The sequence below is a fragment of the Apium graveolens genome, chromosome 10 (assembly GCF_009905375.1).
Source record: "Apium graveolens cultivar Ventura chromosome 10, ASM990537v1, whole genome shotgun sequence".
Classification (NCBI taxonomy): Eukaryota; Viridiplantae; Streptophyta; class Magnoliopsida; order Apiales; family Apiaceae; genus Apium; species Apium graveolens.
The window spans coordinates 139864428-139936516 of record NC_133656.1 but is presented as its reverse complement, the minus strand read 5'-3'; the positions used below and the strand labels follow the sequence as shown (position 1 = coordinate 139936516).

Below are 72089 nucleotides of genomic sequence, written 5' to 3'. Positions count from 1 at the left end.
ATGAAATAGAGGTTAAGATTGAAGAAGAAGAAATCAATAAGCCTAAAAGAGTGACAAAAAGAAAAGAACCAAGGAAAAAGTTAAGAGCCAAAAGGGAATTATCACCAGATGAACCCGCAGTCACTGCCACTTCTTCTTAACATCCCGCGGTACAACTTCTTGAATATGTAGTACTGACACATGGGTTCAACATACATGGTGAATCAATATTTCCAAAGGAGGAACTCAGTGAGCCAGAAAATGTCAAGTTTCCCATATTTCTTGTGAAAAAGGAAGCTCAAAAGAATAAAGAGTTGAAAAGGCCACAGCCAAAACCATCAGTTCTCAAACATGTGAAAATTCATGAAGACAAGGAATCTTACATCTAAATTTCAAATATTGAGGATAAACAAATGTTTGGTCTATATCTGGATGAGATTCATAAAGTCAAAGGCTTGGATGCTGCGCACAGGCTGCCTGAAAGACTTGTGTTTAATTACAAGGGGGTTTCAATAGACAATGGCCTCCTGAACACATTCTTAAGGAAGGATTCAAGACCTTAATGATAATTTTTTTTCTCACATAAAGAGAACTGGTGGATTTACTCCAACTTCCAGAAGAATATTTCTTAATAAGATCAATCAAATAAGGAATAACAGGAATAACAAGAATACATTAGATATGAAACTAGCTATTCCTTTCACTAGAAAAAGAATTAATATTCAACCAGATCATTCAAGATGGCTGCAGAATATTCCTCAGACTCAAGAATAATCTAAATTTAGCTAATAATAATTATTTAGAATACATCATGGGAATGCTGAACACTAAAAATAAAGATGAAGAAATCTTCTATGGCTTTCTCCAATGGCAACATGGTTATAACCAGTTAAGGCAAGAAGAAGCAAAATGATCAGCTCAGACTAGAGGAACAAAGTAATCTCTTATCATTTTACTTGTATTTTCTATTCCTTTTAAAAACTCAGTAGCTTAATGAAAATATATAGTGCCTTCTTCAAAGTAATTTCATTCATAATGTGTTTAATTATCATTAAGGAGATAATTTATGACTGTTATTCCGTCAGTCATAAATTGGGGGAGATTGTGAGGAATTGCATATGCCTTTCCTGATGAACAAAATATATAGTATAATATATCATTAAGTAGGAAGTAGCTATCAATGGCTAAATTATCTTTGTCTGATAACCATCGATAAAGTAGCTTATTTATGATAAGAATTTGTAGCATTTTTCATGTAGATTGCAACTTATAGTCACTTTTGTAATTATTCATTCCATAGTCATCGTTGACTCCATGGATAAATAGAATAGGATGGTTAATTGTAAATACTCGATGTTATGTAATTCTAGTCAAATGAAGTGAGCATTCAATGGTTAAGGAGAACAGACTTTCAATTGCTAACGGATTTGCCCATCAATGGCTAATAAGATCACACTGTCAATGGTTAAGGTAATAAATAGCAATTGATAGTGATTTGACAGAGCACATATACCAAATCTGATAGAGCATATGGGCTGATAAAAGATCTCGGTTTGAAAAATGGAAGCCAAGATAAAATGAGCACGTGATCTTGGATAAAGAAGATGGGAAACATTTTATTTTCATGCATGACAAAATGAAGGGATATTCAAAACAATATATCAAGATAAAATTTAGCCTCATTTGTCAAGTCTCACGGGAAAGAGAATGAAGGAGCAATCTTGCTGGACCTCGAAGACTGTGTTATGTATTGTCTAGAAAGCATTGTAACTTGGTAATATATAAACCAAGTAGTAGTAGTGTAATCTCTAAGAAATAAGAAACTAGGGTTTTCAATAGAGCTTAGTCGAGAGCACTATCTCTTAGAAAATACTGTAAAACATAGCTATGAAATTCTTGTAATTTACACAGATTATTTCTTCAATATATAACTCAGGTGGTAAGTAAAAAACAAACCACTTGAAACTTTAATTCTTTTATTCTTATTTCACTTTAGCAATTGTTCACGAAGAAAAAGTTGAAAATCATAATTTGTAATTACTCATATATTGGTTTTTGGTAAATAACAGAAAGTCCTACTAGAACCTCACTTAAATTATTATTATTATTATTATTATTATTATTATAAATTAATTTTATAGATATATAATAATTAGGATTTATCTCCGAGAACATTATTGTGAATCAACACAAATGAATTTTCACAAAACAAATCATTTTTCTAGGAAAATGACATAGTTTCAACAATTTTTTTCATAATAATTAAAATCAAAAGTTTAAATATTTTCATAAAAAATAATAGGTTGCCAAGAGTAAAAAGGGTAGAGTGAAAAATATTTGTCAATGGACTATTTTTTCAGAGTATTTGGACTATTTCAATTTATCAACATAATGTTAAATTGGTGAAGTTTTTTTATGCTAGCATTTATACCTTTTCGATATATTTAGATCATCACATATAAGGATGTAATATTTGAAGAAAAAATTTGTAACCCAAAACTGCAAAGTAATCTATTAATAGAAGCGATTTTTTTAAAACACCATTTTTTAATTATTTTGAAAGATACTTTTTTTAATTCAATCTCGAATTCAACCAGAAGTTACTTCCAATGCAACAAAACAATTTTAGTAATATTTAGACAAAGTTGTATATCTAATTAATTTTATTTGCAAAACCATATATCTACAAATACTCTCAAAAGATAGCTATTGTGAATGAATCATATTAAAAGGTTCTATTTCCCAATCATTCTAATTTGCTCCTGTAATATCCATAAAATGTTTTAGGATAATATTAATAAAAATGTATTAGAAAAAAATTTAAAATTTAATAATGATTAGGATATTAAAATTGAATTAGACAAATGACTCTAAAATTTTGATCAAACTTTTGACAAAAAAATTTAGATCATATTTTAATACGTATAATTAGTATACAATTCAGCTATCATGTAATCATATTAACGTAACCAATATTTTATAATGTTATATTCTCATTTCTCGTCTTTATTTATAATATTGGTTATTTATACACAAATCAGCTATCTTGTAAAAATCGTATTGAAGTCATCTTAAGTCGGGATTCGTCGATACTAGACTTTTCGAAAATATATTTTCGTTCTCCATATTTGAGTTTTCTAAAAAATACATCTTGAAGAGTGTCAAAAAGCAAATTGGAATATGGTCATAATTAAGTTTTCGATCACCTTACTATTATTTTCAAAATTGCATGTTATGTGTGTATATTTGATTATCAAAAAATAGGCTAAGTTATGATATATTTTGAAATGATATGTATTGTTGCATATATGTGGTTTTTAGCTGATTATTTTTATTCTTTGATTTATGCCATGATTTGTGAAAATAAGAATAAAGACTTAGGATTGATTCACCGGGTTGTAATGACAATTTTCTGAAACTTTAGAACCGTTATCACCGGGTTGTAGTGGTCGTAGTATGAATCATGAGTTTCGAATAAGAATATTAAAGTTTATTAATAATGTTTGTTTTGTATATCATATTATAGAATTTATCGTATTTTGTTAGGCATGTATATGTTATTTGGTTTTACTAGTTGGATCGATTGGTTTCTTGCTGCGCTTTGCAGCTCATTCTTCAAATTCAGGTTTCGTGTAAGTTTGAGTTGAATAACATTAAAGTTCAAGGACTTATGATTGAAGTTGATTTACTTTTGAGTCATTGTTAGCTGCACTTTTATAATAGTCATTTTTACAACATATTTTTTATTAATAGATTATCTTTTATCTTTAGTTTAGTTTTAAATTTAGTTTTACTAGTCCAAAAATTCGGGCTGTTACAATTCCTGAGGAACCAGGATCCGAAAGATTAAAAAAACAAGTTGTAAATGCTAACGAAGGATTCCTCAAAAAGTTAAGGATTATAAATCTTTTTTAGAAATGGAATTAATATGATCTTATGCATACGCGAGGGTAAGTAAATAAAAAAGAAAGAAATTGAGTTCTTGTTTATTTTTCGATCACTTGGGAACCGTATGATATGAAAGTCTCATGCACAATTTTGAATAAGAGAAAGAAGTGAGGAATTCTTTTTCGACTCTAACCCTCCCGCTCTAGTCGTTATATTTCTTTCTGTCACTTCGAAAGTAGCTGCTTCAATTTCGGTCACTTAAATTTTTGATATTTATTTTTATTTTCTTATCTCCTAACTATTCTTAGCATGATATAAGGAATCTAATTGTAATGACTAATACAAACATAAAGCCAATGCTTTAATATTCGTCGTCAAATAGTCTATATAATTATGGGAATAATTGTTGGATACTCACTCAAGTTATGAATATGCAAGCATGATAACTTTGTTGTTATACATCCCCGTAAATTTAGGAATTTTGCTTGCATTGTAAGTTTGATCTACGTAACGAACCTGATAATTATGTAGGATTAAATACGAAAATTCTTTTTTACCCCTTTAAAATAAATAGTATTTTTGATAATTTTTCTTAATAAAATTGACTTATTTATAAAGTTGAGCAATCTTTTACTTCTAAATAAAAATAAAAAAAAACATTAGAAAATTTAATAAATATTCACAAAAAATATATACCTCACATAATTTTGTAAATGAATGTAAAAAAATGAATTAGAAGCGGGAACCGCTACACTTCCCTCAATCACAATTTACATTAATCAACATTCTCTATTTAATCACATTCACCATGTAATTTAAAAAATTTTGAATTTAATAACGTTATTAATAAATATTTAATTTGATTTTAGTTGATTCATAATAATTAATTAATTTTTAATGATTCTTGCTAATTTTAATTACAAGCGAATTTTAGTGAAGTTGTTGAATTTTTTTGTAAAGTCCTGCCGATTTAAATAAAGATTTCTACTTCTTCTTCGCGTTGTTCTTCATTCTTTTATTTTTCATCTTCTTTCAATATTTCACATCTTTTTCGTCAAATAACCGAGTCATATGACCTTTCTTTTGCCTTATATGCCACCTATCCTATTTTATCTCTTAACCGGTGTATTTTTTTTTAAAACTTTTAACTTCAGCTTATATACTATGAATGATCTGGTGTGTAAAGGTTTTGTTTCTTGATTAATCGCAAAAGTATTATTCCATCAAAAAATTAAAAGCCTAATTAATTAAAATAAAATAAAACACAAGACTTCATTCAGTCCGATAATATAACATATGTAGCACCCAAGCAACTAAATACAATAAAAAGTACATATAACCATGACAAACTAGACAATTGGTGCACAATACCGCAGTAAAATGCATAAACGAATGAACCCAATGAAATCCTATTATGTGCTTTGCTTAATCGATGTAAAGGACCAATTAAAGTTTTAAAAATGTAAGATTCCGTTCAAATCTCACCGATGGAGTTTCAATCGACTACATAGGGTATTGCCCGAATTGAGAACAAACTATAATTTGATCGGTTGGGTTCAGGAGTGTACATATTGCATGTATTTTGGCTTTTCAGATTTTATTTTGTTATTATTTTATTTATATCCCTTTTGGCATATCCAATGTCTAATTTTACTTTTTCTTTTCATTTGTCCATGTCATATCCTCGTGTCCAAATGTTAGTGACGAAAAAAAATTCAAATTTAACATCTTTTGTTAAATAATTCAAAAAAATATTATGACATGATATGTATTGTTATTTTATTATTTTAAATGAATCACTTGGATAGTCACTTGATACTTTCTAACGAGATCGGTGCGTACTTTAATGGAGGAAAGATAGAGGAGTACGAAGGTATGTTCCGTTATATAGAAGCTGAAATTGATAAGGATATTAAAAAGGTGTTCAATGAAAGTTTAGTGGGTATATAATATAGTAACATTAAGGTGAAATATATGGTAGATTATTTTAAAGAGAAAGGACTAACTGATATTGTAGTGGTCAAAGGGAATGATCGTGTCTTTTACCTTAGAAAGGATGAGGGTTTTGGCTTAAGAAAGAAAAAGAGATCATGGATAATTATTTCTTAAAAATAAGAAAATTCTCTGTAAAAGACATGATTGTTCAATATAATAGTAGTAGAATGTCTAGGGTTGCCGATTTGTGCATGGACAGAAGGCAACTTGAAGGCATTTACGAAAGAGATGGGAGAATGGCTATGCTGGAATTATGATGATACTAAGGAAATGAGTATCCATAATCCTAGAGTAACTTTACTTACTCATGATCATAATTTGGTGGATAAAAAGTTTCACGTACTGGTGAAAAGTAAATCACATGAATTATGGTTCAAAGAGCATGTCCCAAATGTTGAGGAAAAATCTGAGCAGGAGAATTCAGTATTTGAGGAGGACTCTATTTCAATTAATGATAGAGCTGGAGGAGAGTGTAACAAAGAAAAAAGCTTGATTTGAAAACTTAGAAAATATAGATTTGGGTGCAACAAAGAAGTGGGCAGTAAAGAAACTTTGGGTAATAAGCAGATACCAAATAGTTGTGCACAAAGTCAAGAAATGAATGAAGGAACTGTCATAGAAAATTCATTGGATGTAGAGGGGGATAAAATTATTTTGCTTCAGAGTAATGCTAGTATAAATTCAGACACAGTAATCCAAGAATCATAGTCAGTGGCTGAAATACAAGCAAAAAAATTATTAGTCCCTGAAGAAAAAGCAGTACAACAGGATTCATCAGAAGTTGAGGGCCTAGAAGTTATTAAATGGGTTAACATAGAAGCTGATAATTAACAAATAACTTTGATATCAAAAAACTTGGATAGTGAATCGGTCCCTTTGCAGATAGAAGCAATTATAGAAAAAATCGAGGATCCTCCTCTGGAGGAATTAATTGACTGTCAGAATTCTATTTGTGATAATCTTCGGAGACTAAAGATGGGGTAAGGCATAGGTAGGCCTAGGAAGCTAATAAAAAAATGCAACAATCCTGTTGACTTAAGACTGAGCTTGAGAGGCAATATTAAGAAAGGCAAGTCCTTGTCAAGAAAGGTTAGTGAGGATCAAATGAAGGTAGAAGAATTCCTACTAGCTAAGAAAGGTAGAGAACAAAAAGAAAGTAGTCAAGCGGGAAATGATGGAAAAGATTACTGGAAAAAAGCAAGTAACATAATGGATACAGCCATCCAAATGGGTTTGGAAGTGCAGGGTGGAAAATAAGAAGGAATTAGAGCTCTTCGCTCAGGTTAGAGGCTGAGAAAGCCTAGTTCTCGTCTTTCTCCATTTGAATAGTTGTTAATTATTATTCATGAATTATATCTTCATACTATCATGGAATGTTAGAGGGGCTTGTAGTACGATCTCCAGGAAGTTAGTTAAAGAAATGATAGTATCAAGTAGCGCGAACATTTTTTGTTTGCAAGAAATAAAATGTAAGGATTGGACCAGGATAAAACTAAAATCAGTATGGCGTTATGATGATTTTAGTTGGGTAGAGGAGAAATCTAAGGGTCTGTCTGGGGGACTTTTAACCATATGGGATTCTACAATGTATTCTTTAGAGAATCACCATAATGCAGACTGGTGGTTGTGCTATGAGTTAAGAAGCATTGCAGATAATGACACATTTCATATAATTAATATTTATGCCCCACGGGAGTTGTAAAAGAAAAAGGAATTTTGGATGCAGCTTAACCATACCTAGAGAAATCTGCAGAATAGTAAAGTCTGTTATATTGGAGATTTCAACAGCATCAAAGATGACTATGAGATGGAGAATTGTGAGTGCAAAAGGCTAGATGTACAAGGTTTCAATGATTTCATTGACAATGCCGACCTGTTAGATTTAAAAATCTCAAATTCTCAGTATACATAGTATGGGCCTGCTAGTAGAAAGAGCAAACTAGGCATAGTTAATGATAACTGATGGAGTTTAGGGAAATGGGATTTGATAGCATTATATAGGAAAAAATCAGATTACGGGCCTACCTCTCTTTGTAATTCTTAGTCAGAACTGGGGGCCAGTTCCCTTCAAAATCTATAACAATTGGTTATCAGATGGAAATTTGTTAAAAAAATTAGAACAGGTCTGTAGTTGGGGTTTTTTGATGATAACATGAACATTCCGTGTTTACTTAAAAAGGCCAGAGAAATTATCAAAGTTTAGGCCAAAGGTCTAGCAAATAATATTGATAGCAAGATAAAAGGGTTAGAAAGAAAAATTGAAAGTTAAAGAACTCCTAGGGGAAGAAGGTTGTTGGATATGCAGATCTCAATCAGCAACTTGATGAAATGTATAAGCAGAAAACGTAATATTAAGGCAACAAACAAGATCTAATTGGTTACTTCTAGGTGATAGAAACTCAAGATTCTATATCAAGCTATTCAGAAAAGAAAAAGTAGAAATTTGATAAAAAAAAGTGTTATGGAATAATAGATGGATTTCTACATCAGATCAGTTAAAAATGCATTCTACACTCATTTCAAATACTTGTTTCAAAAAAAGATCTCATCTGTTGTGCTAGAAACTGGTTCTCTGCCGGTAAATAAGATTAATATGAGTAAAGCTAATTGGTTAGAAAGAGATTTTTTAGTAGAGGAAATGGAATGGGCATTGAAGTGCTTAGGGTAAGACAAGGCCCCAGGGCCAGACGGGGTCAACATTGGAGCAATTAAATTGATTTGGAACTCGATAAAGGACAAGTTGTTAAAATGTTTTTTGGATTTTCAAGGAAGTGATAAGCTACCTGTAGGAATGAATTCCTCATTTATCTCATTAATTCCAAAGGTAGCTCAACCTAAAATGGTAACTGAGTATAGACCAATCAGCTTAATAAATTCCACAGCAAAAATTCCGACAAAAATGCTAGCTGAAAGATTAAGCTTAGTCATTGAAAAACTTGTCTCACATAATCAGTTTGGGTTCATCAAAGGACGACAGCCGGCAAACAACATTATCTTACTTAATGAATTCTGTCATAGTATGAAAATTAGTAAGGCTTCAGGTCTGATTTTGAAATTAGACTTTGAGAAAATGTTTGATACAGTGAGCTGGGCTTTGTAGAGGATCTCTTGGAAAAAATGGGGTTTGGGCTCAAATGGAAGAGCTTGATTTTAAGCTACATGAATAGTGATCGAATATTAGTGTTGGTTAATGGTTCACCTACGCCTGAATTTAGTCCAGAAAGAGGTGTACGACAAGGTGACTTTCTATCACCCATGTTATTTAATCTTGTGGTTGATAGTCTAAGCCAGATGATAGACAAAGCTTCTGAATTAGGAATTTTTAAAGGAATAAAAATTGCGGATGCTGCTACACTTATATCACATTTGCAATTTGCAGATGACACAGTCATATTCATAGAAGACAGAAAGGAGAGCATAATTACCATTAAAAACATTTTACAATGTTTTCATCTCCTGACGGGTTTGAAAATTAGAGTTGGTCAAACTTGGTTCAAGAATATTAGGTTGTTCAATTGGAATGTGGCCCAAGTTTTATCTAGAAGTAACGATAGATTTATCCCTCTAGAAAAGCAATATATTGGGACCCCCTGGTAAAAAGGTTCTCTAATAAGTTAACAAACTGGAAAAATGATAGTCTTAACATGGCGGGAAGACGTGTTCTACTCAAGGAGACACTTGACAGCTTACCAACCTACTGGTTTAACACTTTTGTTATTCCAAAAGGAGTTTGTAACAGGCTAGAAAGTATAAGAAAAGGTTTTTTCATGAGGAAAGTTTGATGAAAATGGTCAGAGAAGCAGGAAATTGCATTTGATTAGTTGGAACAAAATCATAAAAGCAAAGGAACATGGGGGTCTAGGGATAATTTCTTTGGCTGATAAGAACATGTCTATGCTCGGTAAGTGGTGGTTTAGGTGGCTTAGTTATAGAGATTCGTCATGGAATAAATATGTGCGAGCTAAATACAGCTTCTACTTGAATCATGACTTAGGTGAAGCCTTTAAAGATAAACAGAAATCTGAGATTTTGAAAGGAATAGTGAAGATTAATGAATATAAGGGTTTTAATGCATTTCTTAACGGAGATAAATTTAAATGGATCTTAAGGAATTCTTAAAAAACTTTTTTTGGGAGGACACTTGGAATATTTAGAACAAGTTGAAAATAACATTTAGTAGGCTCTTTAGCATATCAAGACTTAAGGGTGTGTTAGTCAGATACTTTTGTAAAAGGTGGAATAATCCAGAAACAGAAGTCATAATGTTATGTTTGAGGGACTTGAGAGCCTGGGAACTTGATAAAGTTGTCAAGCTAAATGAGGTGATAGGATAAATATCTTTTAAGGCAGATGATGATCATCTAATTTGGGTAGTGTCGGGAAGACCTTATATAATAAGAGACGGGAGAATGCAACTATGTGCTTATTCAAGTATTGTTGAAGGGCACTGGAAAGAAATTTGGAGGCTTAAAATACCTCCTAAAATTCAATTATTCCTTTGAAAATTCGAGCAAAGAATTTTTCCTTCACAAGTGTTTTTGATTAAGAGAACATGGCGAGCTTTAACCAATCTAAAGTGTTCAGTATGCAACCTAGCAATAGAAACTCAAGATCACATTTTCTAGGAATGCATTTTTGCTAAGGATGTTTGGATAAAGGTTTGTGCCTGATGGGGTTTTACAAAAAAATTTAATCGCCAAATAAGAATAAATATTTGGAAATGGATAAATTGGTGTAATGAACCAACAGTACGGATTTGTTGGGGTATCACTTTGGCATCCACTCTATGGTCATTGTGGCTGATGAGAAATGAAGCAACCTTCGAATATAAGTTCATGCATAATGAAGAAGTGTTTTCCTTAGTTAAAATCATAACTTGGTCATGGTGTCTTGCAGGGAAGCTAATTTCAGATTACTTTAAAATAATGTGGAATGTTAATCTGGTGGGATCAGTGATGTGCTATAAAAAGCAGAGCAATTTATTTTTTTGGAGCAATCAGTGGATGGTTGGGGTTTTACATATGGAGCGTTCAAGTTCAACAAAAATAGAGTACTGGCAGATGGTATGAGAGGGTACATAAAAAGCAAAGATGATAAGTTGGTTTTTATATTTTCTGGATCGTCTGAAGCCTCTAGTCCTTATCACACAGAGTTATTAACAATTTTATTCCTCTTAACTGCGATCCAAAATAGCTAGTGGAATGGAAAAACTATGTTAATATGTTTGGATAGTGATGAGGTTTTAAGCTTTATTCAAAAGGCAAGGGTTGGATTGTTGATTGATCTCAGAGGGATAGAAGTTAATGCAGTGGAGACATTAAAAAGAAAGAGTTGTTTTAAGAAAATAAGTAGATTGGAAAATAATGGAGCAGATGATTTGGCAAAGCAGGGGTTATCAAGAAAAACATTATTGAAAGGGTGGTATTAAACCAATTTTGGTATTAGGATATGACTGCAGGTAGAATAGTGGCACATTAGTTGGGTTATTGGGCCTTTTTAAATTTTATTGAGCTCCAGAACAAGTTTGAATCACTATGAGGGATATTAATATCTCTAACAAGTCCATGTGAGATCAGTAAAATATATTAAATATTTATTAGAAAAGGCTTGTAGAATAGCAAGGGTCTCGGACTTGGAATGTTTTAGTTTTTATATGGGAAGACGGGAGTACATTGCTGGCAATTTTGAAAGGAGGTCTCATAGCCTTCTGTCTACAATCTAATGAAGCTTCCTGGAGTTAGATAGAGGCTTCCTACTGCTGGTGCAGTCAAAATCAATGTTCATGGTTGTTTTAGAGAAGATCCTTTCCGGAATGGTAACAAAAGTGGGATAGGAGCTGTTATTCAAAGCGATATAGGAGGAATCATCTCTATGCTGGCTGGTTCCCTTCGTATAGAGGAATAACGAACCAATGAATTTTATACAATGCTTGAAGGCTTGGTTAGAGTGTACTTTGAAAATAGAAATGTAGTAGAGCTCGAAACGGATAATGTTGGGGCCTATTGGGAATGGTCTAACTCGATGATAGAAGTGCCTCCGAAACATTATTACGTAGTGCAACAACTGAATCAACACAGAGCTGATCCAAATCTCATGTTTTCCAGAAGGCCCATAGATGAAGAGAATAATGAGCTTGCGAGATATTTAGCCAGGTTTGGTGCTAAGTATTGGACTGAATTGGTCATCATTGAAAACTCTTTTGGTCGTATCACAGAGATTTAGAGCAGGGATATGGGTTTAGGCCTGGTAGATGGCATTTTTAAACCAGTGATGGAGGAAGATGCTTTAGTTCAAGCTCAGAAAGTTATCAATGAAGTTGATGAGGATCAGGTTATTAATGTTAACGCAAATATCGGGGTTAATAATGGGGCAAATGCTGCAGTTCTCCAAGATGCTATTGAGCTTAATTAAGAAGGAGTAGAAGCTGCTGGTATGGTTTTATAGGCGGGAGTAATGGGTTTCTACGTCTCAGTCTTTGTATAAAAGCCTAATCTTCTCCTAATATGGTAGCTCAATGGTCTCAGAAATTCAAATTGTTAATTATAATAGTTGTGGGGGTTTGAAGTGATAGGATATTAAATGGTGAAGTTTTTTGTTTGGCAAAGGAATGAGCAAATAGCAATGAGACTGGACATGCTGTGTGCATGGTGTCCACTTGGATGCTGGAGCTTTGGGGAGTTAGTATGCTGATTGGGGTGGTAAACATGTGTAATGAATCGTTTCAGTCTTAGGCATTTAGCTAGCTAGGTCTCCAGCTAGAGTATTTAGCTATTGTTGGGTTAGTAGTTGTTTGTGTGACGACTGAGAATTTGCGATGTAATTAAGTGAATGAAGTGTGATTTATGTGCTGTAAATATGAATTATGTGATTAAGTGTTGATTAATTTCCCTTATTGTATATTAGTATCTAGGAGCGTAATTAGAAGCGTTCCAATTTAAAGAGTCAGCTTAGGAGTTAAGCTGTGTTGTCGGGCTGTCAGGAAGAACGGAACCCGTCCTAAAAGGGGATTAAAGTATTTAAAGTGTGAATTATGTGTTATTATGTGAAATGAAATGCTTGAGTAAAGTAATGCATTCTAGTGATGTGTCGGTCGATAATGATATTGTAAAGCGTAATTGAAACGCTGAGCGTCGGGCCGTCAGGCTGAACGTGACCCAGTACGCGTAGAAAGAAATAATATAAAAGAAGAACAATTTTTATGATCAGACATGAGTTGTGATGTGTCCATATATGTGTTCGCTTGTCTGTATGCATGATTACGTGATCTGTTAATATTTTTATGGATTTAAGGGAATTATTTGATTTAAATAAGGTTTATTTAACCTTCGCGCATTTTTTTATAAAATTATCTGAGTAAGATAAAGGCATGAGATTTGTCATGTTATCTTCAAAATAGTCCTAGAGACTTTCTGAAAATGATGGACGGATTATTGATGATCGTTGTATTTTAAATTGATTTTTATGTGATAAAATGCTATATTTAGCACAAACTTGTGAAAATCATATAAAATCAACCGTACACTCAAAAGTTTATTATGAGTAATGGTTGGAAAGCTAATTTCGAGATCTACGTCTTAAAATTGTCATTCGCAATAATTTTCGACTTTCCGAGAGGGATATATTCAATATTCTATTTATATCTTATTTGAGTAAAAAGAAAGGATAAATCAAACAAAAAGGGAATTAGTAAATTACTAAACTACCGTTGGCCCTAATACAAATATAAACTCAACCCCCCCTTCTTTATTCTTTCTTTCCGTGAGCACCCCTCTCTCCCTCTCTTTCTTTCTTCCTCTCTCTCTCGAACACTCTCTCTCGGCTCTCTCTCCATCTCTCTTCTCTCTCTTGTATGCAACACCAAATACTCACCCAAATTCAAAGGTCTCACCATCCATAGCTTCTATTTTCGATATACTACTCAAGCACCACTTGCATGTAAGTGTTTATGTAAGTTTTATGAATTGCATCTCTATGGTTGTGTTCAAGGAAATACGATTTCTTGATATATGATCATAAGAGAAGATTTAAAAGATTTTGTGGTTTAAAACTCAAGAGGAGACCCGTTATGGGCACTCTTAAGTTCGACCACCACCGGCCATGATCCAATGAGAGCCGGTGGGATTTTAAGAAAATGATGTGTTAGTTGTACTAATGTGATTTTTGAGCTTTATGCCCTTTAAAAATTATATGTAGCCTTTGCATGTCTTGGTTTATTGAAGAGTTCAAAAAGGGTTTTGTACTTCCTTTGAAATTTAAGTGTGTTGATTGATAAAAGGATTGCTATGATTGTTTTAAAAGTATTTGGACTTGTGTAATTGATTGGATGCTTAAGAAATCAAATTTGAGGGTTGCATGTTGGGGTTTTGGTTCGGCAATTGTACTAATAAAAAGGGGAATTGGATTTTGTGACTTGATCTTAGTGTAAACTAAGCTTAATTAGAGAGAACTGTGATTGCATGTTGGTTTAAAAGAAGAACTAGTGATGCATGTCATTGTTTGGTCCATGAATTGTGACTTATGATTTTAGCCGAATGGAAAATGGGTCTAAAAGAGATTGATTTAATGCTAAGTGAAATGCATGCATGTTTAATTGGAAAATTTGATTAGAGCTTGAGTCACTAAGTGATGTTTTGATGTGTAATTCGAAAATTGTGATAAAAATGAGTGTTTGATTTAATTAAGAGATGAACTTGATTTGCATGTGAGCATATATGTATGATTTGGTTCGAATTTTATCAATAAAGAAAATGGTGATAGCTTAATTGTTGGATTATGCTAGAACTAAAGTTGCGTGGTGTAATTTTTGAGAAATTTGATTGTATATATATATTTATGGTTCGAATATTGTAAATTGAAAGAAAGGAAAATGATTCTTTAAAGGTTTTTGAATGAATATGTGTTTATACGAACTAAGTGAGTATTAGGTTGATTTTGTGGTTGGTATTTGCAATAAGGCCGAGTAGGCCACATAAACTTAGAATGAAACTTGATTTTTGATAATCGAAAGAATGATTGGGTGTGTATATGTAAATGTCTATGGATTTGATTGTTTGATTGTAGTATGTGGTTCGAATTAAAGAATAAAAGAAAAAGGGAACTAAGACGATTGATTTTAAAGGCTATAAGTGATAGTTATAATCGTAAAGATTTAGTTGTGTATGAATCGTGTACTCGTAAGAGTTATAATCATTTGATTTAAAGAATAGTCGAGATTAAAACGAGTATAAGTTGATTATTGAGTATATAAAGATATAAAGGCTACGAGAAAAGAATGTGTTATGTGCTATGTGCATGTGTGTATATAAGTTATACTCGTATAGTTTGAGTCAAGAGTATAACCGAGCTATCGTATTGAGTGAACGTTCCGGGAACGAGAATTGAGAACTGATTAAGGGTTTGGTTTTTATTATAGATTCAGAGCGTGAGGGCATTCAGGCTAGGAAGGGGAAAGGTATACTAGGTGGCAGTAGTTCAACCTTCAGGAAAGCGAATTCAGGCAAGTAACTCTAATTACTTGTGTAAATGGTTATAGAGAGGATATTGTTCATGCCGTGTAGAATATTGAACTGTTAAAAGAATGAACCCCTGTTATTGATTTGAGATACCTTGTATTTGATCTTGTAAACTGTTATTGATAATCTCATTGATTCGACCCTTTGGTAACCTATCTTTCCTATTCAAATTATTTGTTATACCATGAACTGTTATAAACCCTATAAGTACCTTTACGAATTCCTTGTAATGATGTTATATTCCTTGATCACCATATTCCCTATTGACCCTTGAAACAGTTTTGATTCTTCTAACTTAAGTGCCTTGTTATCATTGATTCAAGATCCCTAAAATTGCACCTTGCTTATCCTTGATTCATTTCCTTAACTTTGATTTCTTGAAATTGGATTTAAGAATGAGTTTCGACTTGAAAGAGTCCGAATAATTTCATATTCTTGGTAATGATAAAATGAATTTAGAAAACCTACTTTTTCCAACTCAAGGTTTTCCAAACGAATTCCTGATGGATTGGATTGGACGTAAGAGGCTAGTGGGACTAGTCCAGTCATTGAAAAAGGCTAGCGGGGCTAGTCCAGTTTAAGGCTGAAATTATGCCATTTGGTACCTTAAAGACCGGATGGAGGTCGATACAGGCTGATCACCCGTATTATAATAAAATGAAAGATAAAGTGGTCCAATCAAGGGTTCTATATTGATTTTTAAAAAGGAATTGAAATTTCCTACTCAGTAATTGATTCTTTGAAAATGAAATGGTTTATATTGCTTTGAAAAGAGTTGATTGCGATATTGTGCAGCTTATAACTTGTGAACCCTGATTTTATTCTGTTGATCATATAGCTGATTCCTTATAATGAAAAGATTGTCGCTTTTCTTTTTGAAAGATCATTTGTGATCACGATAATGATTTGTGATGAATGTTGGCTTTCACCCTGCTTTGAACCTTGTTCCTTGAAAGCCCCAAATTTTTCCTTCATAACCCTTTCTTAACCCGAAAGATAGAAATCTGCCACCTAGATCTGATAAAGTAGAATGCCCTGAGATTGGTAAAGTATATTGTGGATTTTATATCATAGAACTGCTTTATAGTTACTTGCTAAGTTTTATACTCATATATTTTGTTTTAATCTAACCATGGCAGTTAAGTAATAAGATGGTCAGGCTTAGGCGCACTGCTCGTAAGAGCGTACCTGGTGGTCCCTATCGTGTTGAGGGCTTCTGGTTGCCAGAGCAGGTAGTGATGTTTTTGAGTGAGCAAGCACTTAGCCAGGGAAATGTGAAGATACAATGGGTTATCTGTCGGTCCCAAACCGGGATCGACTATGTATATTTAATATTATTTTGGGGTTGTAAGTTATATTTTATGGTTGGTAGTTGTAATCTTGTCTCATACTTTATCCTATTTGATCCTGTTAGTAGGTAATCGGGGTTTATGCTTATTTAATTAATAAATTAAAGGTGTGTGGGTCCTCATTTCCTAACCCCGAGATTGAGGGTGTCACAGTTTGGGCTTCCCTCATTTGTCTGTCTTGGTTTCTCAGTAGTTTGTTTTTTAGTTCGTGAGGTATATTTGTTATTGCAGTTGTGTTCTTAAGTTGCGTTGAACCTTCTGATGTAATATCTCTACTATAATTTGGGACCTTCTGTTTCTAATGAACTGGCCTTTAAAAAAAAGAATACGCGTAAGGGGATCTCATCCAAATATTTGGTAGTTATGATCCATGTACTGCCAAAACAATTTCAACTGTTGAATCTTAAAAGATAACATCCTAACCGTCAGATTATAAAATTAGATATAATAATAAAGTGTAAATATATTCTGACTTTTAATGCTTCACAAAGCCTTCTAAAATTAACGGTATTCTAAATTGAATAGAATATAAGATTTAAACCAAAAAGAATTAGGCATTCTAAATACTTTTATTACATCTTACGGAATTCTAGATTGAATTGAATATAAGATTTAAACCAAAAAGAAGTAAGAATCCTAAACTGAATATAATTATAATAAAATATCTTATCATATCTTATTAGAAAAAAATAAAACCTCTAAAATTAATTAAAAAATTTCTTAATACAATCATGAATATAAAATGATCACATTGTTCTAATATTATTCAAACACGAGAATACCATACAATTTCCGAATACGGTCCTAGATAGAATATTATTAAATATTTAATCAATTATAAATATAAAAGGACAGTTCTACTAATCCTCAAATACTAAAATATGATGCAATGGTATAACCGTAATATGATTAAATATTTTACTATATATAGCTATATAATATACATGACAAAAAAATAATCATATTCAAAATTCGTATATCTTTCAATATCTGCATATTTGTTGAAAAAATATTGCAATAAGCTATAAAAGATAATAACAATATAAATACAAACATCAAAAGTAACAAGATAATACATTAAAAATTCTAAAATAAATTTATAAATTTTTAAAAAATAAAACAAGTAAATTTTAGAGAATCGTGCATCGCGCAGGTTATAATCTAGTTTAAATAGATAATAACAAAGGATACAATAATATACAGGGAACTGATAAATAAATAATAACAAAGGATAAATAAATATTTTGACAAATACTTCAAAGTCTCATTGATTTTATTAAAATTTCAAAATATTTAAATAATATTTTGATAATTTTTCTTAATAATATTGATTTATTTATAAAGTTGCGTAATCTTTCACTTCTAAATATAAATAAATGAAAAAATTACAGTAAATTTAATTTATATTCAAGAATAATTTGCCAATATACCTCACATGATTTTGTAATTTAATGTAAAAAAATTATAAAAACTGAAGGGGAACCGCTACATTCCCCTCAATCACAATTTATATTAACTACGATTCTCAATTTAATCGTATCCGCCATGTTATTTATGAAAATTTAAAAATTTGAATTCCATAATGTTATTTATCATAATTTAATTTTTTTAATTGATTCGTAGTAATTTATAAAATTTTAATGATTATTGATGATTTTAATTATAAACAAATTTTAGTGAAGTTGATTTTTTTTGTAGAATGTTGTCGAAAATAAATATTTTGCCGAAGACTTCAAAAGCTCATTGATATTGTTAAGATTCCAGAAGATAAAAATTGAGTAGAAAATCCATCAAAATCTTCTATTTTATCAATTACAAATAAAATTATTGATTTTTGAATACCATCGGATTTTAATAAATATTTTAAAATCCAAATTTGATATTAGCAGATTTTAATGAACTTTTTTTAATAATAAGTTAAATACTTCTAGACTTTATAGAATTTTTCAATTTTTTATTGAATACCGCCTTACTTTAAGTTTAGAATGCCTTATTTAATTATTTTTTTAGAATCTAAATGAAATACATCAAGATTTTAGATATAAAAATCCTTTAAAATCTATAATAAATACACTGACAGCCTTAATAAATTATATCTATTTATTTGAATTATTAAATTAAAGACAAAATAATGAAATTTTGGTTAGTAGTCGGTCATGTCACATGTAATTAAGTCATATTTAAAATAAAAAAAAATTAGAATATAATTATATAAGAGAATAATGATCTTAAAGTTAATCTTAAAATATTTTTCCTAAGGTCACCACAAATGTAAACAAGTAATCCTAATCATATATTATTAACTTACCATATTTTGCATGTCTTTGAAATTAGGAAAAAAACAATTATATGACAAATATCAATCATTACCTTATTCTTATTATATAAATACAAATAGAATTATAATATGTCTAATGGTCTCGAGTTTATATAAAATAATATATATTATTCATCTGGATTAGAATATATTATAGCATTGATCAACTTGTATATGAAAAATAAAAGTACACTAAATATAGTTATTTAAGTTTGCTAATTCGGCTTAAAATAAAATAATAAATACTAATGATTTGGCTAAAAAATACTATTGAATCAGGCTAGAACAAAATAAAAATTTTAAAAATAATTTGTTAGTCGATATAATGTCATTAGGCTAAAACAAAATAATTAATATTATTCATTTGATCTTAAAAAATAATATTCACTCAGATTAAAATAAAATTTAAACAAATTAAATATTATTAGGATATGGTTAATTTAATGGGCACGAGGTTAAAATAAAATATTTCTTTGTCCTAATATAGATGTCCCTTTTGAAAAAAAAGTCCCAAATTACTAGTATATCTCTTGTTTCAATACAAATTTAAGGTAATTTTTCAAAACTATCCCTATATTTATTATTTCAAAAATTTGACTTTTTAAAATTTAGCTCAATTCTCATTTTTCAATGCATTAAATAAGGATATTTGGTGGAAAACCTTATTTAACTAACATTTTCCTCAATATGCCTAATTTTTTCCAATAGGACATGTAATATGGGACGAAATGAGTAGTGCATAGTATTGATCTTCACTAAAATTAAAATTAAAAATCAAACTCAAACTCAAAATAATTCTTATATTATTCATCCGAGCTAAAATAAAATTAAAGTCTATTGATGGTTGTGAGATTGAGTTCAGACTTAAAATGAGTGGGATAACGGGATCCGCCCATATTAGTCGAAATATTAAATTTTTTATAGTCGATCTATCTGTACAATGATTGTGTTTATATAATTACGAGCTTTTTTTTCAAATTCTATTATATTCATACTATTTCATTAAAATAAAATTAAAGATAATCCTTTTATAAGGATAGTATCGTCGGACTAAAACAGATCAATTTATACCATTTATCTGGCTAACAGAATTTATACAACTGATCGAGCATAAAGTGAAATTAAAATCAGAAAATAATTAGACCAACTAAAACTTAATAATATGCACTTTAATCGGGAAAACATATAAATTCTACTGTTAATACCGACTTTAATAAATTAAACTAAAATAAATTTAAATAAAATTAGTTGAATTTGGTATATATAATGGCCCTTGTGCTAATAAAAGTTATTAGCCTTAAAACCCGTGCGATGCACAGATTATTTTTAATATTATATAATTTTTTAAATTTAATTTGAATAAAAAATATAAGTTACGAAACTTATTTATTTAAAATTTTAATAATATTATTTGATAATAGTTATTAGTATACACATAGGTGTATAAGTTAGTGATACTACAATTTTAAAAAATAATGTAATAATTGAAATTAAAATTTTTATTGATATTTATAAGTGTGTTTACAAAATATTATTATATTTAATTAAAAGGTAAATTTTAGATTGAGGTGATTGGGATGGGGTCAGATCAGTAGTATACGAATTATTATTAGTTGTTAACCGACCGAATCTAACTAACTCTATTCAGATTTATATTAGTTTAATATGTTTAAATCGGAATTAATGGTAAAATTTTATTTTTGAAGAGTAAAATTTTTGTGGTAGCTTGAGGTCCATTATATCAACCAAATCTAACTAATTATACTTACTAATTTACTATTTTGTTTTATTTTATTTTATCCCGGCGTGATTATTAATTTATTTTAGACCGAATGGATGATATGTATTATTTTGTTTTAGTTTGATGACCTTATATCGACCGCACGAATTTCCTCAAATTTCTATTTTGTTATAGTCCGGTCCAATAATATAATATTTTTAGCGGGATCAATAGTATCTATCATTTTATTTAGCCCGATTTTTCAAATTCAACTAACTATATGTAAATTTTTTAATATTTTATTTAAAATTAGATCAATAATATATTTTTTTTAGCCCGACTGGGTTTTATTTTAACGAAAAATCATTAGACATATTATAATTCTGTTATGAATATTCATCTATTTATGAAAGTGTTTTATATTATCTATTACTATATTTACGGTGAACAGACCGACTACCAACCAAATTTTCATTATTTCGTTTTTAATATAACTATTATATAACCCGTGCGATACACAGTTGTTTTTATCACTATATATTATATCACTATATATTATAAATTCTAATTTTGATATGTTGCGCAGGATTCGAATTTTATACCTCTTAAAGAATACTAATTTTTTTTACAATTTTAATATGTTGCTGGCAGGATTCGAACTTTATACCTCTTAAATAATACTAATTTTTATGAATAAATATAACGTTCTTGTCGATATGATCTAAAGACTCTCGATTAGTGATTAATGATCAACAATTACCAACCACCAACAACCAAAGTTTTAATATTTCATTTTTAATATAATAGTATAGATCGTACAGATCCATAGAATTAATCCGGACTAAATAAGACTATAATCAAACTAAAGTTTACCTTTTACTTCACACATGATTCTATTTTGTAACAGCATGTAAATATCAATAAAATTATATATTTTAATCATTAATATTATTTTTTAAATATCATTTATTTCAAAAATATCATTAACTTATCCATATACACGTGTGTGTATTTATTATTATTATCAAATTATATACATTTAAAATTTAAATATATAAATTTTAAATCTGTACAATTTCACCTTAAATTAAATTTAAAAAATTATATATTATTAAAAACAATTCGTTACTTATTATAAATCGGTTACCACTCACTAGATTCGAAGCTTACCCACCAAAAAAATCATTAAATTATAATTTTCAATTTTAGGGCCCCACACTATTAATTTGGTCGGTTTCTGGACAAATCATAACTCACCGTATCAATTTGATGGTTACCATCTTATTTTACTTTCCCTAAGTTTCGCAAATCAAACTCCCTAAATTTCAGGTAGTACTTTTTTTCTTTTTCTTACTTTTTCGAATAAAAAAAGAAATCTTTTTGTTTAATGACCCATCTTGTTATTTGCTTATTTGTTGAGCTTTTTTTCTGTGAAGAGACGTGTAGAGAAGCTGCCCTTTAATTTACAGGTATTTTCTTGAATTTTTACTTTGTAAAAGTTGAAGCTTTAATTTAAAGTTTTGATCTTTATTCAATTGGTGGTGTGTGATTGTTTTTATTTGGTTTAAGATGATAGTAGAATGACCCATTTGTTTGAATTTGTTAATTCTTGATTGATAGATCAAAAAGTTGTTAAGTTGCTATATTAGGCTTTGAGTTGGATGTATTTGTATAAAAAAGTAATGATTTTTAAGCATATAATGGGCTGAAATTGTGGAATGTGTTTCTGTGCCTCCGTTATTGGCAGTCTAGTTGTTTATTGATGATTGGTATGTGTGATTTGGTAGTAAAGTTGATTAATTCGGGAGATTTGATCATGTACTTAATTTGTTTCTGAAGATGAAGAAAGATGCTACTTTTAGTTGTCTCCATTGCAGAATTGTTTGTTTCATTGTAGTTAGGGTGTTGTAGTAGACTTTGAGTTAGATTTTGGGACGGGTTAAATTTCTCTATGAAAAAGGGATGATTTTTAAGAATGTAATTGGCTAAAACTGTGGAATGTGTTTATTCTGATTGGCAGTCTAGTTGTTTATTGATGATTGGTATGTGTGATTTGGTTGTAAAGTTGATTAATTTGGGAGATTTGATCATGTACTTGGTTTTGTTTCGGAAGATGAAGAAAGATGCTACTTTGGTTGTCTTCTTTCATTTCAGAATTGATTGGTTCATTGTAGTTAGTGTGTTGTAGTAGGCCTTGAGTTAGATTTCTTTATGAAAAAAGGATGAATCTTTAAGAACGTGATTGGCTAAAATTGTAGAATGTATTTATTCTGATTGGCAATTTAGTTCTTATCGATGATTGGTATGTGTGATTTGGTTGTAAAGTCGATTAATTTGGGGGATTTGATCATGTACTTGGTCTGTTTCGGAAGATGAAGAAAGATGCTACTTTGGATGTCTTCTTTCATTTTAAAATTGATTGTTTCATTGTAGTTAGGGTGTTGTAGTAGGCCCTTGAGTTAGATTTTTTGACTGGTTAAATTTCTTTATGAAAAAGGGATGATTTTTAAGAATGTGACTGGCTAAAATTGTAGAATGTGTTTATTCTGCCTCTGTTGTTGGCAGTCTAGTTCTTTATTGATGATTGGTATGTATGATTTGGTTGTGAAGTTGATTAATTTGGGAGATTAGATCATGTACTTGGTTTGTTCGGAAGAAGAAGAAAGATGCTACTTTGGATGTCTTCTTTCATTTCAGAATTGATTGTTTCATTGTAGTTAGGGTGGTGTTGTAGGCCTGGAGTTGGATTTTTTGACTGGTTAAATTTCTTTATGAAAAAGGTGTGATTTTTAAGACTGTGATTGCCCGAAATTGTGGAATCTGTTCATTTTACCTCTGTTATTCGCTGTTCGTTATAGATAATTTTATGTGCAGTTTAGTTAATTGATTGGGGAGAGATGATTATGTAAATTTGTCTCCGAACTCTGAAGATAGCGAAAGATGCTACTTTGGTTGTCTCCATTCGTTTCAAATTGATAATCATGACTTGGTAACGTAATGTATGCGTAATTTTACAGAAAGGTTAAATTTGAGCTAATAACTAGAGCGCTAGGTTGGGTAGGTTTAATAATTCATATATTTGTGGTAATTTTTGAAGGCTATAGTTATATTTGATGATGAGTAGTGGTAATCCCCTCCAAATTTGTTGTTTATATTTGATCTTTTTCCACCTTCAGTTCAGTTTCTTGTATTGAAGTTTACTTTTTTTTAGAAACTGATATGCTCTTTCTAGGATGTTTGGAGTTTGGACTGCAGTTGTTCTACTTTTCATTCTAAGCTGATATGTTCAGTTTGAAGCATTTTGATCAATGCTATTTCACTTTTTTTTAAACTTCTATATTGTATTCTTATACTCTCCTCAACATTTTTAGTAGTTCTTGATAGTCGAGCAACCTCAGCATGAGTACTCAGGAAGTAAGGAATCCAATCACGTATGTAAGGCAATCAAGGCGGAGGAAGATGATAAAAGTGGATTCAAATGTTTCACATTCTCATGTGAACAGGGTGCAAGGGCAGCAAATGGGAATTTCAGCTCACACTGCATCTCAAGTTGGTACGAATGTGCAGCAGGACGGGTCTATGGCACAAATTATTGACGTTGAGGCATATGATGACGATGTTATATTATCGTCTCCAAGGGAATTTGCTGAAGTATGTTTTTACGCTTTATGTATTTAACGTAATCACATTCTAGTTAATCATGTAATCATACCTACTGACAATACTGATAACTCTATGTCAGGCAAAGGCAAGGAACAACTCAAGAAGAAAGCGTAGAAGAACTGTTTTTATTGATTTAGAATCAGGTAATTAAATGTATATCTAGCAATGTTGCTAACCGGTGTCTAGCCTCTAATGTTCAACCATAGAATGAAGCTTCCACTGTAGCTGTTAATACATTCTTGAGCAATGCATTATATAGATTCGTTCTCTTTTAACAGATTTGTCCCAGTCTCATGCACATGTCATGTAAGAATTCTTTTCTTCTCTTCTCAATAAGAGGTGAAGGATTTTATCTTTGGATATAATTATATAAACAAACTCATATTTAACCACGTCTTTCTTGGGCCCATTTGAAAAAGACGTTTTTTTGCTAATTAAATAAACAGTTTTTTTTGTTGGGTTATGATGGACATAAGTAACATAATATTACTGGATAAACTTTAAAGAGATGATTACTGAGTGGCTTGATATTAAATATAGTCTTGACCAACTGTTGACAGTGTCTGATACACTTCAGTTTTTGATTTTTATCATTTGTGGATATGTGCATCTTCCCCCCCTAAAAAACAAGTATTAGCAATACTTTTTAATGTATGTTTTGTATTTCCTTTTTTCTATCTTTTGAGGGGATCTTTGTTATTACTAAATAATTTAGTTGTATGTTTTGTATTTCCTTTTTCTATCTTTTGAGGGGCTGATCTTTGTTATTACTAATAATTTAGTTGTAAATATAGTTTTGACTCGTAGCCACAATAGCACCAGGTTTTATATGTCTGTTGGCTTTACTACCAACTATTGACATAATGTTTGTTAGACTTCAATTTTTGGTTTCAACATTTTTGGACATGTGTATTGTCTCCATCTTTTAACCAAGAATTAGAAATATTCATAATATATTTTGTGTATAAGTTTCCCTTGTATGTTTCTTTTTTCTATCTTTGATGGGCTGATCTGTTTTTCTTATTAACAGAAGGACAGTCGACTGGGGTTTCTACATACAATCACATCAACCGCAGAAGAGCTCTCTTTAACCAAATTGCGCAAGGAAGTAGCAGGACTATGGTAATAGCAGCCTATCCTTTTTACTAGTCAACGGTGTATGTTTTTTCTCATACTTATGATTGATGGTAAACTAATAATATATCGTAATTTACTCCAAGTGCATTTAGTTTTAGTGCCAGGTCTTATGAGGCATACATTCAAGTGTGTAATATATATTGATATTTTCTACTTTAATTCATAGTATTTTTTAGATTATATTTATAATCTAGTATCTAGTCAATTGTAAGAGGCTTCTTAATTCTTTTGCGCTACATTTAGTACATTGATGTCGGGCTAATGTTTCAAAAATATGCCTTTTTTTATGGTGAGGAAGGGTAACCTTATCTGCCATATGAAAGAAGTTATCTTGCCATCTAAGATATAGCAACTCAAGTAGGCTCCCCATATCTCAGTGGGAGTACTAGTCAAAAATTTGCAAGTCAGCTGCAATATTCGAATATTGATAGAAATAATTCGTAGTCAATTATCTGCAAGTCAGCTGCAATATTTAAATATTGATTAAAATAATCCGAGTCATGTTCACATATGCCTGAAGAATATTGTGGACCTGAGGTCACTTGCACAGTGCTTTACATTTTACAATAATCCAATCAACACAAAAGGTCAACGTATGTGTATATATATAGGAAACTGTTGTGGTCTCATTTACAAAAAGGCTGATTCTGGCTGGCTCCTTCGCAACCCTTATAGAATTAATAGAAGTGAATATGTTAATAGGCCTGAATATTAGTACTTATAATTATTCGTTTTCTGGAGAACATAGTCTCTATTTTAGTTTGTTCTATGTTATTATATTCTCTCTTTGTTGCATGTGTCTGGACGCGATGCCATCTTTGAACATATTATAACCTTATTGTAAACAATGTAGTAATAGAAACGAAAATTGGCATCATGCAAGCAACTATCCCTTCCTCGGCATTTCATAAAATTGCTCTTGTAGGTTTTAGTTTCCTCATTGTGATTGAAGTACTTCTATAAAGAAATGTTGGCTTGCTAGTGCATTGGTACCTCTGCTTGTAATAACTCCCACTTCGATTGTATTAAATTTCATAATTTGAAGCATAATTATAGATTGCCAACCATCTTTTAGAATTCTAAAAGAAAGGCCAATTAATTTATCATGTGTAGTATAGAGATATACCTTCAACTTGCTTTCCCAGCACTTATTCATAGATGTCATGATGCATATATTCATGTAAGAAATGGGGCAGATTTTGTAGAGTAAATTGATAACTGTCATTTTAATTCTTTCATTTTTTTGCCAGAATGAGAATGAATTGAGTATGAAAGTGGCCCCTACCTGTCCTGTTTGCATGGGCCCATATGTTGAAGAGATGTCAACAAAATGCGGCCACATATTTTGTAAGAAATGTATCAGAGCGTCAATAGCTGTTCGGGGTCAATGCCCTACTTGCAGGGGAAAGATCAGCATGAAAAACACCATCAGGGTTTATCTTCCCGTCGCCAATTGAGTGCAAGGTCCGAGCTCCCTTTCATTCTAAATTAAAGGGTTGTGTATTTTATGAACACTAATCTAAATGATAACAAAAATTAAATTTACATTGGAAGTCTAATTAAGTTGTTCTCCTTGGTGGAAATTGCGGCGTGGTTTGACCAATATGGTTCAATGTTTATGTGGGCATCAGTAGATATTTCAAAATTTTAAAGAAAAGTAAAATTATGGAAAAAAAAAGCTACCTCAATGATGTATTCCTAACTTTATTAAAGAAACATATTGTTTACTTAAGTGGGACAAGTACATGAGTTAAGTTGAGCCTAGATGACTTGACCAACATAAAGAGGCCTCCTCCCTTAATCAGTTAAATGATAACCCCTGTAACAGGTAAATGGTTATCTATCAGTTGGATGAAAATCTTGGTAACTGGTAATTGGTTTTTGCCTTGGTTGAAATAGGCTTATTTTACAATTGTACATTTGTGTGTCAGATAATATCATTATTGAGTGAGTCCTTGCTTCTAGTAAGCTTGACTACAAAAACCTATTTGTGTTAATATCATTGGACCAGTGGTGGCATATGCAGGATCTTTCCCTGGTAATCTTGTGGAGACTGGTTTTCCAGGTTATAATTAAACTGGAACTATGCTACTTATATTAAATTTAAAGCCTAGTGCCAAAGAACCACTCCCACCCCTTCCCGTCCCTTGACAAGGTCATGGGTTTAATCCTACCCCCTCACTATGTAATCTACCCACAATTACGAGTCACTAACATCTGGATTTTGACATGTGCAGAAATTTTGCATCACAACGTGTACTTGATGTGAGTTTTCATCTTTGGGATTGGGTGCGTGGTTGTACAAGATATAGTTGCTCTCTCAGTGTCCATTACTATTATCTTACTGGAGTTTATGGATACTTTCAGATCAGATGTTGAAATTGGGTGTCAACATGGTGGCTTTTTTTTTTCTGGATTTATATAAGAGCTGGTTGTCACTCAAGACACTCAAGCAGGGTGATTACCTGTGATGATATACAAATCTGTGGACCAAAAGTAGTATTTTCTGCACCAAAAGTAGTAGAATTTTCTATGTTCAAGTTATATTATGTTAGTTTTATTTTTAGTTGAAGTTTATATGGAGATTAGATTTTGACTTCAGGCTGTATGTTGTGTCATGACATTTTTAAAGTTTGCTTTCATAATACTTTTCTAGGATTTTTATAAAATTGAGTAGTTCTAGGTACCCTGAATTAGTTTCCGATCTTTTCCACAATAACGTGGCACAATACTTGTCACGTTTAATTTATGGGCGCATATGTATGCATGCGGGATCCTATCTTATTATAGGGAAGTTACTAATTAACTAGATTAAACATAAGTAATTGAGAAATATTTTTGAAACAGATTCGAGATGCCTAACATTTTCCTATTGAATTTGTCCTTCCTGACAGCAACTGATCATGGAATTAACTGAATTGTTTACTGCTTAAACTATTTTCATGATCAAATGAACTTTTATTGGTTAGTAAATTACTAACCATTGTAGCAAGTATGTTCGATCCGGCAAAGAACCAGTGTCAAATAATTCCGAGCTCTCTACTGTTTATAAACAAATAGCGGTAATTTTCTACTTCTTCAGTTATATTTGGGAAGGATATTGTACCATCACAATTATCAACCTGATTCGGATCCTCAAGTAGCTTCTGTCATGCTTGATTTTCTAAAACTGCAAAAACTTTTTAGCTGAAAATACATTCTGTAAAACTGCAATCCAACTCTAAGTAGGGAATTATTTGATTTAAATAAGGTTTATTTAACCTTCGCGCATTTTTTTATAAAATTATCTGAGTAAGATAAAGGCATGAGATTTGTCATGTTATCTTCAAAATAGTCCTAGAGACTTTCTGAAAATGATGGATGGATTATTGATGATCGTTGTATTTTAAATTGATTTTTATGTGATAAAATGCTATATTTAGCACAAACTTGTGAAAATCATATAAAATCAACCGTACACTCAAAAGTTTATTATGAGTAATGGTTGGAAAGCTAATTTCGAGATCTACGTCTTAAAATTGTCATTCGCAATAATTTTCGACTTTCCGAGAGGGATATATTCAATATTCTATTTATATCTTATTTGAGTAAAAAGAAAGGATAAATCAAACAAAAAGGGAATTAGTAAATTACTAAACTACCGTTGGCCCTAATACAAATATAAACTCAACCCCCCCTTCTTTATTCTTTCTTTCCGTGAGCACCCCTCTCTCCCTCTCTTTCTTTCTTCCTCTCTCTCTCGAACACTCTCTCTCGGCTCTCTCTCCATCTCTCTTCTCTCTCTTGTATGCAACACCAAATACTCACCCAAATTCAAAGGTCTCACCATCCATAGCTTCTATTTTCGATATACTACTCAAGCACCACTTGCATGTAAGTGTTTATGTAAGTTTTATGAATTGCATCTCTATGGTTGTGTTCAAGGAAATACGATTTCTTGATATATGATCATAAGAGAAGATTTAAAAGATTTTGTGGTTTAAAACTCAAGAGGAGACCCGTTATGGGCACTCTTAAGTTCGACCACCACCGACCATGATCCAATGAGAGCCGGTGGGATTTTAAGAAAATGATGTGTTAGTTGTACTAATGTGATTTTTGAGCTTTATGCCCTTTAAAAATTATATGTAGCCTTTGCATGTCTTGGTTTATTGAAGAGTTCAAAAAGGGTTTTGTACTTCCTTTGAAATTTAAGTGTGTTGATTGATAAAAGGATTGCTATGATTGTTTTAAAAGTATTTGGACTTGTGTAATTGATTGGATGCTTAAGAAATCAAATTTGAGGGTTGCATGTTGGGGTTTTGGTTCGGCAATTGTACTAATAAAAAGGGGAATTGGATTTTGTGACTTGATCTTAGTGTAAACTAAGCTTAATTAGAGAGAACTGTGATTGCATGTTGGTTTAAAAGAAGAACTAGTGATGCATGTCATTGTTTGGTCCATGAATTGTGACTTATGATTTTAGCCGAATGGAAAATGGGTCTAAAAGAGATTGATTTAATGCTAAGTGAAATGCATGCATGTTTAATTGGAAAATTTGATTAGAGCTTGAGTCACTAAGTGATGTTTTGATGTGTAATTCGAAAATTGTGATAAAAATGAGTGTTTGATTTAATTAAGACATGAACTTGATTTGCATGTGAGCATATATGTATGATTTGGTTCGAATTTTATCAATAAGAAAATGGTGATAGCTTAATTGTTGGATTATGCTAGAACTAAAGTTGCGTGGTGTAATTTTTGAGAAATTTGATTGTATATATATATTTATGGTTCGAATATTGTAAATTGAAAGAAAGGAAAATGATTCTTTAAAGGTTTTTGAATGAATATGTGTTTATACGAACTAAGTGAGTATTAGGTTGATTTTGTGGTTGGTATTTGCAATAAGGCCGAGTAGGCCACATAAACTTAGAATGAAACTTGATTTTTGATAATCGAAAGAATGATTGGGTGTGTATATGTAAATGTCTATGGATTTGATTGTTTGATTGTAGTATGTGGTTCGAATTAAAGAATAAAAGAAAAAGGGAACTAAGACGATTGATTTTAAAGGCTATAAGTGATAGTTATAATCGTAAAGATTTAGTTGTGTATGAATCGTGTACTCGTAAGAGTTATAATCATTTGATTTAAAGAATAGTCGAGATTAAAACGAGTATAAGTTGATTATTGAGTATATAAAGATATAAAGGCTACGAGAAAAGAATGTGTTATGTGCTATGTGCATGTGTGTATATAAGTTATACTCGTATAGTTTGAGTCAAGAGTATAACCGAGCTATCGTATTGAGTGAACGTTCCGGGAACGAGAATTGAGAACTGATTAAGGGTTTGGTTTTTATTATAGATTCAGAGCGTGAGGGCATTCAGGCTAGGAAGGGGAAAGGTATACTAGGTGGCAGTAGTTCAACCTTCAGGAAAGCGAATTCAGGCAAGTAACTCTAATTACTTGTGTAAATGGTTATAGAGAGGATATTGTTCATGCCATGTAGAATATTGAACTGTTAAAAGAATGAACCCCTGTTATTGATTTGAGATACCTTGTATTTGATCTTGTAAACTGTTATTGATAATCTCATTGATTCGACCCTTTGGTAACCTATCTTTCCTATTCAAATTATTTGTTATACCATGAACTGTTATAAACCCTATAAGTACCTTTACGAATTCCTTGTAATGATGTTATATTCCTTGATCACCATATTCCCTATTGACCCTTGAAACAGTTTTGATTCTTCTAACTTAAGTGCCTTGTTATCATTGATTCAAGATCCCTAAAATTGCACCTTGCTTATCCTTGATTCATTTCCTTAACTTTGATTTCTTGAAATTGGATTTAAGAATGAGTTTCGACTTGAAAGAGTCCGAATAATTTCATATTCTTGGTAATGATAAAATGAATTTAGAAAACCTACTTTTTCCAACTCAAGGTTTTCCAAACGAATTCCTGATGGATTGGATTGGACGTAAGAGGCTAGTGGGACTAGTCCAGTCATTGAAAAAGGCTAGCGGGGCTAGTCCAGTTTAAGGCTGAAATTATGCCATTTGGTACCTTAAAGACCGGATGGAGGTCGATACAGGCTGATCACCCGTATTATAATAAAATGAAAGATAAAGTGGTCCAATCAAGGGTTCTATATTGATTTTTAAAAAGGAATTGAAATTTCCTACTCAGTAATTGATTCTTTGAAAATGAAATGGTTTATATTGCTTTGAAAAGAGTTGATTGCGATATTGTGCAGCTTATAACTTGTGAACCCTGATTTTATTCTGTTGATCATATAGCTGATTCCTTATAATGAAAAGATTGTCGCTTTTCTTTTTGAAAGATCATTTGTGATCACGATAATGATTTGTGATGAATGTTGGCTTTCACCCTGCTTTGAACCTTGTTCCTTGAAAGCCCCAAATTTTTCCTTCATAACCCTTTCTTAACCCGAAAGATAGAAATCTGCCACCTAGATCTGATAAAGTAGAATGTCCTGAGATTGGTAAAGTATATTGTGGATTTTATATCATAGAACTGCTTTATAGTTACTTGCTAAGTTTTATACTCATATATTTTGTTTTAATCTAACCATGGCAGTTAAGTAATAAGATGGTCAGGCTTAGGCGCACTGCTCGTAAGAGCGTACCTGGTGGTCCCTATCGTGTTGAGGGCTTCTGGTTGTCAGAGCAGGTAGTGATGTTTTTGAGTGAGCAAGCACTTAGCCAGGGAAATGTGAAGATACAATGGGTTATCTGTCGGTCCCAAACCGGGATCGACTATGTATATTTAATATTATTTTGGGGTTGTAAGTTATATTTTATGGTTGGTAGTTGTAATCTTGTCTCATACTTTATCCTATTTGATCCTGTTAGTAGGTAATCGGGGTTTATGCTTATTTAATTAATAAATTAAAGGTGTGTGGGTCCTCATTTCCTAACCCCGAGATTGAGGGTGTCACAGTTTGGGCTTCCCTCATTTGTCTGTCTTGGTTTCTCAGTAGTTTGTTTTTTAGTTCGTGAGGTATATTTGTTATTGCAGTTGTGTTCTTAAGTTGCGTTGAACCTTCTGATGTAATATCTCTACTATAATTTGGGACCTTTTGTTTCTAATGAACTGGCCTTTAAAAAAAAGAATACGCGTAAGGGGATCTCATCCAAATATTTGGTAGTTATGATCCATGTACTGCCAAAACAATTTCAACTGTTGAATCTTAAAAGATAACATCCTAACCGTCAGATTATAAAATTAGATATAATAATAAAGTGTAAATATATTCTGACTTTTAATGCTTCACAAAGCCTTCTAAAATTAACGGTATTCTAAATTGAATAGAATATAAGATTTAAACCAAAAAGAATTAGGCATTCTAAATACTTTTATTACATCTTACGGAATTCTAGATTGAATTGAATATAAGATTTAAACCAAAAAGAAGTAAGAATCCTAAACTGAATATAATTATAATAAAATATCTTATCATATCTTATTAGAAAAAAATAAAACCTCTAAAATTAATTAAAAAATTTCTTAATACAATCATGAATATAAAATGATCACATTGTTCTAATATTATTCAAACACGAGAATACCATACAATTTCCGAATACGGTCCTAGATAGAATATTATTAAATATTTAATCAATTATAAATATAAAAGGACAGTTCTACTAATCCTCAAATACTAAAATATGATGCAATGGTATAACCGTAATATGATTATATATTTTACTATATATAGCTATATAATATACATGACAAAAAAATAATCATATTCAAAATTCGTATATCTTTCAATATCTGCATATTTGTTGAAAAAATATTGCAATAAGCTATAAAAGATAATAACAATATAAATACAAACATCAAAAGTAACAAGATAATACATTAAAAATTCTAAAATAAATTTATAAATTTTTAAAAAATAAAACAAGTAAATTTTAGAGAATCGTGCATCGCGCAGGTTATAATCTAGTTTAAATAGATAATAACAAAGGATACAATAATATACAGGGAACTGATAAATAAATAATAACAAAGGATAAATAAATATTTTGACAAATACTTCAAAGTCTCATTGATTTTATTAAAATTTCAAAATATTTAAATAATATTTTGATAATTTTTCTTAATAATATTGATTTATTTATAAAGTTGCGTAATCTTTCACTTCTAAATATAAATAAATGAAAAAATTACAGTAAATTTAATTTATATTCAAGAATAATTTGCCAATATACCTCACATGATTTTGTAATTTAATGTAAAAAAATTATAAAAACTGAAGGGGAACCGCTACATTCCCCTCAATCACAATTAATATTAACTAAGATTCTCAATTTAATCGTATCCGCCATGTTATTTATGAAAATTTAAAAATTTGAATTCCATAATGTTATTTATCATAATTTAATTTTTTTAATTGATTCGTAGTAATTTATAAAATTTTAATGATTATTGATGATTTTAATTATAAACAAATTTTAGTGAAGTTGATTTTTTTTTGTAGAATGTTGTCGAAAATAAATATTTTGCCGAAGACTTCAAAAGCTCATTGATATTGTTAAGATTCCAGAAGATAAAAATTGAGTAGAAAATCCATCAAAATCTTCTATTTTATCAATTACAAATAAAATTATTGATTTTTGAATACCATCGGATTTTAATAAATATTTTAAAATCCAAATTTGATATTAGCAGATTTTAATGAACTTTTTTTAATAATAAGTTAAATACTTCTAGACTTTATAGAATTTTTCAATTTTTTATTGAATACCGCCTTACTTTAAGTTTAGAATGCCTTGTTTAATTATTTTTTTAGAATCTAAATGAAATACATCAAGATTTTAGATATAAAAATCTTTTAAAATCTATAATAAATACACTGACAGCCTTAATAAATTATATCTATTTATTTGAATTATTAAATTAAAGACAAAATAATGAAATTTTGGTTAGTAGTCGGTCATGTCACATGTAATTAAGTCATATTTAAAATAAAAAAAAATTAGAATATAATTATATAAGAGAATAATGATCTTAAAGTTAATCTTAAAATATTTTTCCTAAGGTCACCACAAATGTAAATAAGTAATCCTAATCATATATTATTAACTTACCATATTTTGCATGTCTTTGAAATTAGGAAAAAAACAATTATATGACAAATATCAATCATTACCTTATTCTTATTATATAAATACAAATAGAATTATAATATGTCTAATGGTCTCGAGTTTATATAAAATAATATATATTATTCATCTGGATTAGAATATATTATAGCATTGATCAACTTGTATATGAAAAATAAAAGTACACTAAATATAGTTATTTAAGTTTGCTAATTCGGCTTAAAATAAAATAATAAATACTAATGATTTGGCTAAAAAATACTATTGAATCAGGCTAGAACAAAATAAAAATTTTAAAAATAATTTGTTAGTCGATATAATGTCATTAGGCTAAAACAAAATAATTAATATTATTCATTTGATCTTAAAAAATAATATTCACTCGGATTAAAATAAAATTTAAACAAATTAAATATTATTAGGATATGGTTAATTTAATGGGCACGAGGTTAAAATAAAATACTTCTTTGTCCTAATATAGATGTCCCTTTTGAAAAAAAAGTCCCAAATTACTAGTATATCTCTTGTTTCAATACAAATTTAAGGTAATTTTTCAAAACTATCCCTATATTTATTATTTCAAAAATTTGACTTTTTAAAATTTAGCTCAATTCTCATTTTTCAATGCATTAAATAAGGATATTTGGTGGAAAACCTTATTTAACTAACATTTTCCTCAATATGCCTAATTTTTTCCAATAGGACATGTAATATGGGACGAAATGAGTAGTGCATAGTATTGATCTTCACTAAAATTAAAATTAAAAATCAAACTCAAACTCAAAATAATTCTTATATTATTCATCCGAGCTAAAATAAAATTAAAGTCTATTGATGGTTGTGAGATTGAGTTCAGACTTAAAATGAGTGGGATAACGGGATCCGCCCATATTAGTCGAAATATTAAATTTTTTATAGTCGATCTATCTGTACAATGATTGTGTTTATATAATTACGAGCTTTTTTTTCAAATTCTATTATATTCATACTATTTCATTAAAATAAAATTAAAGATAATCCTTTTATAAGGATAGTATCGTCGGACTAAAACAGATCAATTTATACCATTTATCTGGCTAACAGAATTTATACAACTGATCGAGCATAAAGTGAAATTAAAATCAGAAAATAATTAGACCAACTAAAACTTAATAATATGCACTTTAATCGGGAAAACATATAAATTCTACTGTTAATACTGACTTTAATAAATTAAACTAAAATAAATTTAAATAAAATTAGTTGAATTTGGTATATATAATGGCCCTTGTGCTAATAAAAGTTATTAGCCTTAAAACCCGTGCGATGCACAGATTATTTTTAATATTATATAATTTTTTAAATTTAATTTGAATAAAAAATATAAGTTACGAAACTTATTTATTTAAAATTTTAATAATATTATTTGATAATAGTTATTAGTATACACATAGGTGTATAAGTTAGTGATACTACAATTTTAAAAAATAATGTAATAATTGAAATTAAAATTTTTATTGATATTTATAAGTGTGTTTACAAAATATTATTATATTTAATTAAAAGGTAAATTTTAGATTGAGGTGATTGGGATGGGGTCAGATCAATAGTATACGAATTATTATTAGTTGTTAACCGACCGAATCTAACTAACTCTGTTCAGATTTATATTAGTTTAATATGTTTAAATCGGAATTAATGGTAAAATTTTATTTTTGAAGAGTAAAATTTTTGTGGTAGCTTGAGGTCCATTATATCAACCAAATCTAACTAATTATACTTACTAATTTACTATTTTATTTTATTTTATTTTAGCCCGGCGTGATTATTAATTTATTTTAGACCGAATGGATGATATGTATTATTTTGTTTTAGTTTGATGACCTTATATCGACCGCACGAATTTCCTCAAATTTCTATTTTGTTATAGTCCGGTCCAATAATATAATATTTTTAGCGGGATCAATAGTATCTATCATTTTATTTAGCCCGATTTTTCAAATTCAACTAACTATATGTAAATTTTTTAATATTTTATTTAAAATTAGATCAATAATATATTTTTTTTAGCCCGACTGGGTTTTATTTTAACGAAAAATCATTAGACATATTATAATTCTGTTATGAATATTCATCTATTTATGAAAGTGTTTTATATTATCTATTACTATATTTACGGTGAACAGACCGACTACCAACCAAATTTTCATTATTTCGTTTTTAATATAACTATTATATAACCCGTGCGATACACAGTTGTTTTTATCACTATATATTATATCACTATATATTATAAATTCTAATTTTGATATGTTGCGCAGGATTCGAATTTTATACCTCTTAAAGAATACTAATTTTTTTTACAATTTTAATATGTTGCTGGCAGGATTCGAACTTTATACCTCTTAAATAATACTAATTTTTATGAATAAATATAACGTTCTTGTCGATATGATCTAAAGACTCTCGATTAGTGATTAATGATCAACAATTACCAACCACCAACAACCAAAGTTTTAATATTTCATTTTTAATATAATAGTATAGATCGTACAGATCCATAGAATTAATCCGGACTAAATAAGACTATAATCAAACTAAAGTTTACCTTTTACTTCACACATGATTCTATTTTGTAACAGCATGTAAATATCAATAAAATTATATATTTTAATCATTAATATTATTTTTTAAATATCATTTATTTCAAAAATATCATTAACTTATCCATATACACGTGTGTGTATTTATTATTATTATCAAATTATATACATTTAAAATTTAAATATATAAATTTTAAATCTGTACAATTTCACCTTAAATTAAATTTAAAAAATTATATATTATTAAAAACAATTCGTTACTTATTATAAATCGGTTACCACTCACTAGATTCGAAGCTTACCCACCAAAAAAATCATTAAATTATAATTTTCAATTTTAGGGCCCCACACTATTAATTTGGTCGGTTTCTGGACAAATCATAACTCACCGTATCAATTTGATGGTTACCATCTTATTTTACTTTCCCTAAGTTTCGCAAATCAAACTCCCTAAATTTCAGGTAGTACTTTTTTTCTTTTTCTTACTTTTTCGAATAAAAAAAGAAATCTTTTTGTTTAATGACCCATCTTGTTATTTGCTTATTTGTTGAGCTTTTTTTCTGTGAAGAGACGTGTAGAGAAGCTGCCCTTTAATTTACAGGTATTTTCTTGAATTTTTACTTTGTAAAAGTTGAAGCTTTAATTTAAAGTTTTGATCTTTATTCAATTGGTGGTGTGTGATTGTTTTTATTTGGTTTAAGATGATAGTAGAATGACCCATTTGTTTGAATTTGTTAATTCTTGATTGATAGATCAAAAAGTTGTTAAGTTGCTATATTAGGCTTTGAGTTGGATGTATTTGTATAAAAAAGTAATGATTTTTAAGCATATAATGGGCTGAAATTGTGGAATGTGTTTCTGTGCCTCCGTTATTGGCAGTCTAGTTGTTTATTGATGATTGGTATGTGTGATTTGGTAGTAAAGTTGATTAATTCGGGAGATTTGATCATGTACTTAATTTGTTTCTGAAGATGAAGAAAGATGCTACTTTTAGTTGTCTCCATTGCAGAATTGTTTGTTTCATTGTAGTTAGGGTGTTGTAGTAGACTTTGAGTTAGATTTTGGGACGGGTTAAATTTCTCTATGAAAAAGGGATGATTTTTAAGAATGTAATTGGCTAAAACTGTGGAATGTGTTTATTCTGATTGGCAGTCTAGTTGTTTATTGATGATTGGTATGTGTGATTTGGTTGTAAAGTTGATTAATTTGGGAGATTTGATCATGTACTTGGTTTTGTTTCGGAAGATGAAGAAAGATGCTACTTTGGTTGTCTTCTTTCATTTCAGAATTGATTGGTTCATTGTAGTTAGTGTGTTGTAGTAGGCCTTGAGTTAGATTTCTTTATGAAAAAAGGATGAATCTTTAAGAACGTGATTGGCTAAAATTGTAGAATGTATTTATTCTGATTGGCAATTTAGTTCTTATCGATGATTGGTATGTGTGATTTGGTTGTAAAGTCGATTAATTTGGGGGATTTGATCATGTACTTGGTCTGTTTCGGAAGATGAAGAAAGATGCTACTTTGGATGTCTTCTTTCATTTTAAAATTGATTGTTTCATTGTAGTTAGGGTGTTGTAGTAGGCCCTTGAGTTAGATTTTTTGACTGGTTAAATTTCTTTATGAAAAAGGGATGATTTTTAAGAATGTGACTGGCTAAAATTGTAGAATGTGTTTATTCTGCCTCTGTTGTTGGCAGTCTAGTTCTTTATTGATGATTGGTATGTATGATTTGGTTGTGAAGTTGATTAATTTGGGAGATTAGATCATGTACTTGGTTTGTTCGGAAGAAGAAGAAAGATGCTACTTTGGATGTCTTCTTTCATTTCAGAATTGATTGTTTCATTGTAGTTAGGGTGGTGTTGTAGGCCTGGAGTTGGATTTTTTGACTGGTTAAATTTCTTTATGAAAAAGGTGTGATTTTTAAGACTGTGATTGCCCGAAATTGTGGAATCTGTTCATTTTACCTCTGTTATTCGCTGTTCGTTATAGATAATTTTATGTGCAGTTTAGTTAATTGATTGGGGAGAGATGATTATGTAAATTTGTCTCCGAACTCTGAAGATAGCGAAAGATGCTACTTTGGTTGTCTCCATTCGTTTCAAATTGATAATCATGACTTGGTAACGTAATGTATGCGTAATTTTACAGAAAGGTTAAATTTGAGCTAATAACTAGAGCGCTAGGTTGGGTAGGTTTAATAATTCATATATTTGTGGTAATTTTTGAAGGCTATAGTTATATTTGATGATGAGTAGTGGTAATCCCCTCCAAATTTGTTGTTTATATTTGATCTTTTTCCACCTTCAGTTCAGTTTCTTGTATTGAAGTTTACTTTTTTTTAGAAACTGATATGCTCTTTCTAGGATGTTTGGAGTTTGGACTGCAGTTGTTCTACTTTTCATTCTAAGCTGATATGTTCAGTTTGAAGCATTTTGATCAATGCTATTTCACTTTTTTTTAAACTTCTATATTGTATTCTTATACTCTCCTCAACATTTTTAGTAGTTCTTGATAGTCGAGCAACCTCAGCATGAGTACTCAGGAAGTAAGGAATCCAATCACGTATGTAAGGCAATCAAGGCGGAGGAAGATGATAAAAGTGGATTCAAATGTTTCACATTCTCATGTGAACAGGGTGCAAGGGCAGCAAATGGGAATTTCAGCTCACACTGCATCTCAAGTTGGTACGAATGTGCAGCAGGACGGGTCTATGGCACAAATTATTGACGTTGAGGCATATGATGACGATGTTATATTATCGTCTCCAAGGGAATTTGCTGAAGTATGTTTTTACGCTTTATGTATTTAACGTAATCACATTCTAGTTAATCATGTAATCATACCTACTGACAATACTGATAACTCTATGTCAGGCAAAGGCAAGGAACAACTCAAGAAGAAAGCGTAGAAGAACTGTTTTTATTGATTTAGAATCAGGTAATTAAATGTATATCTAGCAATGTTGCTAACCGGTGTCTAGCCTCTAATGTTCAACCATAGAATGAAGCTTCCACTGTAGCTGTTAATACATTCTTGAGCAATGCATTATATAGATTCGTTCTCTTTTAACAGATTTGTCCCAGTCTCATGCACATGTCATGTAAGAATTCTTTTCTTCTCTTCTCAATAAGAGGTGAAGGATTTTATCTTTGGATATAATTATATAAACAAACTCATATTTAACCACGTCTTTCTTGGGCCCATTTGAAAAAGACGTTTTTTTGCTAATTAAATAAACAGTTTTTTTTGTTGGGTTATGATGGACATAAGTAACATAATATTACTGGATAAACTTTAAAGAGATGATTACTGAGTGGCTTGATATTAAATATAGTCTTGACCAACTGTTGACAGTGTCTGATACACTTCAGTTTTTGATTTTTATCATTTGTGGATATGTGCATCTTCCCCCCCTTTAAAACAAGTATTAGCAATACTTTTTAATGTATGTTTTGTATTTCCTTTTTTCTATCTTTTGAGGGGATCTTTGTTATTACTAAATAATTTAGTTGTATGTTTTGTATTTCCTTTTTCTATCTTTTGAGGGGCTGATCTTTGTTATTACTAATAATTTAGTTGTAAATATAGTTTTGACTCGTAGCCACAATAGCACCAGGTTTTATATGTCTGTTGGCTTTACTACCAACTATTGACATAATGTTTGTTAGACTTCAATTTTTGGTTTCAACATTTTTGGACATGTGTATTGTCTCCATCTTTTAACCAAGAATTAGAAATATTCATAATATATTTTGTGTATAAGTTTCCCTTGTATGTTTCTTTTTTCTATCTTTGATGGGCTGATCTGTTTTTCTTATTAACAGAAGGACAGTCGACTGGGGTTTCTACATACAATCACATCAACCGCAGAAGAGCTCTCTTTAACCAAATTGCGCAAGGAAGTAGCAGGACTATGGTAATAGCAGCCTATCCTTTTTACTAGTCAACGGTGTATGTTTTTTCTCATACTTATGATTGATGGTAAACTAATAATATATCGTAATTTACTCCAAGTGCATTTAGTTTTAGTGCCAGGTCTTATGAGGCATACATTCAAGTGTGTAATATATATTGATATTTTCTACTTTAATTCATAGTATTTTTTAGATTATATTTATAATCTAGTATCTAGTCAATTGTAAGAGGCTTCTTAATTCTTTTGCGCTACATTTAGTACATTGATGTCGGGCTAATGTTTCAAAAATATGCCTTTTTTTATGGTGAGGAAGGGTAACCTTATCTGCCATATGAAAGAAGTTATCTTGCCATCTAAGATATAGCAACTCAAGTAGGCTCCCCATATCTCAGTGGGAGTACTAGTCAAAAATTTGCAAGTCAGCTGCAATATTCGAATATTGATAGAAATAATTCGTAGTCAATTATCTGCAAGTCAGCTGCAATATTTAAATATTGATTAAAATAATCCGAGTCATGTTCACATATGCCTGAAGAATATTGTGGACCTGAGGTCACTTGCACAGTGCTTTACATTTTACAATAATCCAATCAACACAAAAGGTCAACGTATGTGTATATATATAGGAAACTGTTGTGGTCTCATTTACAAAAAGGCTGATTCTGGCTGGCTCCTTCGCAACCCTTATAGAATTAATAGAAGTGAATATGTTAATAGGCCTGAATATTAGTACTTATAATTATTCGTTTTCTGGAGAACATAGTCTCTATTTTAGTTTGTTCTATGTTATTATATTCTCTCTTTGTTGCATGTGTCTGGACGCGATGCCATCTTTGAACATATTATAACCTTATTGTAAACAATGTAGTAATAGAAACGAAAATTGGCATCATGCAAGCAACTATCCCTTCCTCGGCATTTCATAAAATTGCTCTTGTAGGTTTTAGTTTCCTCATTGTGATTGAAGTACTTCTATAAAGAAATGTTGGCTTGCTAGTGCATTGGTACCTCTGCTTGTAATAACTCCCACTTCGATTGTATTAAATTTCATAATTTGAAGCATAATTATAGATTGCCAACCATCTTTTAGAATTCTAAAAGAAAGGCCAATTAATTTATCATGTGTAGTATAGAGATATACCTTCAACTTGCTTTCCCAGCACTTATTCATAGATGTCATGATGCATATATTCATGTAAGAAATGGGGCAGATTTTGTAGAGTAAATTGATAACTGTCATTTTAATTCTTTCATTTTTTTGCCAGAATGAGAATGAATTGAGTATGAAAGTGGCCCCTACCTGTCCTGTTTGCATGGGCCCATATGTTGAAGAGATGTCAACAAAATGCGGCCACATATTTTGTAAGAAATGTATCAGAGCGTCAATAGCTGTTCGGGGTCAATGCCCTACTTGCAGGGGAAAGATCAGCATGAAAAACACCATCAGGGTTTATCTTCCCGTCGCCAATTGAGTGCAAGGTCCGAGCTCCCTTTCATTCTAAATTAAAGGGTTGTGTATTTTATGAACACTAATCTAAATGATAACAAAAATTAAATTTACATTGGAAGTCTAATTAAGTTGTTCTCCTTGGTGGAAATTGCGGCGTGGTTTGACCAATATGGTTCAATGTTTATGTGGGCATCAGTAGATATTTCAAAATTTTAAAGAAAAGTAAAATTATGGAAAAAAAAAGCTACCTCAATGATGTATTCCTAACTTTATTAAAGAAACATATTGTTTACTTAAGTGGGACAAGTACATGAGTTAAGTTGAGCCTAGATGACTTGACCAACATAAAGAGGCCTCCTCCCTTAATCAGTTAAATGATAACCCCTGTAACAGGTAAATGGTTATCTATCAGTTGGATGAAAATCTTGGTAACTGGTAATTGGTTTTTGCCTTGGTTGAAATAGGCTTATTTTACAATTGTACATTTGTGTGTCAGATAATATCATTATTGAGTGAGTCCTTGCTTCTAGTAAGCTTGACTACAAAAACCTATTTGTGTTAATATCATTGGACCAGTGGTGGCATATGCAGGATCTTTCCCTGGTAATCTTGTGGAGACTGGTTTTCCAGGTTATAATTAAACTGGAACTATGCTACTTATATTAAATTTAAAGCCTAGTGCCAAAGAACCACTCCCACCCCTTCCCGTCCCTTGACAAGGTCATGGGTTTAATCCTACCCCCTCACTATGTAATCTACCCACAATTACGAGTCACTAACATCTGGATTTTGACATGTGCAGAAATTTTGCATCACAACGTGTACTTGATGTGAGTTTTCATCTTTGGGATTGGGTGCGTGGTTGTACAAGATATAGTTGCTCTCTCAGTGTCCATTACTATTATCTTACTGGAGTTTATGGATACTTTCAGATCAGATGTTGAAATTGGGTGTCAACATGGTGGCTTTTTTTTTTCTGGATTTATATAAGAGCTGGTTGTCACTCAAGACACTCAAGCAGGGTGATTACCTGTGATGATATATACAAATCTGTGGACCAAAAGTAGTATTTTCTGCACCAAAAGTAGTAGAATTTTCTATGTTCAAGTTATATTATGTTAGTTTTATTTTTAGTTGAAGTTTATATGGAGATTAGATTTTGACTTCAGGCTGTATGTTGTGTCATGACATTTTTAAAGTTTGCTTTCATAATACTTTTCTAGGATTTTTATAAAATTGAGTAGTTCTAGGTACCCTGAATTAGTTTCCGATCTTTTCCACAATAACGTGGCACAATACTTGTCACGTTTAATTTATGGGCGCATATGTATGCATGCGGGATCCTATCTTATTATAGGGAAGTTACTAATTAACTAGATTAAACATAAGTAATTGAGAAATATTTTTGAAACAGATTCGAGATGCCTAACATTTTCCTATTGAATTTGTCCTTCCTGACAGCAACTGATCATGGAATTAACTGAATTGTTTACTGCTTAAACTATTTTCATGATCAAATGAACTTTTATTGGTTAGTAAATTACTAACCATTGTAGCAAGTATGTTCGATCCGGCAAAGAACCAGTGTCAAATAATTCCGAGCTCTCTACTGTTTATAAACAAATAGCGGTAATTTTCTACTTCTTCAGTTATATTTGGGAAGGATATTGTACCATCACAATTATCAACCTGATTCGGATCCTCAAGTAGCTTCTGTCATGCTTGATTTTCTAAAACTGCAAAAACTTTTTAGCTGAAAATACATTCTGTAAAACTGCAATCCAACTCTAAGTACAAAGATAACACGTAGCATGGCGAAGTATTTGTCCTAATTTTGCATGCTGAAACCCGGCTGTACAGTTCATCATGCTTGAGAAAATTGAATATTTTTTAACAAATTACCTTCAAATACTACTCGTTCTGATGGAATTCTAGTTTAAACAATATCGTTTCTTGGTTTTGTTTTCTTCCTCCAACGAGTGCGTGCCCTGTTTATTTCAAGTTTGTTGTCGGATAATCTTAACATGTGTAAGAATGGGAGCAAGTCATCTCTGCCTGCTGCTGCTGCTGCTGCTGCAGCAGCAGCATATCCGTTAGATACTTTGAGCTTTGTCCCTGCAGCATTTTCCTCCGACTCGGGACTTGTGAGAGAATCTACGACATCATCATGCTGGCATTCACGTCTATAATCCAATGTTATCGTTTGTAGTTCATGAGTGTTGATAACTTCCTGGGGAATGCTCTGTCAGAGAGGATATATGTTCCCAATTAGCAAGATAGATAGCAATTTATAATAGCACTAGCTTAAAGCAGCTTCAAGGCTCAAAGGTATCAAATGTTCATATGCATGTTTCTGTTGATAAAACTATATTTCTGAGTACAATGTCAGATAATGATATGTGTGCATGTGCAAAAGGAACATGCAGTTACATATCAATTTAGATTGAAGAGGAAAAGATATTTCAACCAACCTCCAATATCCATCCAATGTAGGCAACATTGTTTACATGTTGGTTCATGTCCAGATCAACTCTTCGTGGCTGCAATGTCGAAAACTTAGTGTTTGCATGGAAAATTCTAGTAGAATCTGCAAGGTCCAAAAATCTTACTGCAAGCCCGAGACTGGAAAAGTGAGCAGGATCTTCCAGCTTTGATATTTTCCTTAAGCTGTAATTGTCCTCTTCAGGAAATGCGAATCTAAGAAGAACACAACAGAATGCCCAAACAAAAAATTTAAAAAGGTATCATATTATCAAAAACAAAAGAGGGCAGATAAGTTTTATGAAAGTGTGGAGTCAGATTAATCTCCAGAAATTAACCTGGCACTGTACAATGCTTATCAATTACAGAAATCTAAATACGTCGAGATTCATATGTAGAAAAATAAAATAAATTACTTTGCAGTTTCTTTTAGCCAGAGGCCTATTTTGATTTCCAATACATATTTATCATCTGCACAACAAGCCAAATAAAAACAGATGATAGTATAAATACATATTGGAGAACAATGTCCTTACCTCGGGGTTTTTGGGCAGAAAACTAAATATTCATCTCTGACTTCATCGCTTACTTTCTGGAATCGTCTGCTATCATGGTTCATCATCACCCACTTGCTGCAATGAAAACCTTCCAAAAAGTCAATCCGCAAGAACCACCAAGAAGTCGACTGAAACACACAAATATAATTCTGTCCAGCAAGAACTGGCCTCTTCAACAAAAAACACATATATGAATGAAATGTCTGCTACAAAAGACTGCTAAAATATTGGTAAGAACCTGCATGAAGTGACCAATCTAGATAAGCCTCACTAGCTTACATGGTAAAACAAACTGATTTGACACATGACCATTATTATTATCAGAAAGCGAGGTGATTTGCCAACAGCCAAGCCTACATTAATTCAGTATTTGCTCAACCCCCCAAACTGTATTGAACTATTTGAGAAAGTTTTTACCTCTATCAATACCAATTCCAGTTTTCCTCTACAAGGGCTTGGCACTCAAAGCGATTATTAATCTTGCAAGTAATTACAGATTTACATTCTCACTTTTTCCCCAAAAATAACACATTGCTCTTTATTGTAATGATTTAAGTCAGGAACTATTTCGGATCTCCATGGAGCCAGAAACCAGAACTGTTTACATTTCTGTGTCCATGATATCTATTAGTTTAAGTTATGCATAATATTGTATCTGTTAAATGATCATGCTGTCATTGATGTGCAATAAACTGGATACATTCATGAACGGTCAGAGGGAATTTAGAAATGTAAGATGGTAAATTCTCTGACTGCTAAAGCTTTGGCACTTAATTGAATTTTGCTGATATATAAGAAATTGAAATGCACCTTGTTGCTCTTCCAATGACTTCTCCATTAGAGTAGTCTCTAATAATCCAATCACGTCTGGTTCCGATCCTTCCTTCGCTTTGGCCCCATGTCTCTATCTCAACCACATCACTCCTGTTTGACATTCCAACAAATAATAAAACATGGCAGTTAAAAGAAAGCTCATGAACTATGATACCAAAAATCCATATCTTACCAAGCAGGGTATTTGTAGACTTCAATGTGCATGCGGGCTGTCACCCATATTAGATTCAATCTTCTCATGGTAGTTGTAGTCGAAAATCCATCTGTTGAGAAACCAACCATCTGAGCATGGTTGCATGCTACCTCCTACATAACGCAATCAAAATATGTAAATTCACTACATGTAACAGGTTCCACATAGCATTTTAGGATAACAGAAGGAGATATGAAGAGTTGTTACTTGTTAATACATAAAAAATACAAATTCATGAAGCAATAGTTTGAGGCTTCGTTTGGGTTCACAGCTCTCTGCATATGACTGAATTTAACTGGACAAATGTACATATACAAATTACACGCTAAAAAAGTCACTCATATACGATCTTCGCTCAAGAATATCCAAAAAGAAATTTAAGTAGTATTTGGGGAAAAATGAAGTGTCTGGAGTAATTACTTTACTCAGTTAAACTAGCAAGAAATATCTATTGAGAAGTTAAAAAATGGAAGTAATTAAAATCAGGAAAAAATCAAAGAAAGGACACTGGGAAAATAAACTGCGAAGTTTAACTGAATAGGGAATTACCCACAGAAAGGATAACGGCTAATATATCATCTACACTCAATGCTACCTCATCCTTTTCTTCGGAGTTATTTCCGACAGAGTGGGGATTGACAGAGTTATTTTCTCAACTTTTAGGAGTAGGGTAAGGTCTGCATACATTTCACCCTCCCTCGCTAGCTAGACCCTACTATACCTGGGTTGTATTTGGTTTACAATTACATTTTCCTTTCAAGTCCATAGTTAACAAACAAGCCTAATTTGTGCTTCCTATAAAACCTTAAAGGCAAGCACCACACAACAATAGCACAATTATCAGAACTACATAACCAAAAATTCAGCCAACAGCACTACACAAACAATTGAAAATAACACAACACTAAGGGGGCAGTTGAATGGTTGGTGGGAATGTGGGTAAATGGGAACAATATGGTGTCTTAAAGGGCGCAGACTGCAGAGGCAATGATATATTTACCTACCAAGATGAAATATGAGGTTCTCATTTCCATACAATAAAACCGGTAATCCAAACACCGACACATGAAATTAAGCTTCCAATTCCCATTATTGGGGTTGATTAACCAAGAACCAAATTGCACTCACATCACAAATTAATATAATTAATCTACATGACTACGTCCCAATCTCTGTCAAGCACAAAATACCAGCTAATTTTGTGAACTGTTAAAAATGTCAAATCTACAAGTCAAAAATGCAAACTCAAAACCTCATTCTAATTAACTAAAAGGGGAGTTAAAATACCTGTAAATAATTAGCCATAGTTTCAACAGTAGCAGTCTTGTTAATTCCAACTTCATAACACCTCACAATAAATTTCTCCTTATACGACAATCCATCCTCCGCTAAGCTTCCAAACCGCAACTCCTCCGCTAAGCTCTTAGCTACCTCACCACTCTTTTTCTCCGGTTCACCGGCATTGACTGCCGTAAACTGGCCATTATTACTTCTACAACAAGTAATAGCAGACGGAACACATGCAGTAGTGTTTAGCCGGAGAACAGAACTGCACAGATTTAAAGCAACATTTTGGTAAAAGAAAGCAGCATTGCATGTAGTTGTCCATGTCCCTGTTGTCAGTAACATTATTTTTGATGATAAAATACAGGTACAATCTCTGTCCCTATCTCTTGTACACATTGTATTCTATCTCTATGCAAAAGTTTCATGTCACAACAACTTCAGCAGTACCACATAATTAAATGTGTTTTTCTTTTCCTTTTTCTACTATGGCTGATAACTTATTGATTGACATTACATTTTGTTTGCACGGATTTAAATTTAGACAAATCATCAAAAATGTTATTTTAAAAAAAATGTATAATTGAAAATTATGTTAGTAACCAATTAATCTAAAAAGTTAAGGTGAGCCCCGCAAGAGTTGATTCAATTGGTTAAAAAATGGATAACTATCTCTTGGTCACATGTTCGAATCCCACTGAAGGCGAACCCGAATGTATGATTATACTCTCCTACGGTTTACCTTAGTCATGTTGTTTGAACTATATTTTGAACTTGTTACAGCATTCCAGTTAGATCTCGAGTCTTATTATTAAAATAATAAATTTAAACTTGTTACAGCATTTCAGTTAGATCTCGAGTCTTATTATTAAAATAATAAATTTAGAAATTGATTTTCATTGGTTGCATAAAAGAAGATAAATTGTTTACCTTGGTTCACGTCGTTTGAACTATATTTTGAACTTGTTACAGCATTCCAGTTAGATCTCGAGTCTTATTATTAAAATAATAAATTGGTTGCATAAAAGAAGATAAATTGTTATAGTCATAGTCATATCCCATACCTTTATTTTACATGTATCGGTCTTATTTATAATAAATAAATTTATAATGTAGTTTAGTGGCTAGATAAAGCCCTTTATTTAGAAGTACGTGTCTAGAGTCTATTATAAAATCTTATTAGAAATTATAAAATTTTATTTTAAAAAATATAAAATTCAATACTGATGTGAAATAATAATTATATTTGAATTTATAAAAGGTTTAACAGTAAAAAGTTGAAAAAGAAAAATCAGTTCTAAATTTGATTTTACTATAAAATATATAAGTATGATTCTATTACACAACCACGGAGAATTATATGATTAATTTTCAATGGTTATTGCAAAATTTTATATAAGAAGTTCTTTTTAGATTGAATCTCATAACACAGTATTAGAAGGGCCCGTGCGAGCCACGGGTATGATCGAATATCATTATTATAAAATTTGTATATGTGTTTATGAAATAAAATATTATTTATATTATGAGAAGTTACGGTCTTTGTTGTAAGGATGAGTTTTTTCGTCGTTTGTATTTTATAGCCGATATGAGATACAACCATTTACAAAACTCATATGTTAATGAAATGTATACATGTTATAGAATTGAAAAATATGGTATGATGTGAGATGTACTTCTTTTTAATTTTGTATTTTGTTAAGAGATATACTTGAAAGTGTTTAAACTTTTTAAATTTCATAATTATTACAGTATAGCATGGAAAGTCATTATTTGACAATATCATGTTAACCGATTACGAAAAAATTGAGTTCATTTGTGTTAGTTACTTTTTTTTTTGAGAAAATTTGTGTTAGTTACTTTAATTTCTTATATCTTGTATGTATGTGTATATATATGTATGTTTTAGGGTGTACGCGATTAGGTTTGGTGTTGGGAGGTCAAAATCGCACCAAACCACAAATAGCGGTTTTCTTAAATCTCCAACCTTAGTCGCATTTGCGGTTGCGGTTAATCGCGACTTTTTCAACCGCGCGGTTGCGGTTGGTGCGGATCGACTTGCGGTTCAACCATCGACTTGTACGATAAATGACAAATAAAAATAGGTGATTACAATTATACTTATCAAATCTTAGAAATTTGTAAAAGTAAAATGTACTGCAAGAGTACAAGTGGTTAACGCAAATTATATATGGCTGGTTACCGAAAATTATGAATCATATCTACATTCAGTGAGGGTGTGGGTGAATTTGGTGTTTTAGGTGCTTCAATTATTAATAATTTTGGCTGTGACTCCACATTTAGTGGAGCCACATCAAGCTGACTTTGAGATGATGCAGTGACTGAGTCTTTAGCTCCAGTTTGCACTGTGTGTGTTCCCTGTGTATCCCCAAGGGTTTTAGATCTTTTCTTTCTGGCATAAGTCTGTGGTGAACTTGTGTCCCTAACCCTCTTGGTCTGTGCTCCTGGTTGAGAGCTTGTTTCAATAGTTTCATCCTTTTGGGAGGATGAAACTAGAATTGAGTTGATTTCCTTATTAACAAGCATAGTTTGTTGGGAAACTGTGGTGTGGCTAGGCTTGGGTACACTAATCTCACTAGCCTTATCCTTAGGGTTTCTTTGATTTTCACTCTGTCCCTCACCTAACTCACTCTCCTTCACACTCTTCTCTTTGTGTTTGATGGTTTTTGCAACTGGTTTCTTTTGAGAGAAACCAGTGGGGGCTTTCTTAGCTTTAGATTTTGAAATTGTTGTTTTGGTAGCTTGGGTAGGTATCTGTTGGGTCATTAACACAGATGCCATAGCTACACTTGAAGGCAAATAAATTTTTGAGGTTGGAAGAGCAGAGACAGTGGTGCTTACCTCACTTACCTGAGGTCCCCCCATGATTGGAAAGTAGAAGAGGGGCACCTCTTTGTGATGACTTGCTCTGTTGATATCTGCAATGATTCTCCTTTCTTGAACCCAACAATTCAGTTTGTTGGTTGGGTTCTCAACAACAATATTCTCAATAAGATGATTAACAAGCATCATAAAGAATCTAGCATAATAGACACTTTTACCTCTCTTATTAAGTCCCCCAAACTTATAACCTAACTCAAACATGATGTCACTGAAGTTAAAGTACTTATCAGTAACTAGCATATAAAGCATGTTAAGCATGACAATATTAACAAAATCAAAATTACTCACTTTACCAGAAAATACTTAGGTAACTACATCACACACATAACTCCACTCTTTTCTAAGACCTAGTCTCCTAATCTCACTTAATTTAGAGGTAGGAAGAGCATAGCCAATATAATTAAACATGTTAACTAAATCAGTATCTGTGTGTGGAACAGTAGTAGTATTTTCAGGAATTTTAAAGCAAGTTTGAATTGTATCACTGTTAATGCAGAACTGCTTACCTTTAAGAGTGAAAGTTATGGTCTTGTCAGAAGATTGCTACACAGCATTTGTCCATATCTCCTCCACAACTTCACAGTAGATTTTGGGTGATTCCAGCATAGCATAACTGAGTTTACAGTCCTTCACAAAGTCCATCATTTTGTGAAAATCTCCAGATTGTGGAATCTCCTTGTTTACAAGAGCTACGAAGTTATTCTTTTCATAGATGAATCCAGACTGGGACATGATTTTGACTACTAGTGCCATTGTTAAAGTATGGAAATTTGCAGAGAGAGTATTTGCTTTGGAGAAGAAAGAAGTTAGAGCAATTGATTTGAGAATGATAAAAGAATAGAATAAAAATGAATTATGCTTTTATACTATCTCAGAAATAAACTGTCAAAAATAATAAAGTGAAATAAAGTAACCAATCAAAATAGCTCAAAATATCCGTTTAAAATAAATAAACTGTCAAAATTCTGTCATATATCCGTCGTGTTATACTTACAAACTGTAAGTATACCCGATGGATAATGTTTAGAGTTTTCAAACTAAGATTGAGACAATTCGACGGATGAGAATAAAACAATTATTCATTGTGTTATAAAATAATCCAGAAAAGTAATTGATTTTTATTAATAAATACTATTCCGACGGATGATCAAACTCGATGGATAATAAGCATCCGTCGGGAGGTAAATTTTGACTTAGCCAAAATTTCATCCAAAACCGAAAAATTTAATTAAGTTTCTGGCTGCATTATAACTTGCAAAAATATCTGAAATGATTCAAGAATAATTAAGCATACCTAACTCACTTACTAACCTTGAAAAGGTGGATTCATCAAGTGGCTTGGTAAAGATATCTGCAAGCTGCTTTTCACTTGGAACAAAATGAAGTTCCACAGTACCATTCATCACATGTTCTCTAATGAAGTGGTACTTAATGTCTATGTGTTTTGTTCTTGAATGCTGTACTGGATTTTCAGTGATGGCAATTACACTTGTGTTATCACAGAAAATGGGAATTCTGTCCACTTGTAGACCATAGTCCAACAATTGGTTTTTCATCCATAAAATTTGAGCACAGCAACTACCAGCAGCAATATATTCAGCTTCAGCTATAGAAGTAGAAACTGAATTTTTTTTTACTGAACCAGGACACAAGCTTGTTCCCTAGGAATTGACAGATTCCTGTTGTACTTTTTTTGTCTATTTTATAACCTGCATAATCTGCATCTGAATAACCAGTTAGATCAAAACCAGAATCTCTAGGGTACCAAATGCCAAGTTTTGGTGTTCCCTTGAGATATCTGAAAATTCTCTTTATAGCTACTAAGTGAAATTCTCCAGGATCAGTCTGAAATCTAGCACAAAGATAAGTAGCAAACATTATATCTGGCCTACTAGCTGTTAAGTACAGAAGTGATCCAACCATGCCCCTATAGCTTGAAATATCCACAGACTTTTCAGTAGTGTTTAATTCAAGTTTAGTTGCAATGATAATGGGAGTTTTTGCAGATGTGCAATCCATTAGATCAAACTTCTTTAAAATATCATAAATATATTTAGTTTGACTAATGAATATTCCATTTAGGTCTCCCATCATGCTCATTTCATACTTACTTTGCATCAATTTGGCAAACTTTTTGCAAAGTTTTTCATCTGTAGAGCCCAATATAATATCATCTACATAGATTTGAACAAGTATACTAGAGCCATTAACATTTCTAAAGAATAAAGTTTTATCAACTGTACCTCTTGTGAAGTGATTTTCCAAAAGAAACTTTGATAGAGTGTCATACCAGGATCTAGGTGCTTGCTTCAGTTCATAAAGTGATTTCAAAAGATAGTAGACATATCCTGGAAAATTTGGATCTTCAAAACCGGGAGGTTGACTGACATAGACTTCCTCCTCCAAATCTCCATTCAGAAAGGCACTTTTGACATCCATTTGATAGACCTTGAAATTTGCATGGGCTGCATAGACTAAAAAAATTCTGATGGATTTAAGTCTTGCAACAGGAGCAAAGGTTTCATCAAAATCTATTCCTTTTTGTTGATAGTAGCCCTTAGCAACCAATCTATCTTTGTTCCTGATCACTATGCCATTTTCATCCATCTTGTTTCTGAATACCCACTTGATGTCAATTGGATTCTTTCTTTTTGGTTTGGGTACCAACTTCCATACCTTGTTCCTTTCAAATTGGTTTAGCTCTTCCTGCATAGTTAAAATCCAATCAGGATCCAACAAAGCTTCTTCTACCTGTTTTGGTTCTTCGTTAGAAAGGAAGCTGCTATACAGACATTCTTCTTGAGTTGCTTTCCTTGTTTGAACTTTAGAAGATGCATCACCAATGATGAGCTCAAAAGGGTGATCTTTAGTCCATTTTCTTTGTTGAGGTAGATTAGCTTTAGATGAAGAGGCCTCATTATTGTCTTGATGTGTGACTGAGTTTTGATTATGAGAAACTCCCCCTGAATTTGTGAATATTTGATTTGAGAAAGGGGTACTTTCTGTAGGTGATCTATTCTGGCTCTCATCTTCTCTCATTATTCCGACGGATGATGCACTTTGTATCTCGACAGATAAAACTGATTGTTTCCCAACGGATAAGGTAGATTGTCTCCCGACGGATGAAGCATTTTATAAATTGACAGATGTTGAATTATGTGCTTCATTAGTTGTAGATTTTTCTGTATTATCCTTAGTCACTGTTTCTTGATCACTTTCATCATCACTGTCATCACTAACCATCTCCACATTATCAAACTTAAGGCTTTCATGGAAATCTCCATCTTGTAGTCCTTCAATCTTTTTATCATCAAACACGACATGTACTGATTCCATAACAATGTTGGTTCTTAGATTATAGATTTTATATGCTTTTCCCACAATATATCCAACAAAAATTCCTTCATCTGCTTTAGCATCGAACTTTCCATGTTGATCAGTTTGATTCCTTAAGATATAACATTTGCAGCCAAAGACATGAAGAAAATTTAGAGTTGACTTCCTATTCTTGAACAATTGGTAGGGTGTCATGCACTTTGCTTGATTAACTAAAGAGATATTCTGAGTGTAGCAGGCAGTATTCACAGCTTCAGCCCATAAATATGTTGGTAACTTTGATTCTTCAAGCATTGTCCTTGCAGCTTCAATAAGAGATTTGTTCTTCCTTTCCACTACTCCATTTTGTTGTGGAGTTCTTGCTACAGAAAACTCATGCATAATCCCATTCTCTTCACAAAATGATCTCATCACAGAATTCTTGAACTCAGTTCCATTGTCACTCCTGATTCTTCTTACTTTAAAGTCAGGATGATTGTTCACTTGCCTTATGTGATTGATGATGATTTCACTAGCTTCATATTTAGACTTTAGAAAATATGTCCAAGAGAACTTTGAGAAATCATTTACAATTACTAGGCAATATCTTTTTCTTGAGATGGACAACACATTGACTGGTCCAAATAAATCCATGTGCAACAGTTGCAAAGGTTCTTCAATTGTTGAATCAAGCTTCTTTCTGAATGATGCTTTGATCTGCTTTCCTTTCTGGCAGGCATCACACAATCCATCCTTAGTAAACTCCACTTGAGGAATGCCTCTAACCAGTTCTTTCTTGACAAGCTCATTCATGGTCTTGAAGTTTAGATTGGACATGTTCTTGTGCCATAGCCAACTTTCATCTTGACTTGCTTTACTGAGAAGACAAGTGACTAGTTCTGTATTTGATGAGTTGAATTCAGCTAGGTACATATTTCCTTTTCTCACTCCAGTGAAAACCATTTTGTTGCTCTTTTTGTTTATCATAACACAGGCTTCTGAATTGAAGGTAACTGAGTTGCCCTTATCACAAAGTTGGCTGATACTCAACAGATTGTGCTTGAGACCATCCACTAGGGTAACCTCTTCAATGATGACATTATCTTTTGAAATCAAGCCATATTCCACAGTATAACCCTTGTTGTCATCTCCAAAAGTGATACTTGGGCCAGCTCTTTCCTTAAACTCAGTGAGCAGGGTAGAATCTCCAGTCATGTGTCTTGAGCAACCACTATCCAGTTACCAAAGATTCTTTCTGTTTCCCTGCGCACATCAAAATCAAATCAAGTTGATTTTGGTACCCAAATTTCCTTGGGTCCTGCCTTGTTAGCTTTCTTCTTTGGTTTCTTAGGTTTGATCTCATTTGACTTGGGAATTTCTGATTCATCCTTAGTCATTTGAGTTGGACCTTTGAAACCAGTCATTAGAACATAATTATCATGCACATTTTGATTAACAGGAAAAGACATGCTATTTGCAAACATTTTATTCCAGTAAGGTATGCTAAATGACATTTGAGGCATATTAAATGCAGCATAATAAGGATTATGTGCAAATGGCATATTAGCAAATTGTGCATTCATATTTTGAGTAGACATAACATTCATAGGCATGGTAGGCATGACATTTATTTTGGGAAAAGAAGATGGTACAGATATAGAAGTAGGCATATCAAGTTTGTAATTAACAGACAAGTGATTAACACTACCACACTTAACACAGATTTTTCTTGGTGCATATTTATCAGGTATGTATTTGTTATGTTTGTTAATTCCTACTTTCCCATTTCTATTATTTTTCTTGTTAGCTTATGTTTTAACCTCAATCTTTTCTAATCTGTCATTCAATTGCTTGATAGACAGATGACCAACATTAAATTTCTTTTCCTTCCTGACTTGATTTGATTCTCCTGGAATAAAGTTCTTAGAAACTGATCCATATTTCTCATTCAACTTAGCTAGCTAAGCTTTGCTAACTGGTTTACTCGCAGCCGACAGATGCGGCTCCTTGTCACTCGACGGATAATCCTTTTGATTATCCGATAGATGATTTTCATCATTCGTCGAGTCCACACCTATCAACAATCCTTCAACCAAATTGGACTCAAGATTCTCTTTACTTTTCTTCCAGGCTTCATCACAAAAGGAGGACTCAATACCTTGAACTTTAGTGATTTGAGCATGAACATCTCTGGATGATTTCCATGCCTTAATCACTTCTTGTTCTCGTTCAAGCTGCTTCTTTAAAATCTCTTCTTTCTTTAAGGACTCAGTTAATTCATCCTTAGCAGTCTTACACTCAATTCTAAATTTCTTAAATTCAATAAACTGAGACTCTAGCACATTATTCCTCTCACTTAAAAATAATTTTTTTTTTTAATTTTAGCATTTTCCTTAGTGAGGGACTTAAGTGTAACACGTAGGTGATATAATTCTGTGGACATATCATTTATTGCATCATTACACTCAGCTTTAGATAAATGTGCTAGGTTAGTGGTGATTACCTGATTGCTTGAAGAACTTGTTTCTGTTTCATCAGATTTGGCCATTAGGGCTAGATTAACATAGCTTGTTTCTCCATCTTCATCCACTCCATCTGCTGCCCAATCATTCTCCTGTGTAATAAAAGCCCTTTCTTTTTGTTTGAGCAACTCAAAGTATTTCTGTTTATAATCAACAGGCTCAAACTTCTTTTTGCTGGAATCAAACTTCCTACATTCACTAGCAAAATGACCCGCCAAGCCACATTTGAAACACTTAAATTTTGACTTATCAAACATGTTTCTGTTTGGCTTAGCTGCTCCAAAATTCTTCTTGAATTTGAGCTTGTCAAATCTCCTAGATAGGAATGCTAGATGTTTATCAATATCATCCATGTGATCTTGGCTCAACTGATCTTCATTTTCAGCTACCAGCCCTTTACCCTTGCTTTAATAGACCTTTGATGTAGTCTCAACAGCTTCCACATTCATCTCTTTCTCCTTCTCTAACTCAGCAACCAGTGCTATGTACCCTTTTTTCTTCCTTGCTTTCTCCATCCTTTCATCTTACTCTATTTCAAGCTCATAAGTTTTGAGGATGCCATACAGTCTCTCCAAGGTGAACTCCTTGTAATCCTGTGAATTTCTCAATGAGGCTTCCACTCCTTTGGAAGAGATCTAAGGAACTTGAGGTTTGAGTCTTTTGTTTGATAGACTTGTTATTCCTAGTGAACTAACAATGAGATTTACAGAAGGGGGGTTGAATGTAAATCTCAAAACTTTTTCAAGTTTTGAGCAGTTTCAAAGGCTGTGTATTTAAGATAAACAAGTGTGTGAATTGCTTTAAGCTAATACAGACATATATATATTCAAGCACAAAAGTACAGAACACAACAGACCTTAAAAACTTTTCTGGTGGATTTGTTGTTCCACCAGAGATGGTATTTCAGAAAATCTGTGATTCAAGAAGTTGATCACAGCTGCATCCTAGTACAAACTAGATAATTTTTCTCAAGATTTTTCTAAACAGCTCTGGAAAAATTCTCTTCTAATTACTAGCTGCTACTTGGTTTTTATATAACACCAAGTTTACAAGTGAAGACAAACATAAAAAGTACAATAATAAAATAAGTTCTCCACTTGTTTCTTCTCCATTTTACTCCAGTGCATTGTTGACTATTGCCTCTTTATACTAGAGTAGAACGGCTGCTTTTTTTCTGATGTTCCTGAAATAGGCTACCACATCTCAGTTGTCTCTGTCAACCCATGTGCCTCTGTTTGTAGGTACAACTACCACTTGTCAACTGCTATTTAACAGAACATCCGTTGAAGGCTTCATCCGTTGATGGCTTTATCCGTTGATGTGTTAGCAGTTGAAGCTCTATCCGTTGATGCACTCATCCGTTGAAGGATGTTATCCGTTGAAGCTTTAGAGACATCCGTTGAAGCTTTGTTTCTCATCCGTTGAAGGTCTTTAAGTTATCCGTTGACACCATTTCATTTATACAAAATTACAAGGCATGAAATATTTACAATTGGCCTTCCTATCTGCATATCCTTTAGTAGTCAACATGACTTATAATTTCCCTCAACATTTAAGAATTATATCTCAAATTCAGAGACTGAAATGTGCTACAACACTAGACTTATTTCTAAGTAAAGCTACACCATCAACGGATAGCCAAAGTGGTCTTATCCGTTGAGGCTACAAATACTAGATTTCTACTTAAGTGTTTTATTAAACATATCATCAAACTAATGTACATATATTCCTAACAATCTCCCCCTATTTATGTCTATAAGAATTGTAGAGATAAATTCAAGGTTAACTTGATGATAACAAAACACTTAACAAATATATGAACTGAAACTAAGTAGAAATTTAAAAGTGCTGCAAAAGTGTATGTACTAGAAGTTAATTGAAGATTTACAGTGTTTCCAAGGGTGCTCCACTAGCCTGAGCAAATCATCTTTTTCTTCTTTGATCCCTGATTTTCTTTCCTAGCCCTTTGTCATTTTCCTCAATTTGGAGTTGGAGTTGTCTGAAGAATTCAGTTTCATCTTCATCACTGATATCCAACTTAGATTGCATTTCTTTGAGAGTTTCATTGCTGGCAATCTTGAGTTGGTCTTCAAGTCTGAAAAATCTTCTGACTCCTTTATCATCTCTGAATTCCATCAACCAATGAGGTGATTTGTGAATTGTAGTTCCCCTTTCTTGAATGAGTAAGGTTCTGGGCAAAGCATTGGGCTCCCTCCAAGTTTTCCTTATATTGGCAATCTTGTTGAGAATTTCAGTCTTGGCAGTCCTGGTAAAGCCATAATCCTTTTGTATGGCTGAAAAGACTCTGATCAAGGTAGAGTAGCCTTCATTCAGAATCCTGTAGAGAGGCCATGTTCTTTCCCCAGCTCCTTTGTATCTGAACACCAATCTCTCTGGTAGCTGTCTGTAAGCAGCAATTCCCCTTACATCCTCCAGCTCATCCAGATAGAGTTCAATGTCTGAAATTTCTTTTATGTCACAGATGTGAACATAATCATCTTTAGAAATGGGTGGCTTAGGGTTAGGTTTATGTTTTTGAGTGAATTTCTTAGAGTTTAGGGGAGGTGTAGATTTGGATTTTCTTTTCTGTTTCTTTGGTAGTGGAAGAGTGGTTAAAAAGGTAGGCAAATTGATGGTGTCCCAATCAATAGGTTCCTCTTTTGGGATGATTGGTTCACCATGGATGTTTATAGTGGGATCAGCAACAAAGGGTTCAGGTATGGAAGGTAGAGATTTAGTTTCTTCAGTGTTGCCTTCACTCCTTCTATGTGCCTTGGCCTTTCTTCTGTTTCCCTTCTGCCATTCCTCTTTTTCCTCCATGCTTTCACCAAATATACTCCCAAAAACCTCATCTAAGTTTGCAATCTTGTCTTCACCTCTGACTTCAATTCCTTTCTCATTTTCAACTAGACTTGACTTTAGCTTTTGTTCTTGTGCTCTTTTGTCAGCCTTGAGTTTTTCAGCTTCTTTCTTTAACCTTTTGGTTTCTTCCCTCTTGGCTATTGAGAATTTGGGATGTCCTTGCATCACACATATGCTCTTTCCTTCTCTAAAGATAATAGCCATGTTTCTCCTTACTGCCTCATCCATGGTCTCCTTGTGTTTTATGATGCTAGTACCCAAAACTTTGTCTTCATCAGGCTTTGGAAGAGGAAAGTCCACTTCTTTCATCTGAGCAAAGTCTAGAGGGTTCTTTGTGGAGTCCTTGCTGGATCTGGTGTTGGGCTTGAGAACCATAGGTTTTAGATTCTTGAAAGAAGTCTCTCCAGCCTTATTTCTCCTTTCTGGCTTGTGCTCCATATTGATTGGTTCAACCTTTGTGCTATGTTTCACATATATTGATTTATCTTGTGTTGAGCCAAACAGCTGTTGCATCCTTTCATCAATTCTCCTCCTTTGCTCTTTCACTTGAATTTCAGCTGCTGCTAGCTGGATTAAATCAATTCCATCAGGCTTTCCTTTGATTTGAATGATTGGAGAAGTAGTGATGGCAGGAACTAGCACTTTAGATATTTGGATTTTTGTAGATGGCTCTCCTTCCCCTTCCCTTTTACTCTCCCCCTTTTTGTTATCATGAAGGAGAGGGGTCAAGCCCTGTGCTTTTGCCAGCTGCATAAGTAGATTTGTTTGAGATTGTTGGTTGTGAAGAATGGTGGCCACAGAATCTTCAATAACTTGAACTCTGTCTTCCAATTTGACCAGCCTCTTTTCAGTATGTGATTCCTTTTTCAATCTCAACAAAATGTCCTGCATTGTACCAAAGGGCATGACTGAATCCAATTTTTCAGAATTGTAGGATTTCAAGTCAGCAATATCCTTTCTTAGTTCATCCACACTCAGATTCTGTCTTACTTGCTGCAACTTTATGAGATGCAGTGAGTCCAAGTGAGCTGTAAGGATAGCCTTTGTACCAGAATGAGAAGTTTTCCGAATGGCCTGTTTGATAGTACTGATTTGTTTGACTAAGGAGACATTGAATTGCCCTGTTGTAGACTCCTTTGTGAAGGCCCATTCAGGTAGATTTGGAATAGAACTAGGGCCTTCATCTCCCCCTAAGTTCATGCTTCCATCAGAAGAAACAAAGTCATCATCATCAGAATTTACTCCAAATTCTTCAAATGACTCACCAGCTGTTGAAGGCATCTTGTTAATAGCAGTTTTGTCCCTTTGAAGAGATGCTGTTGTATGTACTAGATGTAGTGTCTTTTCTGCCTCCACATTGCCCTGTGCAGCCAATACTTGATAGGCTGAAATAGGATGAGTAAAAGTGTCAGCATCCAAGGAAATGTTATCAATTACAGCTTTGTAATGTTGCTGAAATTGTCTTTCCTTTTCAGCATCATTCACAATCATTGACTCACTAGCAATGGCTGGATCCATCCTTATATCTGCTGTACCTGCCTTTCTCTCATTTTCTCTATGTTCTTGCATCAGGGGCTCCCCCTGGCTCACACAACTCACTCCCTCACCTTCACTTACTAAGGTGGTACTCCTCTCACTTACTTTTGCCATGCTGGAAGAAATAGCATGCATATTTGAGCTCTCAATCTCTCCTTTTGCCTGGGAGCAACCCAGCCTCTCACTCAAATTGTCAATCCCTTCCCTCAGTCCTAGAAGTGATTGTACAGTAATCAAGTCTTCTACACTTGGAATTGTTTCAGTTGTGTGTGTAGAGACTATCAACGGATGAGGAATAGCCGTTGAAGGTGAAACTGATGATATCAACGGATAACTGCTGTTAAGCTTATCCGTTGAAGAACAACCACTTGTCAACGGATGAGTGATATCTGTTGAAGAAGGAAAAGAAGTAGAAATTGAAAGTGATATAACTGTTGAATCTGTGTAGATTGATATGAGTTTTGGTGACACAGATCCTTCAATTACATCTGAAAGAATTTGCGGGTGATCCAACAAATCATCTAAAAGATGATGATCACCTGTATTTGAGTGGGGCTCCTCCCTGAGTTGTAAAGAGGGAGAATCAGGAATTGATGGGAATAACATATCCACATCTAGAGATGGTGAGGAAGTGTGTGGTGATTGATGTGTGTTAATTGTGAGAGAATGGGGCTGTGACTCCACATTTGTTGGAGCCACATCAAACTGAGTTTGAGAAGGCATAGATACAGATGGATGTATCTGTGCAGTGTGTGCACCCTGTGTAGAAGATTGGGTTCTAGCTCTCTTTCTTCTAATAAAGGCTTTTGTTGGTGAGTGTTTGGCTTTAGTGTCCCTTCCTCGTTTGTGTGTTCCTGGTTGGGAACTATTTTCAATAGTTACATCCTTTTGGGAGGATGCAGCTAGGGATATGCTAGTAACCTTTTCAACCACCACAGCTTTTTGAGAAACTGTGGCTTGGCTAGCTTGGGAAGCACTTTTCTCTCCTTCCTTATCCTGGGGGTTTCTTTGATGTTCACCCCTCCCCTCACCACTCACACCCTGTTCACTCCCCTCAGGGTTAATGGTAGGTGTTACAACTGTTGTCTTTTGAGAAACAACAGAGGTGGTTTTCTTTGTCTTTGATTTTGAAAGTTTAGTTTTGGTGACCTTGGTAGGAATCTGTTGGGGCATTGTCACAGATTCCATGGCCACACTAGAAGATAAAGAAATAGAGGGGTTGGAAGAAGTAGGAGTTGTAGAAGCAATTACCTCACCTACCTGTGGTGCATTCATGATTGGTAAATATACCAATGGCACACTGCTGTTGAGATCCATTCTCAATAAATCTGCAAGAACTCTTTTCTCTTGTGCCCAGCACTTAAGTTTATTATTCTCATTCGTAATGACCAAACCTTCAGCAACATGGTTAGCCAATAACATAAAGAATCTAGCATCATAGATGTTATTAGGTCTATTAGCTTTATTACCTAATCTAGTACCCAATTCTAGCATAACATAGTTGCTAAAATTAAAATACCTATCAGAAACAAGCATATAGAGCATATTAACAAGAGATGAAGTTATGGCATCAAAATTGCTAATTTTCCCAGAGAAAACCTTGATAAAGGCATCCCCAAGAAAACTCCATTCTTTCCTAAGGCCTTTTCTTTTAATACTCCCTAAACTAGAAGAGTTAAGAGAATAACCTATGGAATCTAACATGCTGGATACATCATTATCAGTGTGTGGTGTCATGGCATTGTTCTCAGGTAATTTAAAACATGCTAGTAAGTCATCACAGTCAACACAGTAATTTTTACCTTTGAGAGTGAAGGAGATAGTCATATCTATGGAGTTGAACTCAGCAGTTGTCCAAATCTCCTCAACTATTTCACAGTAAATCGTTGGGGCTTCCAGCATTGCATAGCTAACTTTACAGTTTTTGATGAAGTCCATCATTTTGTGATAATCTGAGTGGGCTTCATTCTTTTCTACCAAAGCTATGAAATTGTTCTTCTCATAGATGAACCCAGATTGAGACATAATCTTTACTACTGGTGCCATTGTTGTGAGTAGAAATTGCAGAGAATAACTTGAAGGTTTTGCAGAGAGAAAATGGTAAAAGCTTTGAAATTTCAAGAAAGCGTAAAGTAAAAATGAAAAATCAGAAGGGCTTATATACTTTCTCAAAAAAAAAACATAAATAAGAGATTAAACAATAAATATGTGTAAGTGAATTTCAGCCCCTTTAAAACAAATACATACAGCTGTATGTATGAGTATCAACGGTTAAGACAATAGAATCAACGGCTGTGAAACACTTGAATCGACTGATGTGATATTTCAACGGATAAGGTAAACTGTCATCCGTTGAAGAGCACTTCAGTTTTATCCGTTGACGGATAAAAATTCCAGAAATGTATATGACTTTTAACGGATAATGAACATCCGTTGACAGAACAATTTTGACTTTCAACGGATAGGGAATATCCGTTGATGGAATAAACTATGTTAAAAATCAAATTTGTTCTTGCAGCTAATACATTTCAGGCTTCAATTTAAATTGCAATAAGGACATGAATTTTAAGAGTAATTAAGCATACCTAGCTCACTTACCAATCTTGTGAATGTTGATTCATCAAGTGGCTTGGTAAATATGTCTGTAATTTGTTGTTCACTTGGAACAAAATGAAGTTCCACTGTACCTTTCATCACATGTTCCCTAATGAAGTGGTACTTGATATCAATGTGCTTGGTCCTTGAGTGCTGCACAGGATTCTCTGTTATGGCTATGGCACTTGTGTTGTCACAAAAAATAGGAATTCTATCAACATGTAGTCCATAATCAAGGAGTTGATTCCTCATCCATAACACTTGAGAGCAGCAACTTCCAGCAGCAATGTATTCAGCCTCAGCTGTAGAAGTAGAGACTGAATTTTGCTTTTTGCTAAACCATGATACAAGCTTGTTTCCCAGGAATTGGCAGGAGCCTGTTGTACTTTTCCTGTCTATTTTGCAACCTGCATAGTCTGCATCTGAGTAGCCAATTAGATCAAAACCAGACTCTCTAGGGTACCAAATTCCTAGATTTGGAGTCCCCTTGAGATATCTGAAAATTCTTTTAATAGCTACTAAGTGAGATTTTTTAGGGTCAGCTTGAAATCTAGCACAGAGACATGTAGAAAACATTATATCTGGTCTACTGGCAGTTAAATATAAAAGTGAACCAACCATGCCTCTATAACTTGTAATGTCCACAGACCTTTCAGTCTTATTTAATTCAAGTTTGGTGGCAGTGGCCATGGGAGTTTTTGCAGATGAACATTCTATTAAGTCAAACTTCTTTAAAAGATCATAAATATATTTAGTTTGACTAATGAAAATTCCATCACTAACTTGTTTAACTTGTAAACCAAGAAAATAGGTTAGTTCTCCCATCAGGCTCATTTCATAATTACTTTGCATTAGCGTAGCAAACTTTTTACAAAGCTTATCATCTGTAGATCCAAATATTATGTCATCTACATAAATTTGAACAAGTATACTAGAGCCATTAACATTCCTAAAGAAGAGAGCTTTATCAACAGTACCTCTAGTGAAGTGATTCTCCAAAAGGAATTTTGATAAGGTTTCATACCAGGCTCTAGGTGCTTGCTTCAGTCCATAGAGTGCTTTCAACAGATAATACACATAGTCTAGAAAATTTGAATCTTCAAACCCTGGAGGTTGACTTACATAAACTTCTTCCTCCAATTTCCCATTTAGAAATGCACTCTTGACATCCATTTGATAGACTTTGAAATTGGCATGGGCTGCATAGGCTAGAAAAATTCTGATGGCTTCAAGTCTTGCAACAGGAGCATATATCTCATCAAAATCTATTCCCTCTTGTTGAGAATAGCCTTTAGCAACCAATCTGGCTTTATTCCTTATGACAATGCCATTTTCATCCATCTTGTTTCTGAATACCCATTTTGTGTCAATGGGACTCTTGCTCTTTGGTTTGGGTACCAGCTTCCAAACTTTGTTTCTCTCAAATTGGTTCAGCTCTTCCTGCATAGCTAATATCCAATCTGGATCCAATAAAGCTTCTTCCACTTTCTTGGGTTCCTCCTGAGATAGAAAACTACTATACAGACATTCATCTTGAGTAGCTTTTCTTGTTTGCACTTTAGATGATGCATCACCAATAATCAGTTCAAAGGGATGATTCTTGGTCCATTTCCTTTGAGGTGGAAGATATACTCTAGATGAGGTGGCCTCAGTATTGTCATGATGTGAGACAGAGTGTTGATTAGTTGAAACTCCCCCTGAGTTGTTGGTCCTTTGCAGGGAACTTGGAGTTCTATCAACTGATGATGTAAATCGATTATCCGTTGATGAACTATGATCAACGGATGCTTTATTTTGTACTTCAACGGATGATGCACTATGTCTTTCAACGGATACTGCATTGCCTCTATCAACGGATGCAGAATTTTGTGCATTATCCAAGGGCATGTTTTGAATCCCTTTTGAAGTGTCATCTCCATCAGTCTCCTCTTCACTATCATCACAATATATCTCAATGTTGTCAAATTTGAGTCTCTCATGGTGTCCCTCATCTGTTAGTCCATCAATCTTTTTATCATCAAACACAACATGCACAGATTCCATAACAATGTTGGTTCTTAGATTGTAGACCCTATAAGATTTTCCAGCTGAGTAACCAACAAATATCCCTTCATCAGCCTTTGCATCAAACTTCCCTTTATGGTCAGATTGATTTCTCAGTATAAAGCATTTACATCCAAAGACATGAAGAAAGTTTAGAGTTGGTTTTCTTCTCTTGAACAACTGATAAGGAGTCATGCCTTTAGCTCGATTGATCAAAGAAATATTCTGAGTGTAGCAGGCACAATTAACAGCTTCAGCCCAGAAATATGTTGGTAACTTTGATTCTTCAAGCATTGTTCTAGCAGCCTCAATTAAAGATCTGTTCTTTCTTTCAACTATCCCATTTTGCTGAGGTGTTCTTGGAGCTGAGAACTCATGCATGATTCCATTTTCTTCACAGAACAGCCTCATTATCAAATTCTTGAACTCAGTTCCATTGTCACTCCTGATATTCCTAACCTTCAAGTCAGGATGATTATTGACTTGCCTGATGTGATTGATAATGATTTCACTTGCTTCATCCTTTGATCCAAGAAAATAGACCCATGGAAACTTTGAGAAATCATCTACAATCACTAAGCAATATCTTTTTCTTGCAATTGACAATACATTGACTGGTCCAAACAAATCCATATGTAGCAGCTGTAATGGTTCATCAATTGTTGTTTTAAGCTTCTTTTTGAATGATGCTTTCCTTTGTTTGCCTTTCTGACAAGCATCACACAAACCATCCCTTGAGAATTCAACAAGAGGAATTCCTCTAACTAAGTCCTTTTTGACTAGATCATTCATTGTCTTGAAATTCAAATGGGATAGCTTCTTGTGCCATAGCCAACTTTCAACTGGACTTGCTTTGCTGAAGAGACAAGTAATAGATTCTGCATCAGTAGAGTTGAAGTCAGCTAAGTACACATTTCCTTTTCTAACTCCAGTTAGAACCACTTTGTTGTCTTTCTTACGGGTGACAACACAGGCTTCAGAATTGAAGGAAATTGTATTCCCTCTATCACATAGTTGACTGATGCTCAGTAAGTTGTGCTTGAGACCATCAACTAATGCAACTTCATCAATGATGACATTCCTCGTTGAAATCAAGCCATATCCCATAGTAAACCCTTTGCTGTCATCTCCAAAGGTTATGCTAGGGCCAGCTCTCTCCTTAAACTCTGTGAGCAGGGAGAAATCTCCTGTCATGTGTCTTGAACAACCACTGTCCAAGTACCATAGATTTCTTCTGTTTCCCTGCACACCATAAAATTAATCAAGTTGATTTTGGTACCCAAGTTTCCTTGGGTCCATTCATGTTAGCCTTTCTCCTAGACTTCATTCCTCCTGCATCTTTAGACTTAGGTAACTTTGAGTCAACCTTGATCTTAGATGTAGTTGGTTGAGGTGTAGGGTTAGTCACAGAATCATTTAGCATATTTGGAATTTGATAAGGCATGGATTGTGCAAACATGTTATTCCACATAGGCATATTGTATGGCATTTGAGGCATACTAAATGCAGCAAGATAAGGATTGTTAAAATATGGCATGTTTGCAAAATGTGCATAAGGATTCTGTTGAGACATAACAGGCATAGCATGCAGAGGTGATGCAGACATATTAGGCATGGAAGAGGGTACAGGTATGGGAGTTTTCTTAATAGATTTGCAATTAGCAGATAGATGATTAACACTATTACAATGCACACAGCTTTTTCTAGGAGCATACTTATCAGGTGTGTAATTGTTATGTTTGTTAACCCCTACCTTCCCATTTCTATTAGATTTCCTTTTAGTTTCCTTTTTATCCTCAACCACTTTGAGCCTATTCTTTAACTGTTCTAAGGTCATGTGTCCTATATTCACCTTACTGAAATCTTTGGATGTGCTTGCTTCTTCTTTGACAAAGTTCTTGGAAGTTGAACCAAACTTTTTGTTGAGTTTCTTTAGATTTTCACTTTTAGAAACATCTGCCTGTTTTAATTGAGGAACCTTCAACGGATGCTCCTTTTCTTCCTTCAACGGATAATTTTCATCATCCGTTGATTCCACATTCGTTGACAGCCCATCAATTAATTCCATTTTCTTTTTGTTTTTATCCCAGGCAGTCTCACAAAATGATTCAATTCCTTGGACCTTGACAATTTGAGCACTAACATCCCTAGATGTCTTCCAGGCTTTAATCACCTCTTGCTCTCTCTCTAATTGATTAGAAAGTATTTCTACTTTCTTAACAGATTCAGCTAGTTTATTTTCAACAGATATACAATGTAGCTTAGTTTTCTCTAGGTCAATCAACTTATCTTCTAACACAGCATTTCTATTACTTAAAAACAGATTGTTCTCTTTAATCCTACTATTTTCTTTAGCAAGAGATTTAAGAGACACACGCAAGTGATACAATTCAGTAGACATGTCATTAAAAGCATCATTGCACTCTTCTTTAGTAAGCTGTGTTAAATCAGTAGTGATTACCTGGTTGCTTGATGAACTAACTTCATTTTCCTCAGAATCAGCCATGAGAGCCAAGTTGACATATTCCACATCTTCATCCTCTTCTTCTCCATCAGCTGCCCAGTCTTTTTCTTGAGTAATGAAAGCCTTCTCCTTTTGCTTGAGCAGATCAAAATATTTCTTTTTGTAATCTACTTGGTCAAATTTCTTCTTTTCAGAAGTTGGCTTTCTGCACTCACTTGCAAATTGTCCACTTATACCACAATTGAAACACTTGAACTTGGATTTGTCCACCATGTTCTTATGAGGTTTAGTGGCTCTAGTGTTTTTCTTAAATTTCATCTTTGCAAATCTTCTGGACAGAAATGCAAGATGCTCATCAATACCATCAGAGTCATCTTGGCTAGAGTTGTCTTCATTCTCAGCAACTTGCTCCTTACCCTTGCTTGATTCTGATTTGCTTGTGCCATCTTTGGAGTTTAATGTTGATCTCACAGTTTCTTGTCTGCATTCTTTCTCATTTTCAGCTACCAAGGCAACTGAACCTCCTTTCTTTCTTCCCTTCTCCAATACCTCATCCTGTTCCAGCTCTAGTTCATAAGTCTTCAAGATTCCATATAATCTTTCAAGAGTGAAGTCCTTATAATCTTGAGAGTTTCTCAAGGAGACAGTCATGGGTTTCCATTCCTTTGGCAAGGATCTTAAAAATTTAAGATTTGAATCCTTCACCTGGTACACTCTACCATACAGCTTCAGTCCATTCAACAGCTTTTGGAATCTATTGAATGTGTCATTTAAAGATTCATTTTCTTCAAAATGAAAATACTCATACTGTTGAATGAGAAGCTGCATTTTGTTTTCTTTTACTTGTTCTGTACCTTCACACAGTAGCTGAACTGTGTCCCAAACCTCTTTGGCAGTTGTGCAATTTATCACATTATCAAACATATCCTTGTCAAGACCATTAAACAAAATGTTCATAGCCTTCTTATCCTTGTGGACTTCTTCTGTGTCTTCCATTGTCCATTCTGCTCTAGGTTTTGGAATGGATTGACCAACAACAATTGTGGCTGTAGCAACTGTGGCTACTTTGTGGGGAATGTGAGGACCATTCTCAATGCAGTTTACATAACCTTCATCTTGGGAGAGTAGATGAAGGTGCATTTTCACCTTCCAATGGTGATAACTGTCTTTGTCAAGAACTGGGATTTTTACTCCAATATCCTTCTTACTCATCTTTGTTAGTTTCCAAGAACTTTAAACTCTTTGTGTGTCAAGAGCCTGCTCTGATACCAATTGTTATTCCTAGTGAACTAACAATGAGATTTACAGAAGGGGGGTTGAATGTAAATCTCAAAACTTTTTCAAGTTTTGAGCAGTTTCAAAGGCTGTGTGTTTAAGATAAACAAGTGTGTGAATTGCTTTAAGCTAATACAGACAGATATATATTCAAGTACAAAAGTACAGAACACAACAGACCTTAAAAACTTTTCTGGTGGATTTGTTGTTCCACCAGAGATGGTATTTCAGAAAATCTGTGATTCAAGAAGTTGATCACAGCTGCATCCTAGTACAAACTAGATAATTTTTCTCAAGATTTTTCTAAACAGCTCTGGAAAAATTCTCTTCTAATTACTAGCTGCTACTTGGTTTTTATATAACACCAAGTTTACAAGTGAAGACAAACATAAAAAGTACAATAATAAAATAAGTTCTCCACTTGTTTCTTCTCCATTTTACTCCAGTGCATTGTTGACTATTGCCTCTTTATACTAGAGTAGAACGGCTGCTTTTTTTCTGATGTTCCTGAAATAGGCTACCACATCTCAGTTGTCTCTGTCAACCCATGTGCCTCTGTTTGTAGGTACAACTACCACTTGTCAACTGCTATTTAACAGAACATCCGTTGAAGCCTTCATCCGTTGATGGCTTTATCCGTTGATGTGTTACCAGTTGAAGCTCTATCCGTTGATGCACTCATCCGTTGAAGGATGATATCCGTTGAAGCTTTAGAGACATCCGTTGAAGCTTTGTTTCTCATCCGTTGAAGGCCTTTAAGTTATCCGTTGACACCATTTTATTTATACAAAATTACAAGGCATGAAATATTTACAATTGGCCTTCCTATCTGCATATCCTTTAGTAGTCAACATGACTTATAATTTCCCTCAACATTTAAGAATTATATCTCAAATTCAGAGACTGAAATGTGCTACAACACTAGACTTATTTCTAAGTAAAGCTACACCATCAACGGATAGCCAAAGTGGTCTTATCCGTTGAGGCTACAAACACTAGATTTCTACTTAAGTGTTTTGTTAAACATATCATCAAACTAATGCACATATATTCCTAACAAGACTCTTCCATGCAACTTCAGAGCATTTAGTAGCTTTTGAAATCTACTAAAAATATCAGTGAGAGACTCACTTTCTTCACAGTGGAAATGCTCATATTGCTGAATCAGTAGCTGCATCTTGTTCTCCCTTACTTGCTTAGTACCATCACAAATAATCTGGATTGTGTCCCAAACCTCTTTGGATGTTTTACAGTTAATGATGTTATCAAACATATCACCATCAACTCCGTTGAACAATATATTCATGGCCTTCTTGTCCTTCCTGACTTGTTCAATGTCAGGATCTGACCATTCATGCCTAGGTTTTGGAATAGATGGTTCATTTCCATTTACAACTCTCATTGGTACATGAGGACCTCTCTCTATGCAGTCCACATAGGCCTCATCTTGAGAAAGAAGATGTAGGTGCATCTTCACCTTCCAGTGATGATAGTTGTCTTTGTCCAGATATGGGATCGTCACTCCAACATCTTTTTTGTTCATCTTATTGTTTGTTGTGATCTTTACACTCTTTGTTCTTTAAGAGCAAAAGTGAGTGAGGGGAGTTTCATCTTAGTAGGTGAAGGTGAGGGTGTGAGGGTGGTGAGCCAAGGGGAGCCCTTGATGCAAGAAAATAGAGAAAATGGGAGAAATGCGGGTACATGAGATATAAGGATGGAAGCCATTGCCAGTGAGTCAATGAATGCCAGTGATGCAGAAAAGGAGAGACTATTTCAGTAAGAATATCAAGCTGTCATAGATTCTATCTCCTTGGATGCTGAGACATTTACTCATCATGTTTCAGCTTATCAAACTCTAACTGGACAGGGCAATGAGGATGCTGAAAGGATGCTTAACTTGGTGCACACTACTGCTTCTATACAAAGGGCCAAGGATGCCATCTCAGCCATGCCACCCACAACTGGTGATGACATTGATTATTGAACTGGTGGTTCTGAGGGTTTATTTGGTGATGAAGATGATGATGAAGGAGATTCAATGGACATAGGGGAGATTTCAGCCCTAGCTCAAGATCCAGCATGCCATCTTGGGCATTTTCCAAAGAATGTGATGAGCAACATTTTAAGTCTACCCTCTTTCATATCATCTAACAAACTCAGACAACTCTTCAAGCTACAACCAATGCCAACACCAAGAAGCTACTTCAATACATCTCAATTCTCTTCAACTGCACCAAATTCAATCTCTTCAACACAATCTGGATGTCACTGCAATTAAAACAGAGATTGATCAAGTCAAGAAGGATGTCTCTGAGGGATTGGATGCTAAATTTTCTAACACAACCCTGTTTGACATCAACAAACAACTAAGGAAAAACTCTAATCTTGCCAGCAAGGTGGACTCTTTGGATACGAGACTCAAAACATTGGAAGCTTCCGTCACTACAATTCACTTACATCAAGCCCAACAAACTCAGTTGCTTCAAAAGTTAGTGGTTGCACAAACTTCTACCTCCACTCAACTTGATGCTAACAAAAAGGGGGAGAAAGATTCACTTGTCGCAGTTAGTCAAGAAAAGCCAATCAGTGAGGG

At 33.0% G+C, this 72089-nt stretch overlaps 3 protein-coding genes across 12 annotated transcripts; 2 read left to right on the top strand and 1 right to left on the bottom strand.

Annotated features, from left to right (window-relative positions):
- Positions 1-21977: 21977 nt before the first annotated feature.
- Positions 21978-28253, top strand: LOC141693024 (uncharacterized). 5 transcript variants are annotated; one of them, XM_074498002.1, is made up of 7 exons: positions 21978-22089; positions 22197-22229; positions 24132-24411; positions 24503-24566; positions 25454-25545; positions 26811-27024; positions 27798-28253. In XM_074498002.1, the coding sequence occupies exons 3-6, from the start codon at positions 24160-24162 to the stop codon at positions 27015-27017; spliced, it is 615 nt and encodes a 204-aa protein (XP_074354103.1). In that variant the 5' UTR covers positions 21978-22089; positions 22197-22229; positions 24132-24159; the 3' UTR covers positions 27018-27024; positions 27798-28253. The 5 variants fall into 5 exon arrangements, 4 of the variants coding, with proteins under 4 accessions (XP_074354103.1, XP_074354104.1, XP_074354107.1 ...); XM_074498003.1 differs by having other exon boundaries at positions 21997-22089; positions 24135-24411; XR_012562995.1 differs by lacking the exon at positions 21978-22089 and having other exon boundaries at positions 22096-22229; positions 27798-27849; positions 27928-28253.
- A 9360-nt stretch (positions 28254-37613) lies between these two features.
- Positions 37614-43891, top strand: LOC141692487 (uncharacterized). Of its 6 annotated transcripts, none has more exons than XM_074497349.1 (7): positions 37614-37725; positions 37833-37865; positions 39768-40047; positions 40139-40202; positions 41090-41181; positions 42447-42660; positions 43434-43891. In XM_074497349.1, exons 3-6 carry the CDS (start codon positions 39796-39798, stop codon positions 42651-42653), a joined length of 615 nt encoding a protein of 204 aa, XP_074353450.1. In that variant the 5' UTR covers positions 37614-37725; positions 37833-37865; positions 39768-39795; the 3' UTR covers positions 42654-42660; positions 43434-43891. The 6 variants fall into 6 exon arrangements, 5 of the variants coding, with proteins under 5 accessions (XP_074353450.1, XP_074353451.1, XP_074353453.1 ...); XM_074497350.1 differs by having other exon boundaries at positions 37633-37725; positions 39771-40047; XR_012562832.1 differs by lacking the exon at positions 37614-37725 and having other exon boundaries at positions 37732-37865; positions 43434-43485; positions 43564-43891.
- A 504-nt stretch (positions 43892-44395) lies between these two features.
- On the bottom strand, positions 44396-48425 carry LOC141688851 (oleoyl-acyl carrier protein thioesterase, chloroplastic). Its single transcript, XM_074492975.1, has 7 exons — positions 47984-48425; positions 46676-46809; positions 46480-46593; positions 45649-45744; positions 45241-45328; positions 45103-45171; positions 44396-44873 (listed from the first exon to the last, which is right to left on the bottom strand). The coding sequence occupies exons 1-7, from the start codon at positions 48377-48379 to the stop codon at positions 44568-44570; spliced, it is 1203 nt and encodes a 400-aa protein (XP_074349076.1). The 5' UTR covers positions 48380-48425; the 3' UTR covers positions 44396-44567.
- Between the last annotated feature and the right edge of the window lie 23664 nt (positions 48426-72089).

Coding starts and splice junctions, on each gene's coding strand:
- LOC141688851 (XM_074492975.1), bottom strand. CDS start 48,379: ATGTGTACAAGAGATAGGGACAGAGATTGTACCTGTATTTTATCATCA. Junction 46,810..47,983: donor CTATGGCTAATTATTTACAG/GTATTTTAACTC, acceptor TGCGTTATGTAG/GAGGTAGCATGCAACCATGC. Junction 45,745..46,479: donor GTCATTGGAAGAGCAACAAG/GTGCATTTCAAT, acceptor TTTTCATTGCAG/CAAGTGGGTGATGATGAACC.
- LOC141693024 (XM_074498002.1), top strand. CDS start 24,160: ATGAGTACTCAGGAAGTAAGGAATCCAATCACGTATGTAAGGCAATCA. Junction 24,412..24,502: donor CTCCAAGGGAATTTGCTGAA/GTATGTTTTTAC, acceptor ACTCTATGTCAG/GCAAAGGCAAGGAACAACTC. Junction 25,546..26,810: donor AAGGAAGTAGCAGGACTATG/GTAATAGCAGCC, acceptor TTTTTTTGCCAG/AATGAGAATGAATTGAGTAT.
- LOC141692487 (XM_074497349.1), top strand. CDS start 39,796: ATGAGTACTCAGGAAGTAAGGAATCCAATCACGTATGTAAGGCAATCA. Junction 40,203..41,089: donor TTTTATTGATTTAGAATCAG/GTAATTAAATGT, acceptor TCTTATTAACAG/AAGGACAGTCGACTGGGGTT. Junction 41,182..42,446: donor AAGGAAGTAGCAGGACTATG/GTAATAGCAGCC, acceptor TTTTTTTGCCAG/AATGAGAATGAATTGAGTAT.